This window comes from Lethenteron reissneri, chromosome 61 (assembly GCF_015708825.2).
Source record: "Lethenteron reissneri isolate LAM-NWPU_2019-01 chromosome 61, ASM1570882v1, whole genome shotgun sequence".
NCBI classification, from domain to species: domain Eukaryota; kingdom Metazoa; phylum Chordata; class Hyperoartia; order Petromyzontiformes; family Petromyzontidae; genus Lethenteron; species Lethenteron reissneri.
The window spans coordinates 5,037,053-5,099,695 of NC_083839.1; the positions used below are offsets into that span (position 1 = coordinate 5,037,053).

Genomic DNA, 62,643 nt, shown 5'->3' on the forward strand with positions numbered 1-62,643 from the left:
ATAAGTAATATTTAAAAAAAAAACTTAATTTTTAAATCCTTTATATTAAGTTCGCTTGCTTGCGTGCTTGCTTGCTTGCTTGCGTGCTTGCGTGCTTGCTTGCTTGCTTAGGACCGTGCAAATCTTTCGGTCGTTTTTTAACCCACTTCCCGTGATCCAATCGAGCTGACATTTTCCACACAGACTCGTTGTGCCAGACAATTAATGTTCGTGAAAAAAAATCCCAAAATTTTACACTTTTTAGGCAAAAAAAAAATATTTTACATATATTCAAAAGAACTCATTCTTGGCTTTGGCTGAACGTCACAGTATAAGAGCCCAGAGCGTAACCCCTCCACAGGCCGTGGCGGAGTAGCGCAGTTGGTAGCGCCCTCGCTTCCCATGCCAAAGGTCGCGGGATCGATCCCCGCGTCCTCCACAGGCGAATATATTTTTAAATCCTTTATACTTATTAAATCCTTTATATTAAGTTCGCTTGCTTGCGTGCTTGCTTGCGTGCTTGCTTGCTTGCTTACGACCGTGCAAACCTTTCGGTCGTTTTTTAACCCACTTCCCGTGATCCAATCGAGCTGACATTTTGCACACAGACTCGTTGTGCGAGACAATTAATGTTCGTGAAAAAAAAATTCCAAAATTTTACACTGTTTAGGGAAAACAAATTAAATATTTAATTACCAATTGTTTAATACTGGCAGACAATCATCTGACCCATAGGTGGCAGCCATCTCAAGCCAGAGGACGAGAGGACTCTAGCCGCCACGCATATAAAGGATTTAGAGTGAAAAACTTTGTTTTTACGGGTTATACTTATTAAACACGCTTTTATGAAATGTACTAGTAATGGCAGAACTCCACGACTCCAGGAAGTGGCCCCGAAGCTTGCCATAACCTAAGGGGACCGTGGCCAATTACAGCCAATTAGACCCAAGCCGAAACGTAACATATACAAAATAATGTTTAAAATATAGATTTTTTTAATTTGTATGATAGAATATAATATTGTCATCAGGATGACATAAGTATCCCAAGTTTGCAGTCGATACCACATTGAGGATACAACAACGACAACAACAACAACAACAGACAGTGAGTTAAAAGAAAGCGTGTACAAAGACAAAGATTCCCCGTATATTCTTAACATACTTTTGGGGCAAGTGCTGTTAGAAAGCAGCACCTATGAAGGCCGGAACGGCACACGAGGGGGTGGGTGGCCAGCACCACCCCCAGACGCATTTGCCTGCCCAGTGGCGATGTTTACACACCGCACCAGGCACTCATTTGAGGCTGAGTCGACCTAGGAGAGGCCCAGGACCAGTTCAGACAATCGTCACCGGTGTTGACCGCGAGCGGGAATCGAACTCGGGTTTATGTCGGAACACTTCCCTTGTGTGGCGTTAAGAACGACGCCGAGGATTGATGACAGAGTTTACAGTGATGGCGAATGATGGTAATGATGACGGGAGATGAGCAAGTATTGATGATGATAACGATGATGATATGAAATATATAAATAGGTTTGAACCTTTCTGACAATACCACCCGTGTCAAGATGTTCAAACACCAAATAGAAACATTTCGCAAGGAATCGAGTGGTCTGCGTTAAGCACACACAGAGTGCTTGTGGCGTCATCCAGTGTTTGGTGTTTGAACGTCTTAACCCAGCTCATGTTTCATTGCAGTAAAGGACAAACGCCTATTATTGTTTTCATTATTTTATATTTTTTTATACTTTGATCCTGGCAAAACAAGGTAAGATGATGATGATGATGATGACGAATATGTATAATGACAATGTCTTTATGATGTTGATTGTGGGCGATTAGAGTGCATTGATAATGGTGGATCATGGAAATGTATTTACGATAATGATGCCGGATGATCAGAAGTGTTGTTGATGATCATGATGATGATGGATATTGGCAATGCATTGATGATGATGATGATGATCAAAATCATTGATCTCTCCTCTTATCTCTCGTGATGATAATCACGGATAATAACAATGTATTGCTGATGAATAATTGCAATATATTGATGATGAGGAATATTGACAATGTATTGATAACGGTGTTGATGATAATGACTGTATTGATTGTGATAGGCGATTATGATGTGTACATAATTATGGATAATGACAATGCCTTAATAATGATAAGTACAATTGTGGGTGCTATGGAATTATGATTATATTATTATACCGATGACGGAGCTACATCGGATGATGATGAAAATGATGGTGACGTCATCGATAAACAACGACAACGATGACGTCAAACGATGACAGTGCGGGAGGTCACCCCCCCCCCCGCTACTCCCCCCGCGCCCCGCCCCTCCCCCCCCAGCACCCCGCCCCTCCCCCCCCGCACCCCCCCCGCACCCCGCCCCCATCACATCGCCCTCCAAACCGCAGTGCATCATCAGCCGTGGACCTCCTCTCAGTGATGAATGACGCGTGGGGGTGGTGAGACGGGCGGACAGGGTTACTCCCCACCCTGCGATTAATGATCACCGCTGTGACACGGGGTGGGTGGGGGTGGGTGGGGGGGTGGGGGGGTGGGTGGGGGGGTGGGTGGGTGGGGGGGTGGGGGTGGGGGGAGATAGCCCAGGGGGGGGTAAGAGATGGGGATTTGGAGGGTGGGGGGGTGGGGGGTGAGAGTTGAGCCCCCACGGCATGATGAATGATCCATCTCCCTGGTGCTGGCTGTGGGCTCCCAGACGCCACGGATCGCAGTCGGTGGTGAAAATCACTCGCTCGTTACTCCTACTTGTGTTGGGACACGGGGAGAGAGAGGAGGGGTGGGAGAGAGAGAGACGAGGGAGAGTGATGGGGGAGATGGGTGTGAGTGTGTGTGAGTGAGCGGGAGAGGGGGGTGGGGGAGAGAGAGTTACATAAAGCAAAGCATTTAATAAAACATAAGAAAAATAAAAATAAAAAAATAAAAATAAAAAAATAAAAATGATGAACGAAGCAAAGTGCCGACTACACCGAGCATCCTCTTGTTTCCACTGATCGTAAAAAAAGAGAGAGATGAGGGAGAGTGATGGGGGAGAGGGGTGTGTGTGAGTGTGTGAGTGAGTGAGCGGCAGAGAGGTGGCGTGGAGAGAGAGAGAGATGGGAGGATGTAGAGGGACGGGACAGACAGGGGAGAGTACGGGTGGTGGGGGAGATGGGACAGAGAGAGAGATGGTAGGGAGAGAGGGAGAAAGAGGTTAGAGAAGGGAGAGAAAAGAGAGAGATGGGAGCAAGAGGTGACATGGCGAGAGGGGAGACAGACATGGGGAGAGAGAGAGAGTGGAGAGGGTAGAAATGAGGAGGGAGAGAAATGGGACAGAGGGAGAGAGCGGGCGAATTCCCTCTTTGCATCTCTCAATGTCAGCCTCCCACGATTTCTCTCCACGTCTTTCCGTGTCCCCACCATTCGCTCTCCGCTGCTCACTGCTCATCTCTCTAAAAATGAGTGTGTAAAACATCGCCACCGGGGAGACAAAGGCGACCGGGTCGTGATTGCTGGCCACCCACCCCCTCGTGTGCCTCCGCGTGTGTGAGACTGAGTGAGTGGAGTGTGTTTGCCCCCCGTTCTGCATGGGTTTCTCTCCGCTTTCCTCCCGTAGGCCAATGGACATCCATAATTATCACCGGTATCGGGCAAAGCATCCCCAATGCTGATCGATGAGCCACCGACGACTCAATTAGGATCAGGCAGCAGCATCAGCGGGCAGCAGCATCAGCGGGCAGCATCAGCATCATCAGTAGCAGCAGCATCAGCAGCAGCATCATCAGTAGCAGCAGCATCAGTAGCAGCAGCATCAGTAGCAGCAGCGGGCAGCAGCAGCAGCAGCGGGCAGCAGCAGCATCAGCAGCAGCGGGCGGCAGCAGCATCAGCATCAGCAGCAGCGGGCAGCAGCAGCAGCAGCGGGCAGCAGCAGCGGGCAGCAGCAGCATCAGCAGCAGCAGCAGCGGGCAGCAGCAGCAGCGGGCAGCAGCAGCAGCGGGCAGCAGCAGCAGCAGCGGGCAGCAGCGGGCAGCAGCAACAGCAGCAGCAACAGCAGTAGCAGCAGCAGGCAGCAGCAGCAGCAGCAGCGGGCAGCAGCAGCGGGCAGCAGCAGCAGCGGGCAGCGGCAGCAGCATCATCAGTAGCAGCAGCGGGCAGCAGCAGCAGCGGGCAGCAGCAGCAGCGGGCAGCAGCAGCAGCAGCAACAGCAGCAGCGGGCAGCAGCAGCAGCGGGCAGCAGCAGCAGCAGCAACAGCAACATCAGCGGGCAGCAGCAGCAGCGGGCAGCAGCAACAGCAGCAGCAGCGGGCAGCAGCAACAGCAGCAACAGCAGCAGCAGCGGGCAGCAGCGGCAGCAGCGGGCAGCAGCAGCGGGCAGCAGCAGCATCAGCAGCGGGCAGCAGCAGAAAAATGTCAGCTCGATTGGATCACGGGAAGTGGGTTAAAAAACGACCGAAAGATTTGCACGGTCGTAAGCAAGCAAGCAAGCACGCAAGCAAGTGAACTTAATATAAGTATAACCCGTAAAAACAAAGTTTTTCACTATAAATCCTTTATATGCGTGGCGGCTAGAGTCCTCTCGTCCTCTGGCTTGAGATGGCTGCCACCTATGGGTCAGATGATTGTCTGCCAGTATTAAACAATTGGTAATTAAATATTTAATTTGTTTTCCCTAAACAGTGTAAAATTTTGGAGAAAAAAAATTCACGAACATTAATTATCACGCACAACGAGTCTGTGTGCAAAATGTCAGCTCGATTGGATCACGGGAAGTGGGTTAAAAAACGACCGAAAGATTTGCACGGTCGTAAGCAAGCAAGCGAGCACGCAAGCAAGTGAACTTAATATAAAGGATTTAATAAAGGAGTCACGTTGACAAAAGACAATTTAGTTCACTGCTTTAGCCCACCGGTGTGTTGAAGCGTGAAACCACAACAATTTACAATTTGAGTACGACGTTTCCTGCTGCTGCTGCTGCTCTATATAAGCAGCAGGGTGACGTCATCATTAATTAATCATTAATTAATGATGACGTCACCCTGCTGCTGCTCTATATATGAACGGGAGACACAGCAGAGCCTCACCATTCTGGCGAATTGCCCGATGATGCTGGATGCAATTACCAGCGAAACGTCGTACTACTCAAATTGTAAATGTTGTGGTTTCACACTTCAACACACCGGTGGGCTAAAGCGGTGAACTAAATTGTCTTTTGTCAACGTGACACTTTTTTACTGATTGGCCGTGTCGGGTGGTGGAGGGTTACGACACATTTATAAATAACGCGATCTAAACCCAAAAAAACGTTGATTATGAATAATATTGGTCGCGAAAGCCTGCTACGTGTTAAACTTAATATAAAGGATTTTTAAAAAAAGGTCCCGTGGAAAAATAAAAAAACACATATATATAATTATAACAATAATAACCAATCGTTCATTGACATCCCCGTCGCGAGGGGCAGGGTCCTTCTCGAAACGACTCGTAATATCCCCTGCGAGTCACCCAGTCACCGGTTCAACGTCTCTCCCATCGCAGATGATCGTCACCGCGTTCGACTCATCTCCGTCCGACCCATCAACCCCCTTTACCCTCCCCTCCGCCCGCTCCAAACCACCCCCTCGTTAATTCGTTTTGGTTAACAGAGCGTAGCATAAACTCTAGATTTGAAGCTTTCGTGACTGCAAGGATTCATATTCTTAGGTGTTTTCGGTAAAGTCCCGTAGGTAAAACATTAAAATTAATAAAAGTAAAATAAAATAAAAATCACGACGTTTCGGAGGCAACACAAGTCTCGGTCCCACCTGATGACGGAGACTTGTGTTGCCTCCGAAACGTCGTGATTTTTATTTTATTTTACTTTTATTAATTTTAATGTTTTACCTACCTGGTGACTTCACCGAAAACACCTAAGAATACGCAGCATAAACTCTTCAGGGAGGAGGGAGGTCATGGTGCCGATCGAGAGAGGGAGGGGGAGATTGGTGAAGTATGGTGACGACGAGAGCGTGGCGACTGGGAGATGGAGGCCATCAAAGTCTCTGTCTCTGAACGTCTCTCAACGTCCATCAACGTCCATCAACGTCTCTGTCTCTGAACGTCCATCAACGTCCATCAACGTCCATCAACGTCCATCAACGTCTCTGTCTCTGAACGTCCATCAACGTCCATCAACGTCCATCAACGTCCATCAAAGTCTCTGTCTCTGAACGTCCATCAACGTCCATCAACGTCCATCAACGTCCATCAACGTCTCTGTCTCTGAACGTCCATCAACGTCCATCAACGTCCATCAACCTCTCTCAACGTCCATCAACGTCTCTGTCTCTCAACGTCAATCAACGTCCATCAACGTCCATCAACGTCTCTCAACGTCTCTCAACGTCCATCAACGTCCATCAACGTCTCTCAACGTCCATCAACGTCTCTCAACGTCCATCAACGTCCATCAACGTCTCTCAACGTCCATCAACGTCCATCAACGTCTCTGTCTCTGAACGCCTCTAAACGCGACGCCCGCGTCTCGCTGGCATCGCGACCGAAGGCTCCGTCTCCCCCCATCGCACACAGGAGCTGACGAGGCACCCCCCCCCTCCCCACAATTAATTATGCTAATTACCCTAACTTAATTACTCTGCTGTCACAAGCTGGAGCGCAAGCCTCGCTGCTCTCCTCCCTGGGCTGGGAATTTGGATCGTGGTGGTGGTGGTGGGGTGAGGATGGGCGATTGGGATACCTGGTTAGTGCGTGCGTGTGTCTGTGTGGGTGTTTGTGTGCGTGTGTCTGTGTGTGTGTGTTTGTGTGTCTGTGTGGGGAGCGGTAGTATAGCGGTTAGCGCGTTGCGCTATGAACCTGGCGACCCGGGTTCGATTCCCGTTCACGGCCAACACCGGTGACGATTATCCGAATCGGTCCTGGGCCTCCCCTAGGTCGACTCAGCCTGAAATGAGTACCTGGTGCGGTGTAAACATCGCCGCTGGGGAGACAAAGGCGGTCGGGCGTGGTGCTGGCCACCCACCCCCTCGTGTACCGTTCCGGCCTTTATAGGTGCTCGCTAACAGCACTTGCCCCTACAGTCTGTTAAGGCTATACGGGGGATCTTTGTGTGTGTGTGTGTGTCTGTGTGCGGGGAAGGAGCGGTAGTGTAGCGGTCAGCGCTACACTGCGCTATGAACCCGGCAACCCGAGTTCGATTCCCGCTCACGGCCAACGCCAGTGACGATTATCTGAACCGGTCCTGGGCCTCTCCTAGGTCGACTCAGCATCAAATGAGTACCTGGTGCGGTCTGTAAACATCGCCACTGGGGAGACAAAGGCGGTCGGGCGTGGTGCTGGCCACCCACCCCCTCGTGTGCCGTGCCGGCCTTCATAGGTGCTCGCTAACAGCACTTGCCCCAACAGCCTGTTAAGGCTGTACGGGGGATCTTTGTCTCAGGCTAGCAGCTGCAGGAGGCACAGTCCCGAAACGTCACAGACACCGCCGTGGCTGATCGAGGACGAGGTGGTCAGGCATCGACGATGAGAAAGCGGCCAGCAGGCCAGTGACGTCACCACAGCGTCTGTGCCAGGCTAGGTGCATTGTGAGACCTCGTGAAGTGACAGGTCAGACCCAGGTGCCATGCGTTGACTGATTTTTATTTTTATTTTATTTTACTTTTATTAATTTTAATTTTTTACCAACGTGACTTTACCGAAAAAAACCTAAGAATATGAATCATTGCAGTCACGAAAGCTTCAAAGCTAGAATGCCCAGTAGCGTCCTTCACGAGCCTCCTACACAGACGCCGATCTTGACACCGCTGGTGCCAGGATCGGCAAGTCCACTCAACTCCACGTCCTCCTGTACCACATCACTCCATCTCTTCTCCAGCCCGTGTCTCGTCCGTTCAGCCCCCTCTACCCAGCCAAACAGAAGCTGTTTAGGCATGCGGTGGCTGGGCATGCGGGCTACGTGACCCAGCCAACGCAGCCTCGCCTGCCGGAGGAGCTCACTGATGGGAATGTGTCCAGATCTTTCAAGGATTTGTGAGCTCTTCACACAATCCAGCCTCTAGGTTAAACCCATGATGGATCGTAGACACGCCACATCGCATATGCTCCATGAGAGGGGTCCACGTTTCGCAAGCGTTCAGAAGGGAGGGCACGACTGTGGCTTAGAAGACCCGAAGCTTCGTGTGGAGCGACAGGCCACGTAGCTTCCACAAAGCAGCGTTACACAGCCGATGAAAAGATCCTGCCGCTCGAGCGAGTTCACTGACACACTCTCACAACACAGTCTGCAGAACAGGGGGCAGAACGCACCAACTGCACACATTGAAAGAGCGCCCGAGTCGGGAATCGAACCCAGGCTCCTGCTCGCTGTGGTGCACGAGCGTCACCAACTGCTGCCACCATGCCGCCCGATTTGAGTATCCGATGTTTTTATGCAGTCGATATTCTAATTGCTGAGTGAATAGCCGAGACGATTATTGAATCGTGGCGTACACGTGCCAGGTTATGGCAGAGCGCCCGCAATAGTGTGTGAATATTTGTCTTTGTGTGTTATGAAGGTCGACTCAGCCTCGAACGAGTACTTTGTGCAGTGCGTAAAAACATCGCCACTAGGGAGACAAAGGCCGCCGGGCGTGGTGCTGGCCACCCACCCCCTCGCGTGCCGTGCCGGTAGCCTTCATAGGCGCACGCTAACAGCACTTGCCCCGACAGTCTGCTCGGGCTATACGGGGGATCTTTGTCTTTGTTTTGTGTTATGAAGAAGGGTCATTACCCGAAACGTCGCAAACATTATCATTATTATTTGTTTATCTGTCAGCGGTCGGGAACCTATGGCTCGCGAGCCATATATGGCTCTTCCGGTGACGGCATATGGCTCCCAGACAATTTTGAGTTGAAAAAAATAAAATAAAAAATCAGTTTGGAACTGATTTTAAAATACTTGTGATATTGCTTAATAATACCGTGTCATTTTAAAGTGAACAGAAATTAGTTTTGAAGATACATTTCACGGGTCACGGGGCCTCAACGCCTGCATGAAGCTCAACCTCACCACGTCGTATGAACCAGACTACAAGGCCATCAGCAAAACCATGCAGCACCAGAAGTCGCATTAAAACTAAGACATTTAATTTATTATACGTTAAAAATACTATAAGGCTCTCAATGCAATATATTTAGAAATATTTGGCTTTTATGGCTCTCCCAGTCAAAAAGGTCCCCGACCCCTGCTCTATGTTAAGGCCGCATTGTTATCATTTCTGAGTTCAAATCGCTAATTCCGCCCTGCGTTCCATTCGGTGCGGTGTGTCCCGCTTGACGACGGTCCCGGTCTGCCCTCTGCTGTTGAATTGGTGCCATTGACAGCTCATGCCATGGCCCAGGCAAAATGTCCCCGTGGTACGTTGAGAAAGAATTGTCACTGCCGGTAATATTCTCATTGACAAGGCTATTAATTCTAGATTTTAAGCTTTCGTGACTGCAATGATTTATACTTTTTGTTTTTTTTTACGGTAAAGTCACGTAGGTAAAAAAAAAATCTAATAAAATAAATGAAAACAACTAAATGAAATTAAATGACGACGTTTCGGGCACAACACAAGCGTCCTTCTTCAGGTGGGGACAACGTAGCGAAGGCACAACCGCTTAAGTGTGTCTAAGAGATGGCTGTGGCGAGGAATTATATAGTCGTGGAGGATGAAGGGAGGGGCCCCCTGCATCACGAAGCTTCAGTTTGAACTCAATGCGGTTGTGCTTTCGCTACGCTGTCCCCACCTGAAGAAGGACGCTAGTGTTGCGCCCGAAACGTCGTGATTTAATTTAGTTGTTTTCATTTATTTTATTTTTTACCTACGTGACTTTACCGAAAAAACCAAAGAGGACAAAGCTATTGTTGTCCACAGATCTACTCTCTATTTGTCTGACCTGTTGTTGTTGTCGTCGTCGTTGTTACCGTTGGACGAGCCTCAAAATCTCCGACGAGTATCTGGTTGATAATTGTTTTTTTACCCTTTTATGTGGCAACAAAACTGACACCTTTTTTTAAAATCCTTTATATTAAGTTCGCGTGCGTGCTTGCTTGCTTAGGACCGTGCAAATCTTTCGGTCGTTTTTTAACCCACTTCCCGTGATCCAATCGAGCTGACATTTTCCACACAGACTCGTTGTGCCAGACAATTATTGTTCGTGAAAAAAATTCCCAAAATTGTACACTTTTTAGGCAAAAAAAAATATTTTACATATATTCAAATAGAACGCATTCATGTCTTTGGCTGAACGTCAGAGTGTAAGAGCCCAGAGCGTAACCCCTCCACAGGCCGTGGCGGAGTAGCGCAGTTGGTAGCGCCCTCGCTTCCCATGCCAAAGGTCGCGGGATCGATCCCCGCGTCCTCCACAGGCGAATATATTTTTAAATCCTTTATATTAAGTTCGCCGCCACGCATATAAAGGATTTATAGTGAAAAACTTTGTTTTTACGGGTTAATTTTTTTACCCTTGTATCTGGCAACAAAACCGACCGCAGGTATTGTGGTCAATGCAAACATGACTCCTTGTAACAAGTAAACCCGTAAAAACAAAGTTTTTCACTATAAATCCTTTATATGCGTGGCATCGGGGCGGCTAGAGTCCTCTCGTCCTCTGGCTTGAGATGGCTGCCACCTATGGGTCAGATGATTGTCTGCCAGTATTAAGCAATTGGTAATTAAATATTTAATTGTTTTCCCTAAACAGTGTAAAATTTTGGAAAAAAAATTTTCACGAACATTAGTTGTCTCGCACAACGAGTCTGTGTGCAAAATGTCAGCTCGATTGGATCACGGGAAGTGGGTTAAAAAACGACCGAAAGATTTGCACGGTCGTAAGCAAGCAAGCAAGCACGCAAGCACGCGAACTTAATATAAAGGATTTAAAAAACAATTATCATATTTTGCTACTGGAAAAGGAGGTTCCAATGGTGTAAATGCTTACCCCGAGCTCTCATACTCTGATGGTGCATTGTCTTTGAGTTGTGCGCCTTTTGGCGTCATCTGGTCCAACACCATGTGAGACTAGGCTCTAAGAAAAGCTGTCTCGGGTGTGGACCAATCAATTTCAAGGACAGTGCATACATTATCAGAGTTGTGTTTTTTGTTTGCATTCCGACCGCAGGTATTGTGGTCAATGCAAACATGACTCCTTGTAAAAAAAGGTGTCAGTTTTGTTGCCAGATAAAAGGGTTTAAAGCCAATTATCACGTCACATAATCTGTTTGGCTTTACACCTTGGTCCTGGTGACGTCATTATTGTAAATACTGTACTGTAGAGTCATAGCTGTGACGTCATAACTATAACATCGCTGAAATTGCCATTTGACCCCGACCTTTCCCATGATTTCATCATTGTTGTAAATACTGTTACAAATGGTGTACATTCTAGATTTGAAATTTTCGTGACTGCAAGGATTCATACTCTTTGGTTTTTTCGGTAAAGTCACGTAGGTAAAACATTTAATAAATTAAATAAAATGAAAAATTTAAATAAATCAAATTACGACGTTTCGGGCGCAACACCACCCGAAGAAGGACGCTTGTGTTGCGCCAGAAACGTCGTGGATTTGATTTAATTTTATTTTAGTTGTTTTAATTAAATTTTATTTTTTTTATTTTTTACCCACGTGACTTTACCGAAAAAACCAAATGGTGTACAATATATGAACGCGTTAAACGGTGACGTCATGGAATATTTTACAAACACACCCTCTCACCCTGATGACGTCATTAGCACACCTTCCGTTGGTGAGACGAGAACGGAGACCTCACGGCATCAGCAATCGGGCTGGGAGGCAACCTCGCCGTGACGTCACCGCGCGTGATCTTTTTGTTTCCGTGACGTCACCGCCCTTGTCTACTTCTTCGCCGTGACGTCATGGCGTGTTTACGTCGCGGTGACGTCACGACGCGTTTGCCACCGCGTGACGTCACCACTGTTTATCCTCGGACTCTGCGGAGGAGGAAGCAGCGAGCGAAGGCTCCAGAGGACGACGAGGACGACGCCGAGGTGGAGTTGGTGGTGGACTAGAAGAGAGACAACGTGAGGGGGGAGGAGGAGGAGCAGCGATGGAGGGGACCGTGCGCTTGGACGTTCACGTCGGGGCTCGCGGAACGGCCCTCACCGTGGGCCTGGGCTGCCCGTGGAGGGACGTGGGCGCCATGGTGAGTGAGGGGACGATGGTGGGGGTGGTGAGTGAGGGGACGATGGTGGGGGTGGTGAGTGAGGGGACGATGGTGGGGGTGGTGAGTGAGGGGACGACGGTGGGGGTGGTGGTGAGGAGGGGTGATGGTGGTGAGTGAGGGGACGATGGTGGGGGTGGTGGTGAGGAGGGGTGGTGGTGGTGAGTGAGGGGACGATGGTGGGGGTGGTGGTGAGGAGGGGTGGTGGTGGTGAGTGAGGGGACGATGGTGGGGGTGGTGGTGAGGAGGGGTGGTGGTGGTGAGTGAGGGGACGATGGTGGGGGCGGTGGTGAGGAGGGGTGGTGGTGGTGAGTGAGGGGACGATGGTGGGGGTGGTGGTGAGGAGGGGTGGTGGTGGTGAGTGAGGGGACGATGGTGGGGGTGGTGGTGAGGAGGGGTGGTGGTGGTGAGTGAGGGGACGATGGTGGGGGTGGTGAGTGAGGGGACGACGGTGGGGGTGGTGGTGAGGAGGGGTGATGGTGGTGAGTGAGGGGACGATGGTGGGGGTGGTGGTGAGGAGGGGTGGTGGTGGTGAGTGAGGGGACGATGGTGGGGGCGGTGGTGAGGAGGGGTGGTGGTGGTGAGTGAGGGGACGATGGTGGGGGTGGTGGTGAGGAGGGAGAGACGATGATGGTGAGTGAGGGGACGACGGTGGGGGTGGTGGGGGTGGTGAGGGGTGATGGTGGTGGTGAGTGAGTGAGGGGACGATGGTGGTGGGGGTGGTGGTGGGTGGTGGTGAGGAGGGGGGGAGAGACGAGGGGTGATGGTGAGGAGGGGTGATGGTGAGGGTGATGGCGGTGAGGAGGAGGAGTGGAGAGGCGCTGACGGGGCGAGTTTCGGGCAGCCCGACCGAGTTGGATCCCAGGCGGCGGCTTCACGACGTCCCGTGGGGGGCGACTCGCGTCCAGACGATTCAGAGCCCCCCCCCCCCATCGCGCACGCCGACCCGCGTGGTGAAGTATGGTCAAAGCGTGACGACAACAACAACGACAACATCGACGACGTCTTTGACGAGAGATGCCTGAGCCAGGCCTAGCCCCCCCCCCCCTGTAACAACCTGCCGAGACCCGCGTGGTGAAGTATGGTCAAAGCGTGACGACAACAACGACAACATCGACAACAACGACAACAACAACATCGACGACGTCTTTGACGAGAGATGCCTGAGCCAGGCCTGTGCCTAGCCCCCACCTCCCCCCTCTCTCTCTCTCCTGCGATGGTCCAATCGCCCTTAAACGGGCACCCGAGTCAGGCGTGCGAGCCGAAACGTCGACACTGGGAAGACAAAGACGGCCGGGGTGGGGTATTTGCCGCTCAGAAGCGACGCCGCTCGCCACAACCGCAACGTCTTGCACCGAGTGTGGGGGGCACGGTGTGGGGGGGGTTGTTGTTGTTGATCAGTGTGGGGGGCACGGGGGGGGTTGTTGTTGATCAGTGTGGGGGGCACGGGGGGTTGTTGTTGATCAGTGTGGGGGGCACGGGGGTTGTTTTGTTGTTGATCAGTGTGGGGGGCACGGGGGGGGGGTTGTTGTTGATCAGTGTGGGGGGCACGGGGGGGGGTTGTTGTTGATCAGTGTGGGGGGCACGGGGGTTGTTGTTGTTGTTGATCAGTGTGGGGGGCACGGGGGTTGTTGTTGTTGTTGATCAGTGTGGGGGGCACGGGGGGGGTTGTTGTTGTTGATCGAGGTGGGGGCATGGGGGGTGGGGGTTGTTTTTGTTGATCAGTGTGGGGGCACGGGGGGGGGGTTGTTGTTTTGTTGTTGTTTTGTTGTTGTTTTGTTGTTGATCGAGGTGGCGAGACGGACCTTTCGTGTGTTTGGGGTTTCACTGTTGACGCTCATCTGGGGGGGGGGTGGTGGTCAGTCACCCCCATTGCGCCTGGGGGTGAGTTCACAACTCGCGAGGTGCACCTAGCCTGGCACGAGAGCACCTAGCCTGGCACGAGCACCTAGCCTGGCACGAGCGCCGCGTGCGCTCTCACGGCCCCGCGGCCGCGCTGCTCCGCTTGGTGGTGGTTGTTGTGGTGGTAGTTGTTGTGGTGGTTGTTGTGGTGGTGGTGGTGGTTGTTGTGGTGGTTGTTGTGGTGGTTGTGGTGGTTGTTGTGGTGGTGGTTGTGGTGGTGGTTGTGGTGGTTGTTGTGGTGGTGGTGGTGGTTGTGGTGGTGGTGGTGGTTGTTGTGGTGGTTGTGGTGGTGGTTGTGGTGGTTGTTGTGGTGGTGGTTGTGGTGGTGGTGGTGGTTGTTGTGGTGGTTGTTGTGGTTGTTGTGGTGGTGGTTGTGGTGGTGGTTGTGGTGGTTGTTGTGGTTGTTGTGGTGGTGTAATGGAGGAGGAGGAGGAAGGAGCGGGTATTGGGGTAGCTGTGACGCAGTCGCCGCCGCGGGTTGAATTCTCAACAAACGATGACGTCGACTTGTTGTTGTCGGTGGTCAATCCACTGCTGGATGGACGGACGTTTAATTCTCTCATCATCATCACGGTGGCTAGGAGATGTTAACGACCTCGCCTGGTGTGCAGGAGGTCGTGGGTTCGATCCCGACCCCTGGCACCTGCTGTATATTTGGAGTTTGCGTGTCTCTCTCTCCGTGGTGAGATGTTAACTACCTCGCCTGGTCTACAGGAGGTCGTGAGTTCGATCCCGACCCTGACGCCTGCTGCTGTATATTTGGAGTTTGCGTGTCTCTCTCTCGTCATCATCACGGTGGTAGGAGATGTTAACTACCTCGCCTGGTGTGCAGGAGGTCGTGGGTTCGATCCCGACCCCTGACGCCTGCTGCTGCTGTGTATTTGGAGTTTGCGTGTCTCTCTCATCATCATCACGGTGGCTATGAGATGTTAACTACCTCGCGTGGTGTGCAGGAGGTCGTGGGTTCGATCCCGACCCTGACGCCTGCTGCTGTATATGTGGAGTTTGCGTGTCTCTCCGTGGTGAGATGTTAACTACCTCGCCTGGTCTACAGGAGGACGTGGGTTCGATCCCGACCCTGACGCCTGCTGCTGTATATTTGGAGTTTGCGTGTCTCTCTCATCATCATCACGGTGGCTAGAAGATGTTAACTACCTCGCCTGGTGTGCAGGAGGTCGTGGGTTCGATCCCGACCCCTGACGCCTGCTGCTGTATATTTGGAGTTTGCGTGTCTCTCTCATCATCATCATCACGGTGGCTAGAAGATGTTAACTACCTCGCCTGGTGTGCAGGAGATCGTGGGTTCGATCCCGACCCTGACGCCTGCTGCTGCTGTGTATTTGGAGTTTGCGTGTCTCTCTCATCATCATCACGGTGGCTAGGAGATGTTAACTACCTCGCCTGGTGTGCAGGAGGTCGTGGGTTCGATCCCGACCCCTGACGCCTGCTGCTGTATATTTGGAGTTTGCGTGTCTCTCTCATCATCATCACGGTGGCTAGGAGATGTTAACTACCTCGCCTGGTCTACAGGAGATCGTGGGTTCGATGCCGACCCCTGACGCCTGCTGCTGCTGTATATTTGGAGTCTGCGTGTCTCTCTCCCCGTGGTCGCGTGAATTTTTCTCCGGGTCCTCCGGCTTTTTCCCCCCACGCGTTTAGAATGTGACCGCGATACATTGCCACACGATCATGATGATGATGGTGATGAGCCACTTCGATAAGCTACCACTTGTGATAGCCAGGTTGCCTGTAAAGAAGAAGCAGCAGCAGCAGCAGCTACATAGCTCAGTGGACCTGGTAAAATACAAACTTGTTTATTTTATCTCTACGGCATCGCCATCTCGCCCGGTCTTGCCATGGAGGAGGCGGCAATCCACCGCGCTGCCGTGATCCGATTTCACCGCTCCGTCTCTGCAGCGATTGTCCCCAATCCCTCCGCGTCCTCCAGCCCAAGTTCACTCGCGGTGTGTGGTTTTATTTTGTAGCATTCGCCTGTGACTGATGTTCTCTTAACTTTGCTGTCTTCTAAAGCCTTCCTTCCCAAGAAGGAAGATTTAGCGTTGCTATGGGACCTTTTAGGCAGTATTAAGGCGATGAAAAAGAATAGGCTTCACCCTTTGTTGCCAATAAAAGAGGTGTTAAGATGATAGAACTGGCACGAGCCGAGCTTGTTAATACTTTGATATTTACATTGCCTGAGCAAGTGCCCACCCCCTCGTGAGCCGTAGCCGGCCTTCATAGGTGCTACACGCGAACAGCACTTGCCCTAACAGTTTGTTAAGGCTACACGGGGGATCTTTGGCTTTGTACTCACGGCCAACACCAGTGACGATTGTCTGAACCGGTCCTGGGCCTCCCCTAGGTCCACTCGGCCTCAAGTGAGTACCTAGTGCGGTGTGTAAACATCGTCACCGGGGAAGACAAAGGCGGCCGGGCGTGGTGCTGACCGCCCGCCCCTTCGTGCGCCGTGCCGGCCTTCATAGGTGCTCGCTAACAGCACTTGCCCCAACAGTCTGTGAAGGCTACACGGGGGATCTTTGTCTTTGTTCCTCTCGTCAATAGAAAGTTCTCGAACAGTGGCCGAGTGGTTTCGTCCACTAGGGGCGTTGGATGAGCAGTGAAACCGAACAGCCGGAGATGATTAATTATTATTTTTTCATTTAAAAAATACTTTTCTACAAATAGTTTTGTCGTGTTAAGTTTGTATATAAATATAATGAATTCTTTCAACGTGAATTGCCTAATGAAGATAACATTTTGAGTTGTTCGTTTTAGAAACGGCTGCAACCCCACAGTCTGATTTGTGCCTCGGGGAGGTCTCGGGACGGCCGTGAAGGCGTCCGAGTGAGAGGTTTCCCTTCGTTGGTGGCGATGAGCAGCATTGTGGCCACGCCAGAGGTCGCAAACGGGTTTTGTTTCCTTACCCGTACCCGTACCCGGCCACACCAGGGTCGCAAACGGGTTTTGTTTCCTTACCCGTACCCGGCCACACCAGGGTCGCAAACGGGTACCCGTACCCGGCCGGGTACGGGTACCCGTTCCCTACCCGTACCCTACCCGAAATGAGTGACAAACGGTTACTCAGCAGTGACTCACGGCCTACCCGTACCCGTACCCGGCCGCGCCAGGGTCGCAAACGGATACCCGTACCTGGCCGGGTACGGGTAGCCGGGTATCGGGTAGGGTACGGGTATCGGGTACCCAGTTGCGACCTCTGGAGATATGGCAGCAGCTGCGGCAAACGAAGAATTGGCGACGAATTCTGCGGAGTCACTTCTACGTATTCCATTTGAAAGGATGAAAGGGTTGTGTAGTGTGGAGGGTCACGAGTTGATTAGAGAGTTGTATCACTTATACCGTGACAAGGTTTTTCTGAATTAGAACACCGTATAATAATAGGGGTTTCCCCCTTCTTTCTGGCGACAAAACTTTGGAGGCCGCTTTCTTTTGAGGAAAGCTGTCTCTGATGTGGACCAATCAGTTTCAAGGACAATGCATAAATTAACGGAGTCTTGTTTTTTGTTTACATTCTGGCTGCAAGTATTGTGGTTAATGTAAACATGATTCCTTGCAAAAGGTTTCAGTTTTGTCGCCAGAGAAAAGGGGAAAAACCCTATCATTATATTTTGGTACTGGCAAAGGAGGCCTCGTGATGTAGAACACAATATTTCAGAGGTCACTCACAACAGCCCCAACTCGTTGAAATGCCACGAGCCGCCACTGGTTACAACGCTGACGCTCGCCACGAAAATATTTCAACTTTACTTTTCATGGTTGTCACAAGCGCTCAGAACTAGATATGCTATAAAAACAATGCATCTCACTTGGTGAAATGTCTTTGTAAGTGGTTTGTGCGGCCTCTGGTGTGGACTTACCCCTGGGTGGCGCGCCACTGTGGTATAAATGCGGCATTGTAAGTGCGTCTGTGCTGTATGTTGACATTTGGTGTTCTGAATTCCTGCATTTTGCCCCTAGGGCTGTGTTTAGTTACCCTTGCCAGAAATGCAAACGTGCTGTTCCCCTCGGCTGCCACGTGGTTGGTTCCACAAGATTTTGTATATGGGGTGCCCACAGTGGTTAGGAGATGTTAACTACCTCGCCTGGTGTACAGGAGGTCGTGGGTTCGATTCCGACTCTGACACTTGCTGTATATTTGGAGTTTGCGTGTCTCTCTCATCATCATGACATTGGCTAGGAGATGTTAACTACCTCGCCTGGTATACAGGAGGTCGTCGGTTCGATTCCAACCCTGACACTTGCTGTGTATATTTGGAGTTTGCGTGTCTCTCTTTCTCTCATCAGCATCACGGTGGCTAGGAGATGTTAACTACCTCGCCTGGTGTGCAGGAGGTTGTCGGTTGGATCCCGACCCTGACATTTGTTGTATATTTGGAGTTTGCGTATCTCTCATCCCGAAGTCGTCTGGAATTTTCTCCGGGTCTTCTGGTTTTTTCCCCCTCTACATTTGGAATCAACATCACCCGCTATGGAGTATTTTGCTGCCGCTATAAATGTCCACGTGATGATAAGCCACTTCGTTCAGCTATCATTTGTGGCGAGGTCGCCTCTGAAAAATCGCTCTATAGCTCAGTGGGCCTTACCTGTTAAAATAAAATAAAAAACTATAGTACCTATTATAACTCTTAACTCTTTCTCGCTCAACTGCTAGATGGAAGAAGACAATTCCCGCTGCAGTGTTGGTCATTGAGGGGGTGGGGGTTGTTTGACCATACTTCACCACGCTGGTCCGTGCCGGTTGGAGGGAGAGGGAGGGGTGAACAGAGGACCGGTTCAGGTATCACTTGCCACCGTTGTGAGTTCGGAATATTTATTTTAACAGAATCAGAACGTGTATTTAGACTGCTGGAGGAATTCGTTGAGCCGTGAAGCTCTTTTTCACACACGTCCAGTCGAGGGCATGGGGCCAGAAAGTTTAGAACAGCAAACAATACAAAAACACGAGTGCAATGTATGTGAAAGGTAAATAAATCACACAAAAACTTCCCAGGTAAATCCTGCTGAGTCATCGTTGTCAGAAGCAACCGAGACCAGATATCAGAGCTCAACAAAGTGGCTTATCGTGTAGAGCAGTCAAATAAGCTAAAGACTCTTAAACGCGTAATATCAATTCTAAATGCGGGGGGAAAAACCGGAGGACCCGGAGAAAAAAAAATCCACGCGACCACGGGGAGAGAGAGAGAGACACGCAAACTCCAAATATACAGCAGCAGGCGTCAGGGTCGGGATCGAACCCACGACCTCCTGTGCACCAGGCGAGGTAGTTAACATCTCCTAGCCACCGTGATGATGAGAGAGAGAGAGACACGCAAACTCCAAATATACAGCAGCAGCAGGCGTCAGGGTCGGGATCGAACCCACGACCTCCTGTATACCAGGCGAGGTAGTTAGCATCTCCTAGCCACCGTGATAATGAGAGAGAGAGACATGCAAACTCCAAATATACAGCAACAGGCATCCGAGTCGGGATCGAAGCAACGACCTCCTGCATACCAGGCGAGGTAGTTAACATCTAGCCACCGTGATGATGATGAGAGAGAGAGATAGAGACACGCAAACTCCAAATATACAGCAGGCGTTAGGGTCGGGATCGAAGCAACGACTTCCTGCACACCAGGCGAAGTCTTTACCATCCCCTAAGTGGTTACAACTTTAAGCTCATGGCAAATTTGTATGTGGTGGTGGTGAGGGGGAGGTGTCCCTCGGTCTGTCGCCGCAGCTGATGTTTTTGTTTCTGCAGATCCTCGCGTCTTTTGGACTGGCGAGCGCGCACTACACTTACCTGGACGAGGACAACGAGGAGGTACGTGCAACAGAGACCCCCCCGGCTGCCAGGCCCACACCGCCCTTCACCGCCCTTCACCGCCGGTGTTGCCAACCTTGGGTTGGTTTCAACGGAAACGTCCGGTCCGGCTTTATTAGCGGCCAGTATATTTGACGATTCGTAATTTAGTTGTTTCGCGACGGGTTAGGACAAGCGCATTCCCAACCTTGTGGTCCTCTCGCCGACCGCCAGGGGTCCGCAAGGCCGCGGAAAATAATAATAATAAAGACATCCTCACCACAATTTCAGGAAAAGAATATTTAATTATAGTGGGGAAATCCTATGAGCTCTTAAGCTCTTTTTTCACGGACGACCCGTAGGGGTACGGGAGTCGGAACGTGACAACAACAAGCAGTGCAAAAACACGATAGCAGTGCCAAGTATAAGAAAAGTAAGCAAATCACTTTTTTAAAAATATGCAAATAAAATTAAACAAATTTTTTTTTTAATCTTACCAGGTAAGACTCAGCGAGCCGGTAACTCGCAGCCAAATTTCAAACAACTGCTCGTGCTAGCGTGTGATGCTGGTGTTGGCCCGCAAAATGTTTAGAGGTTGTAAAGGGGCCCGCTCACTCGAAAACGTTGGGAACCGCCGGGTGAGCCACGCACTGATCGGGCCAAAATCTGAGACCATCCGCCGCCCGACGCAGACAAACAAGATGAAACGTCCACGTGTACGAACGTTACTCATTCACACGGCTCGCTCGCAGGCTGTAGCGGAAGAGAGCGGCCCCCGCAGCCAAAGCAAACGAGTAGGCGGCGCTCCGCTCAGCTCGAACGGCGAGTTCGCCCTACGGCTGACGCCGCGTTTGGCGGGGACGCGTTCCCAGTCCCCGTGCCGCTACTCCGTCTTTTAATAGACGTGGCAAGTCACCCAGCGGCTATGTTGACAACGCTTGGAAGGAGGAGTCCGGAGCGACGGCTGCGAGCCGATTGAGACTCGTTTGGTAAAGTTTCCTCTTTTTTAAGAGTTGCCAGGCTCTCTGTTCTAGACTCGGGGTTTGGAGACTAAAATAGGTAAACGGCGGGTCTCTGAAAGCGACGCCACGCAATTATAGATGGACACGTCAGTTTTTTTTTATACAGCGTTACTCGAAGTTAAGGGCACGAAGCTTCTCTTGCAGCAGATAAATATTTAAGGGTCCGATGATTTCAGCCTCGTAAATCACGTCGGGGAAAACCCAGACGTGGGCGGTCGTGCGCGCACAGGGATAGAGACGCACACACACCGTGATAGAGACACACACACACACACAGTGATAGAGACGCACACACACACACAGTGATAGAGACACACACACACACAGTGATAGAGACACACACACACACAGTGATAGAGACACACACACACACAGTGATAGAGACACACACACACAGTGATAGAGACACACACACACACAGTGATAGACACACACACACACAGTGATAGACACACACACACACACAGTGATAGACACACACACAGTGATAGAGACACACACACACAACAGTGATAGACACACACACACAGTGATAGAGACACACACACACACAGTGATAGAGACACACACACACAGTGATAGAGACACACACACAGTGATAGAGACACACACACACACAGTGATAAAGACACACACACACACAGTGATAGAGACACACACACACAGTGATAAAGACACACACACAGTGATAGAGACACACACACACACACAGTGATAGAGACACACATACACACAGTGATAGAGACACACACACACAGTGATAAAGACACACACACAGTGATAGAGACACACATACACAGTGATAAAGACACACACACACACAGTGATAGAGACACACACACACAGTGATACACACACACACACAGTGATAGAGACACACACGGGGATAGACACTCATACACAGTGATAAAGACGCACACAGTGATAGAGACACACATACACAGTGATAAAGACACACACAGTGATAATGACACACACACAGTGATAGACACACACACACAGTGATAGAGACACACACACACAGTGATACACACACAGTGATAGAGACACACACACACAGTGATACACACACACACACAGTGATAGAGACAACACACACACAGTGATAGACACACACACACAGTGATAGACACACACACACAGTGATAAAGACACACACAGTGATTCACACACACACAGTGATACACACACACACAGTGATAGAGACACACACACACAGTGATAAAGACACACACCCAGTGATAGAGACACACACACACACAGTGATAAAGACACACACACACAGTGATAAAGACACACACACACCGTGATAGAGACACACACGGGGATAGAGACACACACACACACACAGTGATAAAGACACACACACACACAGTGATAAAGACACACACACAGTGATAGAGACACACACACACACACACAGTGATAGAGACACACACACACAGTGATAGACACACACACACAGTGATAGACACACACACACAGTGATAGAGACACACACACACAGTGATAGACACACACACACAGTGATAGAGACACACACACACAGTGATAGACACACACACAGTGATAAAGACACACACATGGGATAGACATGCACACAGTGATAGAGACACACACACACACGCTGGGGGAGCAGTGGGATTGAACCAAGAATATTCCCAAGTCCCATGCCGTGTCAGGTGATGCTGCGTCTCATTTTCTCTCTCCACAGGTGTCCATCGACACTGAAGGTAGGGCGGCGCAACAAAGCATCCCCTGCACAACACAATAAAGACAAAGATCGCCCGTGTAGCCTCGGGCTTCCGGAGGGAAAGTGCCTTTGGCGAGCGCCTGTGAGGGGCCGGCACGGCACACGTGGCCACCACTCCCACGCCCGGCCCGCTTTGTCTCCGCCCAGTGGCGGCGTGTACACGCGGCACACGAGTGCTCGTTTAATCAGAAGCTGAGTCTTTATGTGGACTGCAAGGCGGAGCAATCCGATGGGCTGTGAAGCTCTTTGTTTCTTGCAGAGGTCTCTCTAGCGTGGGTCACGGGGTCGGCGGGTTTACAACAGCGAGCGATGCAAAAACTTAACGACAGCAGTGCAAGATGGAGAAATGGGTGTTAGCGGGTCACTAAATATCACAATAATGATCAATTGCTCCCTGATTTAAATCTGATTTATCGAGAGCTTTGTCAGGGCAGCAAAAATAATAAGAGACGGAGTCACGGGCCACAACGAGTTGGCACCACAACGGCGGTAGTTAGTCGTTCGGCAAGATGGCGTGTGGACATTTAAGGCCGAGCTGACCTAGGGGGGAGGCACACAGGACCAACGTTTTCTCATGAGCAGCGGGTGGAATCGGTTTGTAGCGCGGTGCACCCTGCTCGGATGCCGCCCGTGTCCGGATGATTTTATTAGGAAGCACCTTGAAATCTAGATTGAAAAACTCATTTCTATCGAACGGCTTTTCGTGTCACCATTGGAACCTCATTTGCCAGTAAAAAATATGATAATTGGTTTTTTACCCTTCTATCTGGCAACAAAACTGACACCTTTTTTACAAGGAGTCATGTTTGCATAGACCACTACCGCAGTCATAATACAAAAAAAAACATAACTCTGATAATGTACATATACATACATTATCAGAGTTGTGTTTTTTGTTTGTACATATACATACATTATCAGAGTTGTGTTTTTTGTTTGCATTATGACTGCAGGTATTGTGGTCTATGCAAACATGACTCCTTGTGAAAAAGGTGTCAGTTTTGTTGCCAGATAGAAGGGTAAAAAAACAATTATCACGGCTTTTCGTGTGTCTAGTTTGTTATCCTTCCCCCCCCACGCACACGTCCGATGAGCACGGATGGCTACGTACGGCGCGAATGAAGTTGAACAGAAGACGCCCACCCCAGCCAGCCTGTGTTTAGAAATAATCTTTTACAAAATCTGGTTGCTGTGAGGCTCGGTTGGGACTTGATGACGGCATTAAGACTCTGACCTTTATTACCTCCAAATGGGGGCAAAGCTAAACACACGCACGCACACTGATTGTGCACCGCCCTCGGCCATAACCTTCCAGTGTTCAAACAATTTCCTGCAAAAAGTGTCTCGATTGGAATCGTCGTACAGTAGCGGCGGCGGCAGCAACATCGCTCGCCCCACCCGCACAGCCCGTGACCCAGAGAGTGTGAGCGTGTGAGTGTGAGCGTGTGATTGTGAGCACGGTGAGCGTGTGAGTGTGAGCGTGTGAGTGTGTGAGCGTGTGATTGTGAGCACGGTGAGCGTGTGAGTGTGAGCGTGTGCACGGTGAGTGTGAGCGTGTGAGTGTGTGAGCGTGTGATTGTGAGCACGGTGAGCGTGTGAGTGTGAGCGTGTGAGTGTGTGAGCGTGTGATTGTGAGCACGGTGAGCGTGTGAGTGTGAGCGTGTGCACGGTGAGTGTGAGCGTGTGAGTGTGAGCACGGTGAGCGTGTGAGTGTGAGTGTGTGAGCGTGTGATTGTGAGCACGGTGAGCGTGTGAGTGTGAGTGTGTGAGCGTGTGATTGTGAGCACGGTGAGCGTGTGAGTGTGAGCGTGTGCACGGTGAGTGTGAGCGTGTGAGTGTGTGAGCGTGTGATTGTGAGCACGGTGAGCGTGTGAGTGTGAGCGTGTGAGTGTGTGAGCGTGTGATTGTGAGCACGGTGAGCGTGTGAGTGTGAGTGTGTGAGCGTGTGATTGTGAGCACGGTGAGCGTGTGAGTGTGAGTGTGTGAGCGTGTGATTGTGAGCACGGTGAGCGTGTGAGTGTGAGCGTGTGCACGGTGAGTGTGAGCGTGTGAGTGTGTGAGCGTGTGATTGTGAGCACGGTGAGTGTGAGCGTGTGAGTGTGTGAGCGTGTGATTGTGAGCACGGTGAGCGTGTGAGTGTGAGCGTGTGCACGGTGAGTGTGAGCGTGTGAGTGTGTGAGCGTGTGATTGTGAGCACGGTGAGCGTGTGAGTGTGAGCGTGTGAGTGTGTGAGCGTGTGATTGTGAGCACGGTGAGTGTGAGCGTGCTAGCGTGTAAGCGTGTGAGCGTGTGAGCGTGTGCACGGTGAGTGTGAGCGTGTGAGTGTGTGAGCGTGTGATTGTGAGCACGGTGAGCGTGTGAGTGTGAGCGTGTGCACGGAGAGTGTGAGCGTGTGAGTGTGTGAGCGTGTGATTGTGAGCACGGTGAGCGTGTGAGTGTGAGCGTGTGCACGGTGAGTGTGAGCGTGTGAGTGTGTGAGCGTGTGATTGTGAGCACGGTGAGTGTGAGCGTGCTAGCGTGTAAGCGTGTGAGCGTGTGAGCGTGTGCACGGTGAGTGTGAGCGTGTGAGTGTGTGAGCGTGTGATTGTGAGCACGGTGAGCGTGTGAGTGTGAGCGTGTGCACGGTGAGTGTGAGCGTGTGAGTGTGTGAGCGTGTGATTGTGAGCACGGTGAGCGTGTGAGTGTGAGCGTGTGCACGGTGAGTGTGAGCGTGTGAGTGTGTGAGCGTGTGATTGTGAGCACGGTGAGCGTGTGAGTGTGAGCGTGTGCACGGTGAGTGTGAGCGTGTGAGTGTGTGAGCGTGTGATTGTGAGCACGGTGAGCGTGTGAGTGTGAGCGTGTGAGTGTGTGAGCGTGTGATTGTGAGCACGGTGAGTGTGAGCGTGCTAGCGTGTAAGCGTGTGAGCGTGTGAGCGTGTGCACGGTGAGTGTGAGCGTGTGAGTGTGTGAGCGTGTGATTGTGAGCACGGTGAGCGTGTGAGTGTGAGCGTGTGCACGGTGAGTGTGAGCGTGTGAGTGTGTGAGCGTGTGATTGTGAGCACGGTGAGTGTGAGCGTGCTAGCGTGTAAGCGTGTGAGCGTGTGAGCGTGTGCACGGTGAGTGTGAGCGTGTGAGTGTGTGAGCACGGTGAGTGTGAGCGTGCTAGCGTGTGAGCGTGTGCACGGTGAGTGTGAGCGTGTGAGAGTGTGAGCGTGTTGAGTGTGAGCGTGCTAGCGTGTAAGCGTGTGAGCGTGTGCACGGTGAGCGTGTGAGTGTGAGCACGGTGTGAGTGTGAGTGTGTGAGCACGGTGAGTGTGAGCGCGTAAGTGTGAGCGTGTGAGCGCGTGAGCGCGTGAGCGTGTGCACGGTGAGTGTGAGCGTGTGAGTGTGTGAGCACGGTGAGTGTGAGCGCGTAAGTGTGAGCGCGTGAGCGTGATGCAAGGGTTGCGTCATGAAGTGCCTTGACTCGCTGTTGTGTTTTCGCAGAGGAATACGGCGAAGCGCTCAAGGTGAGATGCGCGTCACTCGCCCATCACCTGACACGCTCGCTCACACGCACACGCCTGTCACACGCACACGCCTGTCACACGCACACGCCTGTCACACGCACACGCCTGTCACACGCACACGCCTGTCACACGCACACGCCTGTCACACGCATACGCCCGCTTACCCACGCACACTCGTGTGTACACGCTCATGTACGAAATGTGTTTTTACCCGCCCCAATCGGACGTTTGTGAAAAAGCGCTTTACAGCTCATTGGATTCCTCCAGTGTAAATAAATATTCTGATTCTGCTCAGGCTCACAGAACGCCCGCACACGCTCGCACACTCGCGCACTAACACAGTGTACAAAACCAGACATGCACACACAGATACAAATAAGGTCTCCCATACAGCCACCAATAGTCTCCCTGGGGCCGATGTTTACACACCGCACCAGGTACTAAGGCTCAGTCGACCTATGGAAGGCCCAGGCCTGGATCTGAACTCACGAATGATGCCGGCCCTGAGCCGGTCAGCGAACTTGGGTTGGCGGGTTCGTAGCGCAGTACCCTAACTACTGTGCCACCACTCCCCCTGCCATCCCACCCACGCACGTACACACACACGTACACACACACACACGCGTACACATGTACACACACGCACACGTACACACGTACACACACACACGTAGACACGTACACACACGTCGTACACATGTACACACACGTACACACACACGTACACGTACACACGCGTACACATGTACACACACGTACACACACACGTACACACACGTACACACACGTACACACGCACGTACACACACGCACGTACACACACGCGTACACGTACACACGCGTACACATGTACACACACGTACACACACACGTACACACACGTACATCATGTACACACACACTGTACACACGTACACACACATGTACACACGTACACACACGTACACACACACATGTACACACACACGTACGCACGTACACACACGTACACACGTACACACACACTGTACACACGTACACACACATGTACACACACACTGTACACACGTACACACATGTACACACACACGTACGCACACATGTACACGCGCATACCTGGCTGGGCGTGACTACGAGCAGAGCCGATGGAAGTTAACCCCCCCCCCCCCCCGAGGGTGGTGGAGGGAGGGGCACTGTCGTCCGTAACTAAACAATACCGTGCCGTGTTTAGCTCTTGCGTAACATTGCTGGCAGCGGGCAGTGAGTGTTCACCGTAGTCAGGGGACTCAAAACAACGCAAAGACCGTGTTGTGGTTATAAATACCAACGGGGATAATTGTTTGGATGTGAGCCAAGAGTTGGCCTACTGGCCAAGTTGTCCTGAATCCACCCGATGATGGGTTTAACCGGCAGCCTCTGGATTAATTCTAGATTTGAAGCTTTCGTGACTGCAATGATTCATATTCTTAGGTTTTTTTCGGTAAAGTCACGTAGGTTAAAAAATTAATAAAAGTAAAATAAAATAAAAATCACGACGTTTCGGAGGCAACACAAGCTTCCGTCTTCAGGTGGTACCGTCACAGCCACGACAGCTGTATCAACTAGTAGCTCCTGCAATCTCTCATTTACTTGATACAGCCGTCGTGGCTGTGACGGTGCCACCTCCGAAACGTCGTGATTTTTATTTGATTTTACTTTTTAATGTTTTTACCTACGTGACTTTACCGAAAAAACCTAAGAATAAGCCTCTGGATTGCGTGCGTGGAGCTCGCAAATCTGTTAAAGATCTGGCCACGGTGCCATCGGTGAGCTCATCCGGCAGGCGACGCGGCCTTGGCTGTGTCGTGTAGCCCGCATGCCCAGCCACCGCTTGCCCAAGCTGCTTCTGTTTGGCCCGATCGAGGGGGCTAAACGAGTGCGGGCTAGAGAAGGGATGGACTGATGCGGTACAGGAGGATGTGGATCGGCCTCTATGGAGGAGGCTTGTAAAAGATGCTACTGGGCAGTTGGAGGCAATTGCCCTCCAACAAAATCGGAGGGCAGAGGAGTGATGCTCACAATAACGAGGAAAGTTCCAGATGCCTAAAACATCGCAAGTTGGCACAGGTGGTACATCTGCCAGCCATCTCAGTCATCCCATGGCACCTGGGTCTATCCCGTGACCTGCCAGCGAGCCTTCGGCACTTGACGCGGGCTTCGAGTGTACCTGGCGTGGCACAAGCGCTGTGGTGACTTCACCACCACATCGTGGCGAATGGTGGTGGTTGTATCTGCAAGTGTCTGTGCGTGCATGTGCACGTTCGTGTTTATTTATACAAAGGCGGCCGGTCGTGGTGCTGGCCACCCACCCCCTAACAGCGCTTTCGCCTACAGTCTGTTCGGGCTATATGGGTGATCTTTGTCTTTGTATGTATACAGGTGGCATGTGCTGATGGCTATGTTCTGCACATCACCGTCCACAACGAGGAATCAAGTTCAGGGACGGATGACTCCAGCAGCGGCAACGTCAGCGTCAGCAGCAGCAGCACCACAACAACCACAAGTGTGCAGGAGCCTGCAGCCGTCTTCATATCGCAGCAGCAGCAGCAGCAACAGCAGCAGCATTATGATGAACACCGCCACCGCCACCACCACCACCACCACGAAAAGCACCACCACCACCACCAACCTCATCACCACCACCATCACCACAAGCATCACCAGCAGCAGCTTGAGCAGCAGCTTCAGCAGCACCTTCAACAGCACCAGCAGCAGATTCAGCAGCACCAGCAGCAGATTCAGCAGCACCAGCAGCAGGTGCTGCAGTTCCAGCAGCAGGCTCAACAACAGCAGCAGCAGGCGGTGGTGCAGCAAGTGCAGGTGCAGCAAGTTGAGGAGCAGCACCAGCAGCAGGTGCTGCAGTTCCAGCAGCAGGTTCAACAGCAGCAGCAGGCGGTGGTGCAGCAATTTCAGGAGCAGCACCAGCAGCAGGTGCTGCAGTTCCAGCAGCAGGCTCAACCGCAGCAGCAGGCGGTGGTGCAGCAAGTTGAGGAGCAACAACAGCAGCAGCAGCAGCAGAAGAATCAGGTTTGTGAAGATTTGTACCCCGCTCGGGGAACCCGGCGCGTCTGCCACGCCAACCAATGAAACTCGTGGGCAGCGGTGATTCAACTTGGCTTGCTCCTCACCGCCGGCACGACCTGTTTGCTGGCGGTCACTCGCCGGGCTTGAGCAGCGTTTGCCGCCGTCGTACAGAGCCGAGCCGAGGCGAGGCGGGTGAAGAATGGCCCCGTTCTGCTGTGCACGACCCTTCTTGTAACCTTCGACCTCGGTTCGGCACGACTCGCCTTCGTGCGTCGGTACCGTCGCTGCCTTGCAGACGGCCCCGCGGGGCATCGCGCCGCGTGTCAACATCTTAAACACGATGGGTTGGAGGGAGGGGGGGGGGAAGGTCGCCCCGTTGCGCCGCGTGGATTTTTGTTGAAACGGATTCGGCAAGTTTTGATTTGGCCGTACGCAAGCCGGCGGGCGGCTGTTGCCTGGCGCTGGATGCAGCCGCGTGTTTGCAAATGGTCCGTTTTGCTCTCTGGTTTGAGTGCCAACATTTGGGGGAAGGTCACCCCACGTGATTTTCAACGGGGTGAATGATTGTCTGATAAGCACTGCAACTTATACGAAAGCTTCGCTCGTATCGGATCGCCGTTCCGAGATTCGTTTATGTCCCGCACACCCCTCTTATGGATGGACCGCCGAGCAGAGCTAACATACGAACGCCTTAAACTTTCGTTGGAGAGCTGTCAAATACCATTTTTTAATCTGCCCTAAATAAATATCCGGGGTCAAGGTGTTGGCGCGCTAAGTAGACACCGATCACGCTTTGCGTAGCCACGCACGCTCGTGGCGGGGAAAAAATGCGCGCAAAATACGGCTCTGGTAATCTTCGCATGTTCCTCGACTCTGCCTCCGTTGCGGGATTTGTGTTGATAAGGTGAGCAGCACACGGGCAATGCAATCGCCGACCACATGATTAGCTCCGGTTCAGCTTTCATAACTTGTGACACTGCCAACACAGGGTCCCGTGGTGACTTGGAAAGCGTAAAGAAAGTGACTGGGTGGTGGAGGGCAAATCGGAATGTGGTTTTGGGTTCACTCCTGCCATCGCAGTCACCCTAGCCATACGGTGATCCGGATCCAGCTTGTGGTAATGTGAACGGCATTTTGCAACTCCATTCCGCGTTTTCCTGATCAACCAACATGTTCGGTCCATATGCAGAGCACCTTCACTCAAGGCGCTTGCCATGGCGAACGAAACGGTGACAGGATGGAGTGCTGTAGTTGCAGGAGGTCGTGGGTTAAATCCCGACCCTGGCGCCTGCTGCTTTACATATGGAGTTTGCGTGTCTCTCCCGCCCCCGTGGTCACGGTCCTCCGGTTTTCCTCCTCCACTTTAAGAATCAACATCACGCATTTAAAAATATTCGGCTGCTACATATTTCCACGTGATAAGTCAATTTCGTTGAGCTGTCATTTGTGGCCAGGTCGCTTCTGATTTGAAAAAAAAACAAAAGCTACATAGCTCAGTGGGCCTTAGCTGGTAAAATTAAAAAAAAGATAGTCAACAGTAATAATGAAAAAGTCAGACCGGAGTTGCAAAGTGCCGCTGTAAGTAGGCGACGAGACGTCTCCGCGTGCGGCTGGTGGTGGTGGTGGCGGTGGTGGTGGCGGCGGCGGTGGTGGCGGTGGTGGTGGTGGCGGCGGTGGTGGTGGTGGCGGCGGTGGTGGCGGCGGTGGTGGTGGTGGTGGCGGCGGCGGTGGCGGTGGTGGTGGTGGTGGCGGTGGCGGTGGTGGTGGTGGCGGTGGTGGTGGTGGCGGTGGTGGCGGGGGCGGCGGTGGCGGCGGTGGCGGTGGTGGCGGCGGTGGTGGTGGTGGTGTGCGGATCTCATTTGGCCTTCTCATGCTGTGGACGCTGCCCGTGAAGGTGGACGAGACTCCGCTGGTGGTGACCCAGCGCCCGGACGTTGATGGCGGCGGCAGCAGCAGCAGCGGCGGCGGCGATGATCCTGGTGACGTTGACGGTGATGGTGCCGCCACCGGTGGCGGTGGGGATGGTTTCCCGGTACCGCCCGGCACACCGCCTCCGTGGTTCCAGGAGTACATGGAGAAGGTGAGGGCAGCTTCTACGCGGCAAACCAGAGCCTGGGTTCGAGTTTCGACTTGGGCGCCTTTTTGCGTGGAGTGTGTATGATCTCTCCCTGTGCTACACAGAGTGAGTGGAGTTTGTATGATCTCCCCCTGTTCTGCAGTGAGAGTGAGTGAGTGGAGTTTGTATGATCTCTCCCTGTTCTACAGTGAGAGTCAGTGAGTGGAGTTTGTATGATCCCCCCCTGTTCTGCAGTGAGAGTGAGTGGAGTTTATATGATCTCCCCCTGTTCTACACAGAGTCAGTGGAGTTTGTATGATCTTCCCCTGTTCTACAGAGTGAGTGGAGTTTGTATGATCTCCCCCTGTTCTACACAGAGTGAGTGGAGTGTGTATGATCTCTCCCTGTTCTACACAGAGTGAGAACAGGGGGAGATCATATGACGGCTGTGACTCCCCCCGCCGTCCCCCCGTCCCTCTCCTCTGCTTCAGTTCCGAGAGAAAGTGGTGATGGACGTGACGGTCCGCGTGACCAAGGAGGTGCGGAAGAGCCTGGCTCGCGAGCTCGCCGGAGGCGTGCCGCCCAAGGGACACCCCCCCGGCAACGGGGCGGCCAAGGGACACCCCCCCGGCAACGGGGCGGCCCCCCCAGATCCTCGGGCTCGCGACTCGGACGAGCCGGACAACGGAGCTGGCGCCCGGGACGCCAAGTACGAGACCGCGGCGGGGACAGGCAGTACAAGTGGGACAGGCAGTACAAGTGGGACGGGCAGTGCAAGTGGGACAGGCAGTACAAGCGGGACGGGCAGTACAAGTGGGACAGGTGGGACAGGCAGTACAAGTGGGACAGGCAGTACAAGCTGGACTGGCAGTACAAGCGGGACAGGCAGTACAAGCGGGACAGGCAGTACAAGCGGGACAGGCAATGCTCATGGCATAGGAAGTACGGGGAAGTGCTAACGGGACGGGACAGTACCGTGATGAACACATACACCTGCCCCTCAACTGTGTTCAGCACCGGTTGGCTACGTGCGATGCAAAAGAAGTTCAGCATACACACACACACAAGCCCGCATACAGACGGGCGCTTGATATTATCATATATTATATAGCGTCTACTTACTCGGGTGAGGCCTCGCTAAGTCTCAAGACTCATTGTTTTTTTTTTGTTCATGAGAGTAGTTATTCAGCAGAGAGATGTTCTGGCACATGCCAGTTACATTGTGTGTGTGGGTGTGTGTGTGGGTGTGTGTGTGGATGTGTGTGTGGGTGTGTGTGGGTGTGTGGGTGTGTGTGGGTGGGTGTGTGTGTGTGGGTGTGAGTGAGTGGGTGTGTGTGGGTGTGAGTGGGTGTGTGTGGGTGTATGTGTGTGTGTGGGTGTGTGTGTGTGGGTGTGTGTGGGGGGGTGTGGGTGTATGTGTGTGTGTGGGTGTGTGTATGTGTGTGTGTGTTGGTGTGTGTGTGAGTGTGTGTGTGGGTGTGTGTGGGTGTGTGGGTGTGTGTGTGTGGGTGTGTGGGTGTGTGTGTGTAAGTGTGTGGGTGTGTGTGTGTAAGTGTGTGTGTGGGTGTGTGTGGGTGTGTGGCCTTGAAGCCGTGAGAAGAAACCGGGGATGCCAGAGGAAACCCATGCAGAACGGGGGGAAGAGAGAGAACACACAAACTCCACACACACACAAACTTCACACACACACACAAACTTCACACACACACTCCACACACACACACACAAACTTCACACAAACTCCACACACACACTCCACACACACTCCACACACACACACACAAACTTCACACACACACAAACTTCACACACACACACAAACTTCACACACACACACAAACTCCACACAGACACACACACTCCATACACACACACAAACTTCACACACAAACACACACACTCCACACACACAAACTTCACACACACACACAAACTTCACACACAAACACACACACTCCACACACACAAACTTCACACACACACAAACTTCACACACACACACAAACTTCACACACAAACACACACACTCCACACACACAAACTTCACACACACACAAACTTCACACACACACACAAACTTCACACACAAACACACACTCTCCACACACACAAACTCCACACACACACAAACTCCACACACACACACTCCACACATACACACAAACTCCACACACACACAAACTCCACACACACACACAAACTCCACACACACACACAAACTCCACACACACACACAAACTTCACACACACACAAACTCCACACACAAAGACAAGTAGTCTTGACAGACTGTAGGGGCAAGTGCTGTTAGCAAGCAGCACCTATGAAGGCCGGCACGGCACACGAGGGGGTGGGTGGCCAGCACCACGCCCGGCCGCCTTTGTCTCCCCAGTGGCGATGTTTACACAACTGAACCCGGTATTTGTTTTGAGGCTGAGTCGACATAGGGGAGGCCCAGGACCGGTTCAGATAATCGTGGTGTTGATGGCCGTGAACGGGAAACGGACTCGGGTCGTCGGGTTCCTTAGCGCCGCTCGCTAACTGCTAAACTAGCGTTCCACCCACAAAGACAAAGGTCCCCCACATAGCCTTAACAGACTGTTGTGGCAAGTGCTATTAGCAAGCACTTGTATCCACGCACACTTACACACTCATTCACTCTCACTTGCACTCACTCATTCACACTCGATCACACTTGATCACACGTGCGCTTGCACGTTAGACGCTCATCCGCGTGCGCACGGCGCCGCAAGGCGTCCGAGTCGTAGGGATGGAACCCTCCCCCCCCACCTCCCCGGGCGCCCTCCGTGGCGTGCTGCGAGGCAACAAGCGTCAGCGCCGGCGTGACCCCGTGCCCCCCCCCGCCCCTCCCACAGGCAGCGCCTGCGCGCCGAGAAGGAGCTCCTGCGCCTGGAGAAGCAGCGCCTGCGCGCCGAGAAGAAGCAGCGCAAGGCCGAGTTCCGCGAGATCAAGCGCCAGCTGAGCATGCAACGCTACGGCCGCGCCTGGGCCGGGGTCGCGGTCGCGGCCGGCGCCCCGGCGGGGGTGGGCGCTGCAGGCGGTGCAAAGAAGAAGCGGGAGGAGGAGCAGGAGGAGAAGGAGGAGAATTTCGAGGAGGCGGCGGCGGCGGCGGCGGCTGCTCAGCTGGTTGCGCCCTCTCACATGTGAGCGGTTGCTGCGGTTGCTGCGGTTGCGGCGGTTGCGGCGGTTGCGTCGCGCCATCGTGAGATGTCGAACCCCTTAGGGGAAGTCTCGGACGCCCCCGTCATGTTGTCAGGGACCGGCCCGCGGAAGCGGATGTCGCGGAGCTACTGCTCGAGTGCAGCTTCAAGTTGTGCACGTCTACGTGAAACTCGTCTCGCGCCGTGCTACTCGAGGGTGCGGGAGGAAGGACGGCGAACTAAACGCACAAAGCAGCTGTAAAGAAACGAGTTTGTCAATCTAGATCAGCGGTCGGGAACCTATGGCTCGCGAGCCATATATGGCTCTTCCGGTGACGGCATATGGCTCCCAGACAATTTTGAGTTGAAAAAAATAATAATAAAAAAATTCAAATAAAATCAGTTTGGAACTGATTTTAAAATACTTGTGATATTGCTTAATAATACTGTGTCATTTTAAAGTGAACAGAAATTAGTTTTGAAGATAAAATTTCTCGGGTCACGGATCCCGTGACCAGAAGTCGCATTAAAAGTAAGGCATATTTAATTTATTATACGTCAAAAATACTATATGGCTGTCAATGAAATATATTAATAAATATATTGCGTTTATGGCTCTCCCAGTCAAAAAGGTTCCCGACCCCTGATCTAGATGATCGGCTCCCAGTAGCTTCCTCATATCGGAAGGAAGAGCATTCCAGACGGCCGCAAAGCGCATCTGAAAGCACCGAGCGATGCGGTGACCACCGCCTTTGTTGGATGGCTCGCAGCCGAAAGCCGCTGCCGCCGCTGCTGCGAAGATGAGCGTCGTTCCGCGTGATGGTTTATGCACAGCCTGCCCACTCCCCTCCCCCCCCCAGCCCGGCGCTGGCGTGCGTCAACGCCGTGTTCGTGGAGGAGAATCTGCCCGACGGCACCCACGTGCAGCCCGAGATGCGCTTCATCAAGCACTGGCGCATGTGCAACACGGGCAACATGGCCTGGGACTCGCGCACCACGGTACAGCGGCAACAACAACAGCGGTGGCGGTGGTGACGTCACCCCGCGGCGCTCGTGCCAGGCTCGGTGCACTTTGAGGCTGTCACGTGAAGTGCGGATGGCTCGCTACTGGCAGGAGGGCACGGGGCAGACCCAGGTGTCACGGGTCGACTGAGACGAGTGGCCGATGCACCACCTGTGCCCCCTACTGCGCCAACTCGCGGCGTTTTAGCCGCCCGGCGCTCCGCTCGTTGTTGCGAGCGTCGCTCCTCCGCCCTCCGTTGTTGCTGGAGGGCGACTGCCTCCAAATGCCCAGTAGCAGCAGCGTCAATATTGCCTTGAACAGACTGTAGGGCCAAGGGCTGTTAGCGAGTAGCACCTGTGAAGGCCGGCATGGCACGCGAGGGGGTGGGCGGCCAGAGGGACCACGCCTTGCCGCCTTTGACTCCCCAACGCCGATGTTTACACGACGCGCACGAGGTACTCATTTAAAGCCGAGTTGACCTAGGTGAGGCACAGTGACTGGTTCAGATAATCGTCACTTGATGTTGACAATTCCTTCACGCAACCAAAAACAGCGGCAAATATTTGAGCCAGTCCTGGGCCTGCCCGAGGTCGGCTCATCCTTCACAAAGGTACCTGGTGCCCTGGGCAGTCAACATCAACATGGGAAGAGACAAAGGCAGCCGGGCGTGGTGTTGGCCACCCACCCTCCTCCAGTAGCGTGCCGGCCTTCACAGATGATATTCGCTAACAGCACTTGCCCCAACTGTGTTCAGGCTATACGAGAGATCTTTGTCTCTTTTATCCACCCGTCTCTCTCTGTATATACGTACGCCCGGATCCGTCCATCCATACGCCCATCCTTACATTCCTGTGTGTCCATGCGTACGTATGTCCCTCCATACCTTCATACGTCCGTGTACATCCGTCCTTACAATCCTCTGTGTGCGTGTCCGTCCGTATATGTGCGTGTCCCTCCATACATATGCCTGGGTCCATCCGTCCTTAAATTCCTGTGTGTGTGTGTGTGTGTACGCGCGTGCTTGCCTGTCCGTGCGTTGTTTGTCCGCGACAGCTGCAGCTGCTGTGGGGAAACCTCTGCGTGGCGGTGAGCACGGGACGCGAGGTGAGCGTGCCCTTCCTGGCGCCGGGCAGCACTGGCACGCTCTCCGTGGAGTTTGTGGCCCCCGCGGCCGAGGGCACCTACACGTCGCACTGGCGGCTGGCGCACGAGGGCCGCCCCTTCGGACCCCGCGTGTGGGTCACCGTGGTGGTGGCCGACCCGCCCATGGGCCCCGAGGCCCACAGCTCCCCGACGCACTCCCTCTACAGCGACGTGCGCAACACTCGCAAGGTGCCAACGTCGCCGCCGCCGCATTGTGTGATGCGTGTGTGGTGCGTGTGTTGTGTACATGTGGTGTGTGTGGTTTGTGTGTGGTGTGTACGTACGTGTGAATGTGTGTGGTGTGTGCGTGTGGTGTGTGCGTGTGCGTGTGTGTGTGGTGCGTTGCTCGTGTCCGTGGTGCGCGCGTGTGTGTGGTGCATGTCTTCGTCTTTGGTGCGTGTGGTGCGTGTGTGGTGCGCATGTGTGGTGCGTACGTGTGTGGTGTGTGTGTGTCCGTGGTGAGCGCGTGTGTGGTGCATGTCTTCGTCTTTGGAGCGTGTGTGCGAGCGTGGTGGTGACTTCATTGACGATTCTCTGAACCGGTCATGGGCCTCCCCCCTAGGTCGACTCGGCCTCAAATGAATACCCGGTGCAATGTGTAAAACATCACCACTGGGGAGACAAAGGCAGTTTGGCGTGGTGCTGGCCACCCACCCCCTCGCGTGCCGTGCTGGCCTTTCGTAGGCGCTCGCCAGTAGCCCTTGCTCCAACAGAGCCCGTTAAAGGCTATACGGGGGATCTTTGTCTTTGTGTGTATGAGACGCAGGCGATAGGTGGAGGTGTGTTGGGCGCGATTCGAGCTCTCGCTTGCGGAGCGGCGGTGCAGCGGTTAGCGCACTGCGCTTCAAAACCCAGCGGCCCCGAGTTCGAAACCCCGAGTTCGATTCCCGGCCATGACCAACGTCAGTCGCGGGCGATATCTTGACCCAATCGGGGCGGGGGCCCCTCAGCTCGGCTTTGTTGCGGTGTGCGTGAACACGGCATCGGTGTTGGTACACGCCACCACCTCGTACGCCGTGCCAGCTTTCATCGGTGCTCGCCGACAGCACTTGCCCCAGCGGTCTGCTAGAGGCTTATCTGGGGGCTGTCTTTGTCTTGGGTGCGTGCCGACGTAGGATCTGTCGTTCGAGCTGCTGCTGCCGGTGGAGGAGCAGAAGGTTCCAAGCAACACGCCGGTCGGTGAGTGAGTGGCACGGCACTGGGGACGGTGACGACCCGGCAATCGTCGCAATCACCACAGTTGTCACAACCATCACTGCGATGGCAATCATCGCAGTCATCGCCGTCACCAAAACTACGATCAGCACCATTATCCCGGTCAACACCGTGACCGTCACCACCGTTGCAACGTCACCGATTCTATAACCAGCATTCCCACCACGATCACCGTTATCACCCCCTACAGTGATCGCTACAATAATTTTCACCGCCACTAGCACCACAACCATCATCATCATCACAACTGTCGTCACCAGAGCCATCGGAGCCATCACCACTGCCATCATGTTACTTACCACCCATCGTCACTGCCTACTCTGTGATTGTTGTCATCATTATCGACATCACCGCTATCGCCACCATCATCACCGTCACACTCGTCATTATCGCCACCATCACCACTGGGTGATGGTGGCAGATCTTACCAAGAGGGGTTGGGGGGGGGGGGAGATCGGTCACGAAATTCCATCAGGTGTGGGGGGCGATCGCTCCCATGGCTGGATCGGCAGCCGTCGCTCGCCCTCGCTCGCCCTCACTCACCCTCGCTCGCTCGCCCCCAGCCGTGAGCCCCCGTGCTTCCCCACTGCCCGACGACGCCGCGGTGCTGCTGGAGTCGGAGTCGCCGCACGAGTCGCGTGCCGAGGAGGAGCTGAGCGGCACGGACTTCGTCTTCGAGACGGTCATCCGCTCGCTCACCCTCGAGGAGTCGCCCGAGCCACGGCCACAGCCCCGCAGGGATACGCGCCGCCACGGTGGGTGGGTCGGGGCGTCGGAGGGCGTGCGTGTGTGTGGTAGAGCGTGTCTGTGTGTGGGAGAGCGTGTGTGTGGGTGAGGGCATGTCAGCGTGTGTGGGTGAGCGTGTGTGTGGGAGCGTGTGAGTGAGAGCGTGCGTGTGGGAGAGCGTGTGTGTGGGAGAGGGCATGTCAGCGAGTGTGTGTGTGAGAGTGTGTGGGAGCGTGCGTGGGTGAGGGCATGTCAGTGTGTGTGTGGGAATGTGTGGGTGAGCGTGTGTGGGAGAGCATGCGTGTGGGTGTGTGTGAAAGTGTGTGGGAGCGTGCATGGGTGAGGGCATGTCAGCGAGTGTGTGGGACAGGGTGTGTGTGTGGGAGCGTACGTGTGGGTGAGTGTACGTGTGGGAGAGCGTGTGTGTGTGAGAGTGTGTGGGAGCGTGGGTGGGTGAGGGCATGTCAGTGAGTGTGTGGGAGAGCGTGTGTGTGTGTGTGTGGGGCTTAGTGCGTGATTGTTGGCACAGTAAAAAGCAGAATCGGAATGTTTATTTATCCTGGAGATATTTGATGAGCTCTGAAGCTCTGTTTCACAGATGATCGTTACGTCCCACTCTGGGTCTGTTCTGTCGCCTGCCAACACGAGCCATCCACGCTTTACGTGGCCTCAAGGTGCACCGATCCTGTGGTGAATGGCGGTTGTTGTGTTGGTGAGCGTGTGTTGGGTCAGTGCGAGTGTGTGAATGAGAGTGCGTGAGTACGTGTGAGCGAGTGGATAAGTCACTGTTTTGTCTGTGTGTTTATACAGATCTTAGATTTATGTGTGTGTATATCTTTCTGTATCTGTGTTATGAAGACATCACAGGCATGACATGTCTAGGTCGACTCATCCTTGAAATATTATCTGGTGTGGAGTCATCAGCACTGGGGAGACAAAGGCGGCCAGGCGTGGTGTGGGCCACACCGCCCCTTCGTTAGCCGCTCCGTGGCGGCCTTGAACAGCACTTGTCCCAAGAGCCTGTGAAAGGCTACACGGGCGGGGGGTGTATCTTTATCTTTGTCTCTGTGCGTGTACGCCGACCCATCAGGCTCCCCCCCCGCACCTCTCCTCCGCCCCACGCCAATCCCGGCCGCGACCAAAACCGCCGCCGCCGCCGACGACGACGATTGCTGGCACGACGCGCTGGCCGGCCCGCCGGGTGGCACCGCCCCACTGGTGGCGCGCGGCACTGGCGGCGGAGGTGGCCGCGAGCGGGAGGAGGAGGGGCGGGAGGACGGACAAGCGCGGGACGAGCACGAGGACGAGGAGGATGGCGGCGGCAGCCAGTCCTCGGACGACTTTGTGGTGGTGCTTCCCGAGTGCTTCGACACGAGCCGCCCTCTCTCGCTCGAGATGATCTCCTCCCCGGGCAGCTCCCACAATGCACCGCCAGAGGAAGAGGAGGAGGATGATGAAGAAGCGGAGGAGCGGCAGGAAGGTGGCCGGGGCTCTAGGCGGGGGGGGGCGGCTGCCGTGGTGGCGGAGGGAGGGTCGGAGGTCGCGGAGGAAGGCGGCGCGGCCACCGGCGGGGCGATGGCAGAGGCGCCGGCGCCGGCGGAGGGCACGGTGGACGAGATGCTGTGGGGGCCGCCCGCCGGCGGGGCGGTGCCGCTCACGCCGCTGGCGCTGCACGGCGGACCCGACGGGTGAGTCGAGCGTCCGGTGCGCGCCGCCGCCTCGACAATGGCCGCAGTCTGCCGTGAGTGGCTTCATCGGCTCGGCAACTCACAGCGGGGAGGGTTGGTGGGGCGGGCGGGGAGGGGGGGGAACCCCCGGTGGCAGCTGTCCCTGCGTGGCACAAGGTGCAGGCGCCGACCGACGTCGCGCGCGGTGAGCGCGTCGTTAGCTCCCGCCGCTGGCCCTGCTCGTCTCCGAACCAGACTTAGAGGTCCGTCTTGTCGCGAGGCCGGCGGAGCACCCGTTTGGTTCTGGTCGGTGTCGTCGGGGTCTCCTCTATCCCCGGCCATCTGTGCTGTCGACTCCCCGTCCCGGTTCAAGCCTAAGGAGGCCTCTGCCCGGCCCTCCCACCATGCATGCCACTCGAGGACTCTGCTTTGTGTGTGTTTAGTGGCATTGTCCTTCCCCCCCGCACCTCCGATTAGCGTGGCTACGTGCAGTGCGAAAGAAGTTCAACGTGCGTACTGCACGATACACTACACTATACACTACACTATACACTACACTATACACTACACACTACACTACACTACTATACACTACACTATACACTACAATCGGTGCGAAAGGAGTTCTACATACATACTGCACTATGCACTGTACACGACACTACGTACGAGCCTCACGGGACGGACGGCGCTTACGCACGGACACTCTCGCTCCTGCGCCGGGGAGTGGCGGTACGGAGGCAGAACGCGGCCGCGTTAACGTCCACGCCGCCCGCCCCCACCCTGTCCCACCCTGTCCCGCCCTGTCCCGCCCTGTCCCGCCCTGTCCCGCCCTGTCCCGCCCTGTCCCGCCCTGTCCCGCCCTGTCCCGCCCTGTCCCGCCCTGTCCCGCCCTGTCCCGCCCTGTCCCGCCCTGTCCCGCCCTGTCCCGCCCTGTCCCGCCCTGTCCCGCCCTGTCCCGCCCTGTCCCGCCCTGTCCCGCCCTGTCCCGCCCTGTCCCACCCTGTCCCGCCCTGTCCCGCCCTGTCCCGCCGCCGACAGCGCCCAGCTCTTTGAGGGCGACGGTGACGGCGCTTCGGGGCCACCCGGCGGGGAGCGGGCGGAGCCCCTGGGCGCCCCCCGCTACATCAACAGCGCCCTGACTCTCGCCTCCAGCGCCATCCGGGCCATGCTGAGGGTGCCCGCCGCACAGGTGAGGCTCGCCGCGTCGGCCGTGGGCCTGCCCACCGCTGCATGTTGGCGTCTCGAGAGAGCGAGAGAGAGAGCGCGAGAGAGAGAGCGTGAGGGAGAGCGCGAGAGAGAGAAAGTCGTCTCAATCTATATGCAGGCTGTCCCATGAGTCTGGAATCGTAGAAAAAACGCAGCTCTGTGTCATTGTCTCACGGTCTGGATGCAGTCTGTAAAGTTCAACAGCGACCTCCCTCTGCCTCCGATTTCCTCCTAAGTAGAATTATCCGACTCGTTCTTCCTTACTACAACAAAATATGAATTCGTTAATTTTATGGGCCACACTGTATATATACACACTGACCACGTTTCGGCAATAGCAACACTCTGTGTGTGTGTGTGGCTTTTAAGTTGTATAATAGGCGACGTTTCGGGAAATGACCCTTCTTCATAGCACGATATTGATTGTTGATGTGGCCGCGGTGTTGTTGACGTGGCGAGTTTGTACTGTGTGTGCTTTTGCACCACTGCTAGCGCAGTATCGCCAAGTAAATTGTTTGTACCGATGTGTGTTGAACTTCTTTCGCACCGTACGTAGCTAACCGGAGGTTCGGGTGAAGGACAACAAACACATAAAAGCACTTGTGTGTTGTATTATTATAAGTGTGTTGTAGTATCGTATTGTATGATACGTGTTATAGTATCATATGATGCGTGTGTAATGTAAGATTGGTAAAGGCGGTGGGAGGGCCTCGAACCGGTTCAGATATAACTGGGCCCTGCCTGGTGTTGGCGGTGGCCGGCGACTCGAGTCTAACCACTGCACCTTCTCCCCGTGTCTTCACGCGGTGTCCCCCTCTCTCCCCTCTGTCTCTCGCCATGTCTCACCTGCCTCCCCTGTCCCCCGTCTGCCCTCGCATCCCTGTATCCCGCCTGTCCCCCTCTCTCCCCATCTTGTCTCCCCATCTCCGTGTCCCATCTCGTCCTATCCCCGTCTCCCCATCTCTCCATCTCCCACCATATTCCTATTTCATTGCCTCCCACTCTCTGCCCCCCGTGTCTCCACGTTTCCTCCGACCCCTCTTTTTCCCTATCTCCCCCACGTCCCGTCTCCCCGTCTGTTCCCCCGCGTGTCCTCCATCTCCTCTCCGTTTCCGTCTCCCCCGTGTCGTCCGCGGCGGCCAGGGCGGCCAGGGCGGACAGGGTGGACAGGGCGTCCCCGTGGCGGTGACGCCAACTGCGATGAGGACGCTGCTGGAGATGGGGTTTGGCGACCGCACGCTCAACGCCCGCCTCCTGCAGGAGCACGCCGGCGACCTCAACGCCGTCGTGCCGGCGCTGCTCGCCGCCAACGACGACGGCTGGCACCGCGTGCGCCACTGAGCGCGGCGCAGACGCCCAGGTGCCAACGGCGGCGACGCTGTGACGGTAGTCGCGGCGACGACGTGACGGTAGCGACGACGACGGTAACGGTAGCCGTGACGACGCTGTGACGGTAGCCGTGACGACGGCGGTAGCCGTGATGCTGTGGCCGTAGCCGTGACCCCCCCCCCCTCTCCCCCCCACCAGATAGGCAAGCAGTGATCCTAGTGGTCGAGCACTGACACAACCGCATTGACACCGACGATAGTACTGACACTGTGAAAATAGCAGTATCCCCAATCAGCGAGTAGAGATCCTAGTGGTCTAGCACTCACACTGTTAGTGACACGGACAGCCTCGGAGTGACACGGATGGTCTCATAGTGACACTGACAGCCTAGGAGTGACACTGATGGTCTCATAGTAACACTGACAGCCTCGGAGTGACACTGATGGTCTCATAGTGACACTGACAGCCTAGGAGTGACACTGATGGTCTCATAGTGACACTGACAGCCTAGAAGTGATACTGATGGTCTCCTAGTGACACTGACAGCCTCGGAGTGACACTGATGGTCTCATAGTGACACTGACAGCCTCGGAGTGGCACTGATGGTCTCATAGTGACACTGACAGCCTAGGAGTGACACTGATGGTCTCCTAGTGACACTGACAGCCTCGGAGTGACACTGATGGTCTCATAGTGACACTGACAGCCTAGGAGTGACACTGATGGTCTAGCAGTGGCATCGGTTAAGACCTCGGCTTGGGTTGTGAGATCAAGGCCCCGTGTCCTAGTTGTATCAATATGCTGATCAGTGTGGGATTAAGACTCCCGTAATTACATAACATAACTCACCCTGGTGGGAATAAGACCAACTGATGTAGCAATTCAAACTCAAAACGATGGTGTCGGGGGGGGGGATCAATTCTCAGACTGGAGTGGACGCAAGGATAATTTAGATCCAGACGAGAGTGGGTTTCAGAGTCCCGATGTAGCTGTGGACCACGGTTGGGCAAAGCTTCAGGCCGCAAGACTCGACGGCAAATTTTAATTCCCAACGATAACACTTCTAAGTAGGCTTCTCGGCGTAGCGTTTCCAATCGCATGTCTGTACTCGGGTAGTGATTTTGTTTAGTTTTTGCGTAAGCCTGGTTAAGTCTTTCATTCTCATTGCTGCCCGTACGCCCGCCCGCCCGCCCGCCAACCCCCAGCGAAACATTAAACCGTCCCATTAACGGGCTTCATACTTGCTTAGCGGCCGATAGCGGGAGGCAGTGGGATATAATTTACAGCTGCCGACGGTCGTTGATGACCGGCCGCCCAGCTTAAAAAGAGATCTTTGTTCGATTTGATTCCTGAGATTCACAAACGTGGGTGGAAGTGACGCACGGCCAACCCTCGCCGGAGCTCTGTCAGAGGTGGAATTCCGGGTCCCCCGTCATGCCACAGTAACGTGGAATTTCCACCACCTGGTTTTCTAAAAGGGGGCGAAAGAGTCACGTGACAGTTGCTGTCGGCTTGGGCGCTTAGATACGCCGCCAGATGTCAAAATCGCAGATTGTGTGAGCGGGCGGGCGGGGCCGAGTGGTAATGCCGGGGCGTTTTCCCCAGACACGCGTGTGCACACACACACATGTACACACACAACAACAACCGCCATTCTCCACACACACACACACATGTACACACACAAGAACAACCGCCATTCGCCAGAGTGGCGGTGACGTCGCCACACACACATGTACACACACAACAACAACCGCCATTCGCCACTGAGTGACGTCGCCACACACACATGTCACACACACGTGTAAATGCACAGCAGATTCGTGTTACTATGGGGGGCGGCATGTGAGCAATCTCTGCCACTCTCATGGCTCCGTGTGGCAGCGCGACATTGCCAAGGGTGTAGGTGGCCGTGACATCTTGCTCAGCTGTGCCCTTCCGCCCCAGGTCCGTGCAATTATTCCATCTGTAATTGACGTGGCTGGACATGTCACATCAGTAGGGTGTCGGCTGATTTTTCTAAGGGGTTCCGGAGTTGCTACAATTGGTGGAATCGCCGTCAAAAATATTTGCATGCGCAGAGAGCCACGCGCACACACCGGCACTCTTACGTCAATTGCCATCCATTGCCCATCAATAATTCTATCTCGGCACCCAGATGGTTTGGGCTGTAGTGCAATGCCAGAGCCACACCAACAACATCGGTGAGTGATGTCACCACAACGCCGCCTGTGCCAGGCTCGGTGCCTTCTGAGGCCACGGAAAGAGTGGTGAAGGCTCACTGGGCCAGGAAAGTTATGGGATGGACTCCAAGGTGCTATGGCTTCACCGATTGGGCAACTGGCAAGATTGCACCACATGTGCTCCCCACTCAACCAAGAACACACACACACTTACACACACTCGCCACAAAATGAACACGAGCACCTGATATAGATTCATTGCAGGACCTTAGTTCATTAGTCACATATTGCATTTATGAATACCCATGTTTTGATTCTGCAAAGACGTTTGGAGGTTGAGACGTTTGTGAGCTGTGCTGACGCGAGAGAGAGAGAGGAGGCAGGAGGTAAGATGAGCCAAGGGGGGGGGGGGAGGAGGCTGTGTCCGCGACATCAACACGCACGGCTTCACGTGGTGGCGCTTCAGTGGTGTAAACCCGAAATAAAAATCGCACAGTTTAAAATTCACTCTGCGTGGCTTTGCTTGAATGTCGGGGGCGTTGTTCTGTCTGCCCACTAAACAGCGCTTGCTCCAACAGCTTGAAGGCGACACAGGAGGGGAGGCTCTTTGTCTTATGAAAAAAAATAGATCGACCCCTTGCGCGTGTCCACCGCCGGCTGACGCTCTCACCACGCTGGCCAGTGCCCCGTTGGTGAACTAATGCGGTTATCGGGTTTTCACATCGCTCACACGGAGTGTTTTCTAGTAATTAAATTACTTTATAATCCCGCCACCAATACCCCTGCCATTCGCGGTGCCTGTGCCAGGACACGTGCACGTTGAGGCCACGTGAAGTGTTGGATCACTGACAGGAGGTCACGGGACAGACCCAGGTGCCACGGGTTGACCGAAATGACTGGCAGATGCACCACCTGTGCCCCCCACTGTGCCAACTCGCTGTGGTTTAGCCGCCAGCGTTCTCTCTGCCCTCCGTTGTTGTTGAAAGGCAACTGCCTCCCAACTTACCAGTAGCCTCAAGGTGAACCTAGCCTGGCACCGCCCAGTAGCGTCCTGCACGAGCCTCCTCCACAGAAGCCAATCTTGACACCGCTGGTACCAGTCTTCGGCAAGTCCACTCGGCTCCACATCCTTCCGTACCGCATCAGTCCGTCTCTTCTCCACCACCGAAGGGGCAGTTCTCCGGGTACCGCTCCCACAGTCGCCGTCGTTGCCGTGGTCGCGTCGTCCCCGGTTAACGCCTGCACCGCCACCGCCGCGCGGTTACCGCTTCTTGCGGCCGCCCTTGGCCTTGCCGGCGGCGGCGGCGGCGGCAGCGCCATCGGTGACCCCGAGCGGGCCGAGGCGCCGCTTGAGCTCGAGGAGGGTGGCCACCTCGGCCTTGACGAGCGCCGCGTCCGCCTTGGCCGCCTTGAGCTCGCGAACGCGCAGGCCCTGCGGAGACATCAACGGCAATGGGCGAGGCGGCCCTTGTACGAGCGCTACCTGTGCTCATGCCCTCGTCGCACTGGGCACCCGCCTCAGAGAGGAAGAGCCATGGAGAAAATAGCGGCCTTTGACCTCAGACCCTTACACTCCCCCCCCCCGCCCTGACCCCCGTACCTGCTTGGCGACCTCCTCCGTGAGTTGTTGAATGTCTTCGGCGGTTGCCGTGGCAACAGCCGTGGCAGCGGTTGCCGAGGACGCGGTTGCCGAGGACGCGGTTGCCGTGACAGCGGTCACCGTGGCTGCCGCCGGTCCATTGGCAACCACGGAGGAGGAGGAGTCGTTCTGGCGAGAGCAAAACCGGCGATCGGTGAAGCGAGCGGCACAGAAGCCCGGTGTGGAGCAGGCTGTGGTGCAGGCTGTGGTGAGGTAGTGTGGAGCAGGCTGTGGTGCAGGCTGTGGTGCAGGCTGTGGTGCAGGCCGTGGTGCAGGCCGTGGTGCAGGCTGTGGTGAGGTCGTGTGGTGCAGGCTGTGGTGAGGTCGTGTGGTGAGGTCGTGTGGTGCAGGCTGTGGTGCAGTCTGTGGTGAGGTGTGGTGCAGGCTGTGGTGCAGGGTGTGGTGTAGGCTGTGGTGCAGGCCGTGGTGAGGTGTGGGTGCAGTCTGTGGTGCAGGCTGTGGTGCAGGCTGTGGTGAGGTCGTGTGGTGTGCGGGGCGCGCAAGCGACACGGTTAGTGCCCAGCGCTACGAACCCGGCGGCCCGAGTTCGATTCCCGCTCACGACGACCAACACCGTTGGCAATTATTTGTACCGGTCCCTAGACCTCCCATAGGTCGACTCGGCCTCAATTGAGTACCCGGTGCGGTGTGTAAACATCGCCGCTGGGGAGACAAAGGCGGCCGGGCGTGATGCTGGCTACGCACCCCCTCGTGTGCCGTGCCGGCTGTCGTAGAGGCTCACAAACGGCGCTTGCCCCACAAGTCTGTTCAGGCTACGCGGGGGACCTTTGTCTTGTTTGTTTAGGCGCGGTGCGAGGTGTCACCTGCTTGCCAGCGAATCTCTTCTTCAGCTCGTCCATGTGGGCCATCTCCAGCTTCTGGAACAGTGGGCTCACCTGGCCCGCCGCAAACACACCACCACAACCACGCCGTCACAGCCGCCCCTCACCACCACAAACACACCGGCACAATCACGCCGTCACAACCGCCCCTCACCACCACAAACACACCGGCACAATCACGCCGTCACAACCGCCCCTCACCACCACAAACACACCGGCACAATCACGCCGTCACAGCCGCCCCTCACCACCACAAACACACCACCACAACCACACCGTCACAGCCGCCCCTCACCACCACAAACACACCGGCACAATCACGCCGTCACAACCGCCCCTCACCACCACAAACACACCGGCACAATCACGCCGTCACAACCGCCCCTCACCACCACAAACACACCGGCACAATCACGCCGTCACAGCCGCCCCTCACCACCACAAACACACCACCACAACCACACCGTCACAGCCGCCCCTCACCACCACAAACACACCGGCACAATCACGCCGTCACAACCGCCCCTCACCACAACTCCCCCACCACAACCGCCCCTCACCACAACACTTCATCACCACTATTCACACCACAATACAGCGCATCACCGAAACCGCATCACCGAAACGTGCCGTGTGTATCGCCCGCTTCACAGCGGCAAATAAATTGAACCGGTCCTGGACCTCCCCTAGTTCGACTCAGCCTTAAAACGAGTTCCTCGTTGCGGTGTGCAAACATCAATAGCGGGGTGACAAAGGCGGCCGGGTGTGGTGTTGGCCACACCACTCCCGCGTGTGCCGTGTCCACCTTCAACGGTGCTACCCGCCAATAAAGTTTTCCCCAACAGTCTGCTACATACTATCGTGGAGATCTTTGTACCCGTGTGTGTGCAACCCGTGTGTGTGTGTGTATCCTGTATGTGTGCAACCCGTGTGTGTGTATCCTGTATGTGTGCAAGTCGTGTGTGTGTGTGTGTGTATCCTGTATGTGTGTGTGTGCACCTTGTATGTGTGTGCATGTATGTGTCCTGTATGTGTGTGTACCCCATGTGTACGTGTGTGCACCCTGTATGTGTGCGTGTCGTGTGTGTGTGTGCACCTGTGTGTGTGTGCACCTGTGTGTGCGCGCGCCCCGCGTGTGCGTGCGCATGTGCTGTGCCGACGCACGGGGTAGCCAACAGCTCCCACGGAACGGTGTGCAAACACCAGCGGAGGGGGAGACAAAGCCGGCCGGCCAGGCGAGGAGCCGACTGCACCTTCACATTGGCACTCCGCTCGCTCACGCCCCGTGTCCACGCACGTACCGTGCCCACGGCATGGCCCGCCGGGAGGGCGCACGCGAAGCCGTCGGTCAGCACGTCGCGGTCGGGCGGCGCCAGCAGCTGCTCGCGGATGGCGCCCGCCACCGTCGGCATGAAGGGGCCGAGCATCACCGAGAGCAGCGCCGCCACGTTCACCGCCACGGCCGTCACCGTGGCGGCGCGCGACCTGGCACGCGGCGGGAGGGGGCACACAACGGGGGTTTATGTCATGTGGCAAAGTGTGAATATGTTATACAGTTATTGAAAATCAAAGAGGGCATGAAAGCCAAATATAAACCAAAAAAAATAAGGGAAGGGAGGGGCGGGAGGGAGGGAGAACGACGACAACAAAATTAACAAGCGGAGAACTCGGAGGAAGAGGAACCCCACGATCGTCGGCATGCTACTGCTGTTGCTGCTACTGCTGTTGTTGCTGCTACTGCTACTACTGCTGTTGTTGCTACTACTGCTGTTGTTGCTGCTACTGCTGTTGTTGCTGCTGCTGCTGTTGTTGCTGCTGCTGCTGTTGTTGCTGCTGCTGCTGCTACTGTTGCTGCTACTGCTGTTGCTGCTACTGCTGTTGTTGCTGCTACTGCTACTACTGCTGTTGTTGCTACTACTGCTGTTGTTGCTACTACTGCTGTTGTTGCTGCTGCTGCTACTGTTGCTGCTACTGCTGTTGTTGCTGCTACTGCTGTTGTTGTTGCTGCTGCTGCTACTGTTGCTGCTACTGCTGTTGTTGCTGCTACTGCTGTTGTTGTTGCTGCTGCTGCTGTTGTTGTTGTTGCTGCTACTGCTGTTGTTGCTGCTACTGCTGTTGTTGCTGCTGCTGTTGTTGCTGCTGCTGCTACTGCTGTTGCTGCTACTGCTGTTGTTGCTGCTGCTGCTACTGCTGTTGTTGTTGCTGCTACTGCTGTTGTTGCTGCTACTACTGCTGTTGCTGCTACTGCTGTTGCTGCTGTTGCTGTTGCTGCTGCTGCTACTGTTGTTGCTGCTGCTGCTGCTACTGCTGTTGTTGTTGCTGCTACTGCTGTTGCTGCTACTGCTGTTGTTGCTGTTGCTGCTGCTGCTACTGCTGTTGTTGTTGTTGTTGCTGCTACTGCTGTTGCTGCTACTGCTGTTGCTGCTGCTACTGCTGTTGCTGCTACTGCTGTTGTTGTTGCTGCTACTGCTGTTGTTGCTGTTGCTGCTGCTGCTACTGCTGTTGTTGTTGCTGCTACTGCTGTTGTTGCTGCTGCTGTTGCTGCTGTTGCTGCTGCTGTTGTTGCTGCTGCTGCTGTTGCTGTTGTTGTTGCTGCTGCTACTGCTGCTGTTGCTGCTGCTGCTGCTGTTGTTGCTGCTGCTGCTGTTGCTGTTGTTGCTGCTACTGCTACTGCTGTTGCTGCTGTTGCTGCTGTTGCTGTTGTTGTTGCTGCTGCTACTGCTGTTGCTGCTGTTGCTGCTGCTACTGCTGTTGTTGTTGCTGCTGCTGCTGTTGTTGTTGCTGCTACTGCTGTTGTTGTTGCTGCTGCTACTGCTGTTGCTGCTGTTGCTGCTGCTACTGCTGTTGTTGTTGCTGCTGCTGCTGTTGTTGTTGCTGCTACTGCTGTTGTTGTTGCTGCTGCTACTGCTGTTGCTGCTGTTGCTGCTGCTGTTGCTGTTGTTGTTGCTGCGACTACGACTGCTGCTGCTGCTTCCTCGGGGTGCCGACGTGGAAAGGAAGAAGCCCCGCTTCCAATCCCTGACGAGGACAGGGCCCGTACGACTCGAGAGCAGAGAGGCAATGGAATAGAGAACTCCATAGAGTACATAGAGTAGTGCTCGACAGAATCACTCTTCTTCACAGCACATGATGAAGGACCATTACCCGAAACGTCAAGAACAACCATAAATCGCGGTGGCGTCACCACGGCACTTGTGCCAGGCTAGGTGCACTTTGAGGCCACGTGAAGTGTCGAAGACGTGTTGACAGGAGGTCACGAGACTGACCCAGCGGTTGCCATGGGTTGGCTAACTGAGATGACTGGCAGATGCACACCAGCTGTACCCCCTACTGTGCCAACTCGCTGTGTTTTATCTGCCCGGCGCTCCGCTCGTTGTTGTGAGCGTCGCTCCTCCGCCCTCCGTTGTTGCTGGAGGGCGACTGCCTCCAACTGCCCAGTAGCAGCGTCCTTCACGAGCCTCCTCCACAGAGGCCGATCTTGACACCATTGGTACCAGTCATAGGCAAGTCCACTCAGCTCCACGTCCTCCTGTACCACATCACTCCATCTCTTCTCTAGCCCAAAACGTCACACGCACGTGCACACACTCGTACACACACGCACACACTCGTACACACACACGCGCACACACTCGTACACACGCACGCGCACACACTCGTACACACGCACGCGCACACACTCGTACACACACGCACACACTCGTACACACACGCACACACTCGTACACGCACGCACACACTCGTACACGCACGCACACACGTACACGCAAACACACGCACACACGTACACGTACACGCACGCACACACTCGTACCTCTCGCTCTCAGAGCCCTTGACGCGTTTCCACGGCTCGTGCAGCTGGATGTACTGGTTGCCATGGCGCGAGATGTTGAATATGCAGCGCAGGGCGTCCCGTATCCTGCACGCACAGAGACAAAGGTCCCCCGTGTAGCCCGCAAAGGCTGTTGAGGCAAGTGCTGCGAGTGAGCACTACCTATGAAAGTTGGCACAGGAGGGGTGGGTGATCTGCACCACGCTCGGCTGCATTTAAGACAAAGGTCCCCCGTGTAGCCGATAACAGGCTGCTGCGGCAAGCGCTGCGAGTGAGCGGCACTTGTAAAGGCTGGCGCGGCGCACGAGGGGGTGGGTGGCCAGCACCACGCCCAGCCACCTTTGTCTCCCCAGTGGCGATGTTTACACATCACACCAGGTACTCTTTTGAGGCTGAGTCGACCAAGGGGAGGCCCAGGACCGGTTCAGATCATCATCACTGGGTGTTGGCCGTGAGCGGGAATCGAACTCGGGCTGCCGGGTTCGAAGCGCAGCGTAGCGCTACCCGCTACACTACCGCTCTCCACACACAGAAACACACACACACAGATGCAACAAAAACAGCCGCCATTCACCGCTAAATGGTGGTGACGTCACCACGGTGCCTGTAAGGTCGGGTGCACTTTGAGGCACACAAAGACACACAGACACACGCACAGACACACACGCACAGACACACACACACGCGCAGACACACAAACGCGCAGACACACACACGCGCAGACATGCAAAGACACAGACACACGCACAGACACACACGTGCGCAGACACGCAAACACAAAGACACACAGACACACGCACAGACACACACACGCGCAGACACACAAACGCACAGACACACACACTTGCGCAGACACGCAAAGACAAAAAAACACGCACAGACACACACACACACACAAGCAGACACGCAAAGGCAAAGAGACACAGACACACGCACAGACACACAAAGACACAGACACACGCGCAGACACACACGCGCTCACCGGACTTTGTCGAGGAGGCGCGTGTACGCCTGCAGCTCGCGCGTCACCAGCGCCAAGAGGTGCGCGTCGTCCGCCGTCAGCTCCATCGGCGGCACTCGCCCCTCGAAGAACTTCACCACGAACACGCCGGCGCTGCGCACGGCACGGGCGACGCACGCACGCAGCGGGACAGCAGGAGGGAGGGGGCGCAAGGGGGTGGGGGTGGGCCAGGTCACATGTCAGAGACGCCGAGCCACGTACCTCGAGCTAGCGAGTAGGTGGTCTCGGCCCAGGCCGCAGATGACCGCGGCGCGTTCAAATTGGGTTCTCCGCACCGCTCCTCATTTAGCTCAACTCCCGCGATCGTTTACCCCGCGATGAGCGTCACTCTCAGCGGCAAGGAAGGTGGGCAAAGTGCACCGACTGTGCGGAACGGAGGTCTCTTGAAAGGGACCTCGCAGGTAGTTCTACGATACATGCTTCCGTGGGGCGTACTAATTAACTCACCCACTCAGAATCAGAGTATTTATTTATGCTGGAGGAAATCCGATTAGTTATAAAGCTCTTTTTCACAGATGTCCACTGGCTCATGCACTCGCCCACGCACCCAGCCAGCTGGCTGACCCACACCACCAACTCACCCACTCACCAACTCGCTCACTCACCCACTCACCAACTCGCTCACTCACCCACTCACCAACTTACCGACTCACTCACCCACTCACTCCTTCCCACGTGCCTCCATGTCTGCTCACCCATCGCTCACCACCTCGTTCGACTACTCGCCTGCTCGCCCACTCAGCCACTCACTCACCCTCTCACCCACTCACCCATCCAAAGCCTTAACAGGCTGTAGGGGCAAGTGCTGTTAGCGAGCACCTATGAAGGCCGGCACGGCACACGAAGGGGTGGGTGGCCAGAACCACGCCCGCACACACGTGTACACATACATACACACACACACCGATACACACACACAGGCAGATACACACACACTCACACAGACAGGAGTACACGCGTACCTGCACACATACTCCCATCAACAGCGTCGTCAGCCATGGTCGATCCACTGCTGGATGAACAGCTCCCTTCGCCGCCGCCACCTCGGGCCAATCGAATTCGTAGCGCACTTAGACTCAACTGTTTTCATTTTACCAGGTAAGGCCCACTGGGCTACATAGTTATTTTTCAAAAGCAAATAGGCCACAAATGATAGCTCAACGAAGTGCGTTGTCATCATTGTGTGGAAATTTATAGCGGCAGCCAAACACTCTAAACGCGTGATGTTGATTCTAAATGTAAAGGGGAAAAAAACGAAGGACCCGGAGAAAAATCCACGCAACCACGGGGAGAAAGAGAGACACGCAAACTCCAAATATACAGGTGGCAGGGTCGGTAGCGAACCCACGACCTCCTGTATACCAGGCGAGGTAGTTAACATATCCTCGCCACCGTGATGATGATGATGAGAGAGAGACACGCAAACTCCAAATACACAGCAGCAGCAGGCGTCAGGGGTCGGGATCAAACCCACAACCTCCTGCGTACCAGGCGAGCTAGCCAACATCCCGCCATTGCCGCACTCCCGCACCCCCGCCCGGCGGGCCGCACCGGTTCACGAAGTTGCCCAGGTTGTTGAGCAGCTCGGCGTTGTGTGTAAGCAGGAAGTCGGCCCAGCTGAAGGTGCTGTCCTGGCTCTCGGGACGCAGGTGCAGCAGGTAGAAGCGCCACGCGTCCGCCGGGATGCCCGTGTCGCGCGCCTGGTCGCCAAACACGCCGACGCCGCGGCTCTTGGAGAACTTGCCGTCCTCGTAGTTCAGGTACTCTGCGGCAGGGCGGCGCGCAAAGACAAAGGTCCCCCGCGTAGCCTCAACAGACCGTCGGGGCCAAGTGCTGTCAGGGAGTGTGGCGCACGAGTGGGTGGCCAGCACCACGCCCGGCCGCCTTTAGCTCCCCGGTGGCGATGTTTACTACACACCGCACCAGGTGCTCGTTTTGAGGCCGAGTGAACCTAGGGGAGGCCCAGGACCGGTTCAGACAATCGTTACTGGCGGCGGTGTTTGTAGCACGGCGTAGCGCTGACCGCTACAAACATCCCCCCCCCATGTAGCCTCAACAGACTGTTGGGCCAAGTGCTGTTAGCGAGTAGCACCGATGGAGTAACTGCGACACGCACACACACACACACCCAGCGGGGCGTGATCAGTGATCTCACGGGGCCTAGGGTCTCGCGGCGTCACCTTGCCGAACCACAATCCTGCCGATCGCGTCAAAGAGCACAAACCACCATCACCGCAAACTCCGGCCACGCTCAGAGCGGTTTCTGGCTAACCATCAAACAAAGACGGCCACTGCATCTTGTGCTTGCAGAAGCGCTTGTGCGACCATCTGGAAAGCTCCTCCCGATATTGGAAAGCCACCAGGAGCTGTACGGTCCTTCCCCCACACAGACTAGCAGGGTTGGCTACACACGGAACGAAACAAGTTCAACGTACATACATACTGCACTGTGCACTACACATACTGCACTGTGCACTACACATACTGCACTACACATACTGCACTGTGCACTACACATACTACTCTATACAACACGTAAGGTGTGAAAGAAGTTCAACATACATACGTTAAACTAAACCATCTATTCTCTTTGTGTCTTTCGGCAAAGTCACGTAGATTATCTGAGTGACTGTTGGGCCAAGTGACTTTGCCGAAAAACCCAAAGAGTGTGAATTCCTGCAGTCACGAAAGCTTCAAGTCGAGAGTTAAACTATTTATTAGTTAAGCAGTTGAGGCCTCCCTGAGCTGCTGTGTGTAGCGCTTCTCCAGAAGCGACGTGCCCGTCACAAACGCCGGCTCGACGAAGCGGCGGGCCGTACCCATCGCGTGCAACAAGTTTACAGCGGCGGCCAAACTCTGTCAACGCACGACGGCCAAACTCCGTCAACGCACGACGGCCAAACTCTGTCAACGCACGACGGCCAAACTCCGTCAACGCACGACGGCCAAACTCCGTCAACGCACGATGGCCAAACTCCGTCAACGCACGACGGCCAAACTCTGTCAACGCACGACGGCCAAACTCCGTCAACGCACGACGGCCAAACTCCGTCAACGCACGACGGCCAAACTCCGTCAACGCACGACGGCCAAACTCCGTCAACGCACGACGGCCAAACTCCGTCAACGCACGATGGCCAAACTCCGTCAACGCACGACGGCCAAACTCTGTCAACGCACGACGGCCAAACTCCGTCAACGCACGATGGCCAAACTCCGTCAACGCACGACGGCCAAACTCCGTCAACGCACGACGGCCAAACTCCGTCAACGCACGACGGCCAAACTCCGTCAACGCACGACCACCAAACTCTGTCAACGCACGACGGCCAAACTCCGTCAACGCACGATGGCCAAACTCTGTCAACGCACGACGGCCAAACTCCGTCAACGCACGACGGCCAAACTCCGTCAACGCACGACGGCCAAACTCCGTCAACGCACGGCGGCCAAACTCTGTCAACGCACGGCGGCCAAACTCAGTCAACGCACGACGGCCAAACTCCGTCAACGCACGGCGGCCAAACTCTGTCAACGCACGGCGGCCAAACTCTGTCAACGCACGACGGCCAAACTCCGTCAACGCACGGCGGCCAAACTCTGTCAACGCACGGCGGCCAAACTCTGTCAACGCACGACGGCCAAACTCCATCAACGCACGGCGGCCAAACTCCGTCAACGCACGGCGGCCAAACTCTGTCAACGCACGGCGGCCAAACTCTGTCAACGCACGACGGCCAAACTCCATCAACGCACGGCGGCCAAACTCTGTCAACGCACGACGGCCAAACTCCGTCAACGCACGATGGCCAAACTCCGTCAACGCACGACGGCGATCCTCGACATGGACGCGGAAAACCGGAGGACGCGGAGAAAAATCCACGCGGCCACGGCAGCCAGGGACGCAGTTCCGGCTCTCCGATTGAAAAGGGCGGTAGGCAGAGGTCGCAAACGGGTTTTGATTCCGTACCCGTACCCGTACCCGGCCGCACCAGGGTCGCAAATGGGTACCCGTACCCGTACCCGGCCGTACCCGTACCCTACCCGTACCCAGCTGGGTACGGGTATCGGGTACCACCTCTGGGATGAAGCCATGTTGCAGGCGCGGGTGGGTTGATTCTAGGAACTTGTGAGAAGAGACAAGACGTTGGGATATGAGTGACAAACGGTGACTCACCAGTGACTCACGGCCTACCCGTACCCGTACCCGGCCGGCACCAGGGTCGCAAACGGGTACCCGTACTCGACTGGGTACAGGTAGCTGGGTATCCGGTAGGGTACGGGTAGCCGTTCCCTACCCGTACCCTACCCGAAATGAGTGACAAACGGTTACTCACCAGTGACTCACGGCCTACCCGTACCCGGCCGGGTAGCCGGGTATCGGGTAGGGTACGGGTATCGGGTACCCGGTTGCGACCTCTGACGTGGAGTGATTTCCGTGTGGCCACGCCCACTCTGAGCCCCTCCCCTCTGAGGGGAGCGGGGAAGGATGGCGGTGACGAAGAGTGGGGGGGGGAGGGGGGGGGCGGGGGGCAGGGGGCGGGGGGTGGGGGGGGTTACCGGTGGCGATGAGCGAGTTGACGAGCGTGAAGTTCTGGTCGGCAGCGATCAGCGAGCAGGGGAAGACGACGCTGTGGAAGGGGACGTTGTCCTTGGCCATGAAGTTGTAGAGCGTCACCTGCAAGGCGGCCGAGGGGGGGAGCGGTGACACCGCAGCGGATGTCAACTCCCTCGCCCCGTGTGCAGGAGGTCGTGGGTTCAATACCGACCACTGACCACTGCACTATGGGAACCTCATTTGCCAGTAAAAATATGCTAATTGGTTTTTTTACCCTTCTATCTGGCAACAAAACTGACACCTTTTTTTTACAAGGAGTCATGTTTGCATAGACCACAATACCTGCAGTCATAATACAAACAAAAGACACAACTCTGATGATGTATGCACTGTCCTTGAAGTTGATTGGTCCACACCCGAGACAGCTTTCCTTAGAGCCTAGTCTCACATGGGTTGGACCAGATGTTGGACCAGATGTATTATGGCTGCAGGTATTGCGGTCTATGCAAACATGACTCCTTGTAAAAAGGTGTCAGTTTTGTTGCCAGATAGAAGGGTAAAAAACAATTATCACTGACCACTGACTGTATTTTGCGCGTCTCTCTCTCCGCCGTGGTCGTGAGAATCTTTCCCCGGGTCCTCCGGTCCTCGCTACCACGTCCTGCCACCCCCCCTACCCCCCCACCACATGACCCCCCCACCACCCGCCCCCCCCCCCACGCCTCGCTCACCTCGTCGGGGTTTTTCCACCAGCGCTCCCAGTGCGGTGTGTAGTTGGCCGTGATGGAGAGGTATCCGATGGGCGCGTCAAACCACACGTAGAACACCTGCAGCGCGGCCGGCGGCAAGATGGGTACAGCCCGTGGTGGCGCGGTGTGCGGGGGGTGGGCGGTTAGGAGGTACGGGGAAGGGGGGGGGTAGGGGAACCGATGGACAGGTGTAGGTTCGTCATAAAAATACTAAAAAATACTTCATTACGAATAAAACTTGTCTTTGTGTTACAGAGACAAGTGTAGGGTTAGAGGGTTAGAGGTCGTGTTAAGACGAGCGCTAGGAACATGACCGAGTCAGGGGGGTAAAGTTGTGGGATATCGATGAGATTTGGGGATAGAGGCCGGGGGAGGATTTAGTTCTGTGGCCGGGGTAGCAAGAGAGGGGGGTGGGGGGGGGGGGTCAGGTGGAGGGTACACTAGCGGGTGGCCACCCCCCCCCCCACGCGCAACCCACCCCCCCCACCCACAACCCACCCCCCCCCATGCGCAACCCACCCCCCCCCCCCACGCGCAACCCACCCCCCCCACGCACCCCCCATCCACAACCCACCCCCCCCACGCGCAACTCACCGCCCCCACCCGCAACCCACCCCACCCCCCCGACGCGCAACCCACCCCCCCCACGCGCAACCCACCCCCCCCCACCCGCAACCCACCCCCCCCACCCGCAACCCACCCCCCCCACCCGCAACCCACCCCCCCCACGCACCCCCCATCCACAACCCACCCCCCCCACGCGCAACTCACCGCCCCCACCCGCAACCCACCCCACCCCCCCGACGCGCAACCCACCCCCCCCACGCGCAACCCACCCCCCCCACCCGCAACCCACCCCCCCCACCCGCAACCCACCCCCCCCACCCGCAACCCACCCCCCCCACCCGCAACCCACCCCCCCCACCCGCAACCCACCCCCCCCACCCGCAACCCACCCCCCCCACCCGCAACCCACCCCCCCCACCCACAACCCCCCCCACCCACAACCCACCCCCCCACGCGCAACCCACCGCCCCCACCCGCAACCCACCCCCCCACGCGCAACCCACCGCCCCTACCCGCAACCCACCCCCCCACCCACAACCCCCCCCACCCACAACCCACCCCCCCACGCGCAACCCACCGCCCCCACCCGCAACCCACCCCCCCACGCGCAACCCACCGCCCCCACCCGCAACCCACCCCCCCCCACGCGCAACCCACCCCCCGCGCAACCCCCACGCGCAAACCCCCCCCCCCCCCACCTTGTCAGTGAAGCCCTGCAGGGGCACCGGCGTGCCCCACTTGAGGTCGCGGGTGATGCAGCGCGGCTTGAGGCCATCGCGCACCCACGAGCGCGTGATGAGCCGCGCGTTCGCCGTCCAGTCCCCGCCCGCCCACGACGCCTCCAGCCACGACTGCAGCGGAGACTCCAGCTGCCAGGGGGGGGGGGGAGGGGGGGGGGGGAGACGCAGACCGCCCACGGTGACGCGGGACTCGTCGTGGTCTGGACGGCAAGAGGACGCAGAGTAAAGCTCAGGGATGATACTGATGGTTTTGTCGGTGAAGTCACGTAGGTAGAAACTGAATTGAATGACGACGTTTCGGGCGCAACGCAAGCGTCCTTCTTCAGGTGGGGACAACGTCGCGAGAGCACAACCGCTTAAGTGGTGCGCCCAAAACGTCGTTATTTAATTTATTGAAAAAATTTTTACCTACGTGACTTTACCAAAAAAAACAAAGAGTATGAATCATTGCAGTCACGAAAACTTCACATCTAGAACTCAGGGATGATACTGATGGGAGGGGAGAGCGGGGGGAGCGAGAAGGGGAGGGAGGGAGGGGGGGTGATGAGGGGGAGGGGGGGAGGGAGGGGGGAGGGGGGAGGGAGGGAGGGGGGAGGGAGGGGGGAGGGGGGGAGGGAGGGGGGAGGGAGGGGGGAGGGGTCACCTTGGGGAGGTTGAGGAAGAGGTGCTCGGATGACTGCACCACCGGCGTGTCCCTGCAGATCTTGCACTGCGGGTTCTGGCGGACCGAGGGGAGACCGCCGTTACGCGCGGGGTCAGGCACTCACTCACTCACACTCACTCGCTCGCACTCACTCACTCACTCGCTCGCACTCACTCACTCGCACTCACTCACTCACTCGCTCGCACTCACTCACTCGCTCGCACTCACTCGCTCGCTCGCACTCACTCACTCACTCGCACTCACTCACTCACTCGCTCGCACTCACTCACTCGCACTCACTCACTCACTCACTCGCTCGCACTCACTCAATCGCACGCCCCCCCACCCCGCACGCCCCCACCCCCCACGCCCCACCCCACCCCCCACGCCCCACCCCCCAGGCCCCCCCCCACGCACCTTGAGCTCGACGGCGTTGATGAGTCGCCCACACTTGTCGCACTGGTCCCCACGCGCGTCCCCGTAGCCGCACAGGGGGCAGGTGCCCTCGACGAAGCGGTCGGCCAGGAAGCGGGCGCAGCGCTCGCAGCGCAGCTGCTCCACCGTGTCGGTGAGCAGGAAGCCGCGCTCACGCACGCGCCAGAAGATGTCCTGTGCGATCCTGCAGCAAGGGGGGGGGGGGTGGAGCGGGGGGGATGGGGGGGGAGGGGCGGGGTGGGGGGAGGGGTGGGGGGAGGGAGGGAGGGAATATTGGAGTGGGAGGTGCAGAGAGGGGGGCGATGAGCAGTTGGGGTCTAACAGAGTGTGTAGCAGGCGTCGCAGGCCGCGTGTAAGCGTGCAGGGGGAGAGGGGGCTGAAGAGTGAAACGCATCGGAGGTGAGGGACAGAATGAAGGAGAGTCGGGTGTGAGAGGTGCTAGGAGGCAAGGGAAGAGGTGTAAGTTGCTACGAGGCGTGAGGAGTTGCTACGAGGCGTTGCCACGAGGAGTTGCTACGAGGAGTTGCCACGAGGAGTTGCTACGAGGAGTCGCTACGAGGCGTTGCTACGAGGCGTTGCCACGAGGAGTTGCTACGAGGAGTTGCCACGAGGAGTTGCTACGAGGCGTTGCCACGAGGCGTTGCTACGAGGAGTTGCTACGAGGAGTTGCTACGAGGAGTCGCTACGAGGCGTCGCTACGAGGCGTTGCTACGAGGAGTTGCTACGAGGAGTTGCTACGAGGAGTCGCTACGAGGCGTTGCTACGAGGCGTTGCTACGAGGAGTTGCTACGAGGAGTTGCTACGAGGAGTTGCTACGAGGCGTTGCTACGAGGCGTTGCTACGAGGAGTTGCTACGAGGAGTTGCTACGAGGAGTTGCTACGAGGCGTTGCTACGAGGCGTTGCTACGAGGAGTTGCTACGAGGCGTTGCTACGAGGCGTTGCTACGAGGCGCGGGGAGTTGCTACGAGGAGTTGGCACGAGGCGTTGCTACGAGGCGTTGCTACGAGGAGTTGCTACGAGGCGTTGCTACGAGGCGTTGCTACGAGGCGCGGGGAGTTGCTACGAGGAGTTGCTACGAGGAGTTGCTACGAGGCGTTGCTACGAGGCGTTGCCACGAGGCGTTGCTACGAGGCGTTGCTACGAGGAGTTGCTACGAGGCGTTGCCACGAGGCGTTGCTACGAGGCGCGGGGAGTTGCTACGAGGAGTTGGCACGAGGCGTTGCTACGAGGCGTTGCTACGAGGCGTTGCTACGAGGCGTTGCTACGAGGCGTTGCTACGAGGAGTTGCTACGAGGAGTTGCTACGAGGCGTTGCTACGAGGCGTTGCTACGAGGCGTTGCTACGAGGCGTTGCTACGAGGCGTTGCTACGAGGAGTTGCTACGAGGAGTTGCTACGAGGCGTTGCTACGAGGAGTTGCTACGAGGAGTTGCTACGAGGCGTTGCTACGAGGCGTTGCTACGAGGCGTTGCTACGAGGCGTTGCTACGAGGCGTTGCTACGAGGAGTTGCTACGAGGAGTTGCTACGAGGAGTTGCTACGAGGAGTTGCTACGAGGCGTTGCTACGAGGAGTTGCTACGAGGCGTTGCTACGAGGCGTTGCTACGAGGCGTTGCTACGAGGCGTTGCTACGAGGCGTGAGGAGTTGCTACGAGGAGTTGCTACGAGGCGTTGCTACGAGGCGTTGCTACGAGGAGTCGCTACGAGGAGTCGCTACGAGGAGTCGCTACGAGGCGTTGCTACGAGGCGTTGCTACGAGGAGTTGCTACGAGGCGTTGCTACGAGGAGTTGCTACGAGGCGTTGCTACGAGGAGTCGCTACGAGGCGTCGCTACGAGGCGTTGCTACGAGACGTTGCTACGAGGCGTGAGGAGTTGCTACGAGGAGTTGCTACGAGGAGTTGCTACGAGGCGTTGCTACGAGGAGTTGCTACGAGGCGTTGCTACGAGGAGTTGCTACGAGGCGTTGCTACGAGGAGTTGCTACGAGACGTTGCTACGAGGCGTTGCTACGAGGCGTGAGGCGTTGCTACGAGGAGTTGCTACGAGGCGTTGCTACGAGGAGTTGCTACGAGGCGTTGCTACGAGGCGTTGCTACGAGGAGTTGCTACGAGGCGTTGCTACGAGGAGTTGCTACGAGGCGTTGCTACGAGGAGTTGCTACGAGGAGTTGCTACGAGGCGTTGCTACGAGGCGTTGCTACGAGGCGTTGCTACGAGGCGTTGCTACGAGGAGTTGCTACGAGGCGTTGCTACGAGGCGTTGCTACGAGGCGTGAGGAGTTGCTACGAGGCGTTGCTACGAGGCGTTGCTACGAGGAGTTGCTACGAGGCGTTGCTACGAGGCGTTGCTACGAGGCGTGAGGAGTTGCTACGAGGCGTTGCTACGAGGAGTTGCTACGAGGCGTTGTTACGAGGAGTTGCTACGAGGCGTGAGGAGTTGCTACGAGGCGTTGCTACGAGGAGTTGCTACGAGGCGTTGCTACGAGGAGTTGCTACGAGGCGTTGCTACGAGGCGTGAGGAGTTGCTACGAGGCGTTGCTACGAGGCGTTGCTACGAGGAGTTGCTACGAGGAGTTGCTACGAGGCGTTGCTACGAGGCGTGAGGAGTTGCTACGAGGCGTTGCTACGAGGCGTTGCTACGAGGAGTTGCTACGAGGCGTTGCTACGAGGAGTTTGCCTACGAGGCCGTTGCTACGAGGAGTTGCTACGAGGAGTTGCTACGAGGCGTTGCT

The 62,643-nt window shown here is 55.5% G+C and overlaps 3 protein-coding genes across 6 annotated transcripts in view; 1 reads left to right on the forward strand and 2 right to left on the reverse strand.

The window, feature by feature from the left end:
* The first annotated feature begins 6,506 nt into the window (after nt 1–6,506).
* LOC133358324 (next to BRCA1 gene 1 protein-like) lies at nt 6,507–45,397 on the forward strand. Of its 4 annotated transcripts, XM_061576587.1 has the most exons (17): nt 6,507–6,732; nt 7,395–7,595; nt 11,972–12,175; nt 19,854–19,916; nt 22,632–22,650; nt 26,136–26,158; nt 28,556–29,203; nt 31,095–31,280; nt 31,748–31,965; nt 34,131–34,418; nt 35,276–35,414; nt 36,472–36,750; nt 37,677–37,740; nt 38,340–38,531; nt 39,593–40,190; nt 41,211–41,361; nt 42,522–45,397. In XM_061576587.1, exons 3-17 carry the CDS (start codon nt 12,080–12,082, stop codon nt 42,717–42,719), a joined length of 3,162 nt encoding a protein of 1,053 aa, XP_061432571.1. In that variant the 5' UTR covers nt 6,507–6,732; nt 7,395–7,595; nt 11,972–12,079; the 3' UTR covers nt 42,720–45,397. The 4 variants fall into 4 exon arrangements, with proteins under 4 accessions (XP_061432571.1, XP_061432572.1, XP_061432573.1 ...); XM_061576588.1 differs by lacking the exon at nt 7,395–7,595; XM_061576589.1 differs by lacking the exon at nt 7,395–7,595 and having other exon boundaries at nt 11,975–12,175.
* On the reverse strand, nt 45,141–60,310 carry MARS1 (methionyl-tRNA synthetase 1). The gene is made up of 13 exons (XM_061576501.1): nt 60,279–60,310; nt 59,899–60,100; nt 59,482–59,556; nt 58,797–58,967; nt 57,514–57,609; nt 56,785–56,902; nt 53,776–53,989; nt 52,186–52,317; nt 51,186–51,290; nt 48,673–48,856; nt 47,354–47,425; nt 46,491–46,658; nt 45,141–46,322 (listed from the first exon to the last, which is right to left on the reverse strand). The coding sequence occupies exons 1-13, from the start codon at nt 60,308–60,310 to the stop codon at nt 46,152–46,154; spliced, it is 1,740 nt and encodes a 579-aa protein (XP_061432485.1). The 3' UTR covers nt 45,141–46,151.
* A 2,318-nt stretch (nt 60,311–62,628) lies between these two features.
* The window catches only part of LOC133358263 (next to BRCA1 gene 1 protein-like), a 39,172-nt gene continuing 39,157 nt past the window's right edge, over nt 62,629–62,643 (reverse strand). The window contains exon 14 of the mRNA XM_061576502.1: nt 62,629–62,641. Within this exon, the coding sequence (XP_061432486.1) occupies nt 62,629–62,641 (13 nt within the window). The remainder of the gene's footprint in view (nt 62,642–62,643) is intronic.

What these genes read in the sequence shown, in the direction of transcription:
- LOC133358324 (XM_061576587.1), top strand. Translation starts at nt 12,080, where the DNA reads ATGGAGGGGACCGTGCGCTTGGACGTTCACGTCGGGGCTCGCGGAACG. An exon ending in AGCAGCAGCAGAAGAATCAG is followed by an intron (nt 29,204 to 31,094) that starts GTTTGTGAAGAT and finishes CTGCCCGTGAAG; the next exon opens with GTGGACGAGACTCCGCTGGT. An exon ending in TCCAGGAGTACATGGAGAAG is followed by an intron (nt 31,281 to 31,747) that starts GTGAGGGCAGCT and finishes CCTCTGCTTCAG; the next exon opens with TTCCGAGAGAAAGTGGTGAT.
- MARS1 (XM_061576501.1), bottom strand. Translation starts at nt 60,310, where the DNA reads ATGCGTTTCACTCTTCAGCCCCCTCTCCCCCT. An exon ending in CTTCAGCCCCCTCTCCCCCT is followed by an intron (nt 60,101 to 60,278) that starts GCACGCTTACAC and finishes CCCTTGCTGCAG; the next exon opens with GATCGCACAGGACATCTTCT. An exon ending in CGCCTCCTCGACAAAGTCCG is followed by an intron (nt 51,291 to 52,185) that starts GTGAGCGCGTGT and finishes CTGTGCGTGCAG; the next exon opens with GATACGGGACGCCCTGCGCT.